The following is a 70,748-nucleotide window of genomic DNA, read 5'->3' as shown; positions in this document are numbered from 1 at the left end:
GTAAAAATACTTTAAGTGAAAACTCAATTGGAAGGAAATTCTAGTTAAATATGGCAGATGGAACATCAGAATTTATTTCTTCTTCCTACTTGAAACATCACTAATGTTAACAAAAGTATTAAAGCAGGCATAAATCCAAAAGACAAAGACATAGGAGAAAGAAGATGACAATAGCTTGGAGATGTCCACAAAGTAGAGGAAGCCAAAAAGTAAGGCACAGAGAACTAGCACTACACAGAGAAAGCTGCCGCTGGCCAGGCGCTGTGGCTCACGCCTGTAATCCCAGCACTTTGGGAGGCTGAGGCGGGTGGATCACAAGGTCAGGAGTTCGAGACCAGCCCAGCCAACATGGTGAAACCCCATCTCTACTAAAAATACAAAAATTAGCTGGGTGTTGTGGCGTGCACCTGTAATCCCAGCTACTTGGGAGGCTAAGGCAGGAGAATTGCTTGAAGCCGGGAGGTGGAGGATGTAGTGAGCCGAGATTGTACCACTGCACTCCAGCCTGGGCAATAGAGCAAGACTCTGTCTGTGGTGGGGGAGTGGCAGGGAAGAGAAAGCTGTTCCTTATGGCTGCTGCAGGGCCTGGAGGTCGAGGAGTCCAGTGGGAAGGAACAGGCACAGGGGAGGGCAGGATGGGGCTAACAGCAGGACTGCTTGTTAGTCTGTTTAGAAGCAGGCTGTGCCCCATAGAACAGGGCCTGACCCATCTAGATGCTTCATAAACATTTGTTAATGATGCTTAATAAACGTTTGTTAATGAATGGGTGAAAGGGTAAATAAAGGAATGGCCTTCCAGTTGGAACTGAGGCCTCTCTGGTTGCCCTGTTAAGAGGGCACATCAGAAGAACCTTTCCACATTGAGACATTGAATCTGTGCCCCCAGGGCCAAGACCACATTATGGTACTGGCACTCAAGGGCTAAATGCACACGCACCCCGCGTTCAGTGTCAAGCCTCCCTTGGTGTGGCTGCTGCTGCTGCCCCCTGCCCTCAGTCCATAGGAAGAGCCCAAGGAAATGGCTGGGACAGAGGGAAGAGGAACAGCTGGGGCTGGGAAGCAAGGATGAAACTTGGCTGACTGCACCTTCAGTGCAGACCTCTGCATGTGACCCTGTTCCTAAGCCCAAATGCACAGGGGCCTTGAGCATCTGTGGACGGGACACCACGGAAGCACGCACGCCCCTCTCCTTTCCTGCTGGAGGATGGACCTCCCTCTCCCAAGCCAGGCTTCCCTGCCTTCAATGATTCTGGACAAGCACTGCACCAGCCGCTTGCCCTAGGGAGGGGATTGTTTCACAGACCCTTGACACCTAACAAACAGTCCTGCTCCCACCTAGGGGGACCCACATTTATCAAATACTGTCTTTAATTTACACTGGTTGCATTCTCTCTGCCAGCCTGTGAGGAAAAACCATTTTCCCAGTCTGAGGAAATGGAGGCTCCGATAAGCTAAATAACAACCCCCCAGTTCAGTCTCTGCACCTGGGCCTGGCAAAGATTCCTCCGAGAGCTTTCCAGATTCCACACTTGCGGACTGTGGCTTCCTCTAGGCAGGGCACTGGCTAGCCCTGGGGACACTCAAAGGTAAATGGGCCTTGTTTTTTCCTTCCAGGAGTTTGCTTATCTTAGAAGAGATTGGAAAGTAGCCAAGTGGCTACAGAGCACGAGTCAGAATAGGGTCACTGTTGTAGGAGCACAAAGGAGAGAAATAAATTCAGGTAGGGCTGGCAGGAAGAGTTCAGGGCCCTTTCTAAGGAAGGAGAACTTGTGCTGACTCTTGGGAGAAAGAAGGGCTCTCCAAGCAGTTTGGCAAGGAAGTCCATCCAGTGCAGGGGGACACACATCAGTCATGGTCAGCTGGGACAAGCTGGAGGGCAGCCTCAGAGGCTAAGGGCTGGTAGGGCAGGGGCTGAACCTTAGGCAGCTTCCCTGGCAGCACTTGTAGGCCAGCTTCTAGGAGGCAGAGTCTGGGCGGGAACACCTGAGGATGAGGAGGTATTAGAGCAGAAACCAGAGCTGGGCAGTGGGAACAGAGAGGAAGACCAACAGGAAGGACACTGCTGAGGGAAAGACAGAAGACTGTGGACAGGGAGAGGGCAGGGGAGAGAGGCCCAAAGGAGGCCCTGCCTTCGGGCCACCGGGAGACAAGAGGCACCCTATCCTGTTCTGTAGTGGGTGGGTTTTAAAGCTCTGTGTGTTAATTTCCTATCCAAAAGTCCTTTTAAAAAATAGATCATAATCCCAGCACTTTGGGAGGCTGAGGCGGGTGGATCACCTGAGGTCGGGAGTTCGAGACCAGCCTGACCAACATGGAGAAACCCTGTCTCTACAAAAAATGCAAAATTAGCTGGGCGTAGTGGCGCATGCCTGTACTTCAGCTACTCGGGAGGCTGAGGCAAGAGAATTGCTTGAACCCGGCAGGCGGAGGTTGCAGTGAGCCAAGATCATGCCATTGCACTCCAGCCTGGGCAACAAGAGCAAAACTCCGTTTCGAAACAAAAAAATAGACCAACGAGGCTAGGCTCGGTGGCTCACGCCTGTAATCCCAGCACTTTGGGAGGCCGAGGTGGATGGATCACCTGAGGTCAGGAGTTCGAGACCAGCCTAGCCAACATGATGAAACCCTGTCTCTACTAAAAATACAAAAATTAGCCGGGCATGGTAGCACACACCTGTAATCTCAGCTACTCAGGAGGCTAAGGCAGGAGAATTCTTGAACCCGGGAGGCGGAGGTTGCAGTGAGCCGAGATTGTGCCACTGCACTCCAGCCTGGGAGACAGAGCAAGACTCCGTCTGAAAAAAAAAAAAAAAAAAATAGACCAATGAGTGGATAAACAAAATGTGGTATATACATACAATGGAATATTATTCAGCCTGAAAAAGCAAGGAGATTCTGACACGTGCTACTACACGGATGAACGTTATGAACATTGTGATAAGTGAGATAAACCAGACACAAAAGGACACATCCTGTATGATTCCACTTACATGAGGTCCCTAGAGTAGTCAAATTTGCAGTGATAGAAAGTAAGATGGTGGTTGCCAGGACCTGAGAGGAGAGGGGAACGGGAAGTGAGTGTTTAATGGGCGCAGAGTTTCAGTTGGAGAGTGTGAAAAAGTTCTGTGGATAGGTGGTGGTGATGGTTGCACAACAATGCGAATGTACTTAATGCCACTCAACTGCACACTTAAAAATGGTTAAGATGCTACATTTTAGGCTAGGTGTGGTGGCTCATGCCTATAATCCCTGCACTTTGGGAGGCTGAGGCAGGTGGGTAGCTTGAGCTTAGGAATTCAAAACCAGCCTGGGTCCAGGCACAGTGACTCATGCCTGTAATCCCAGCACTTTGGGAGGCCAAGGCAGGTGGATCACCTGAGGTCAGGAGTTCGAGACCACGCTGGCCAACATGGTGAAACCCCGTCTCTACTAAAAATACAAAAATTGGCCGGGCGTGGTGGTGGGCGCCTGTAATTCCAGCTACTCAGCAGGCTGAGGCAGGAGAATCGCTTGAATCCAGGAGGCGGAGATTGTAGTGAGCCAAGATCATGCCATTTCACTCTAGCCTGGGAGAAAGAGCGAGACTCTGTCTCAAAACAAACAAACAAACAAACCCCACCAACCTGGGTAACATGGTGAAACCTTGTCTCTACAAAAAAATACAAAAATTAGCTGGGCGTGGTGGTATGCACCTGTAGTCCCAGCTACTTCAGAGGCTGAGGTGGGAGGATGGTTTGAGTCCTGGAGGTGGAGGCTGCAGTGAGCAGAGATGGTTCCACTGTACTCCAGCCTTGGCAACAGAGTGAGACCCTGTCTCAAAAAAATATGCATTTTAGGTATATTTACCACACACACACATACAAATAGGCCAGTGCAAGATGAGCCAGAAGAGAGCTGCTTCGTTCAGTCTGAGTGACTAAGAGTGATGATGCCATCCACCCAGACAGGAAGCAGACCGGGTGAGCAGGTTTGTGGGGAGAGATGAGGTCAGCTCTCAGAGGTGACAACGCTCCTAATGATCAAACCCTCAGTAGAGGCCCACTGTGCCCTCATGGGAGGTGCTTTGCCCCCACCTCCCTCAGCCTTGCAAGGCGAAGGCTCTTGCTTTCATTTCACAGGGAAGCTAACGGTGTTTAGCCAGTATGACCCAGATTTGTCCAGCCCACTGTGCCCGTCTGGGTTCGGGTGCTGAGGGCCATTCCTTGTGATGCGGCCAGCAAGCAAGGGGCGACCTGGAGCTGAGAGAGCAAATGAGAGTCAGAGGAGCTGCAACATTTCCTGCACCGAGATCCTGGTAAAGCCACAGGCATGGCTTGGCCCCCGCAGGAAGGAAGCAAGAGGGAGAGAAGGGGGAAGCCGTACATGTAAGACACTCTCTCTACTGAGTCCTGCCGATCACAGCAGCTCCTCCTGGAGAAATGTCCACCCCAGTGTCGCCAAGTTAAGACCTCGGCCTTGCTCAGCACCTGCCCAGCAGCTGATGCTAGGACCTCTGCCACGCATGAGGAGAGGAACCAGCTCAGAGTGACTCATTGTACATCAGGCTGGCTCCATGGATCCGGATCAACGCCCTGGACCTCACCTGGCAGTGAGGAACCAGTGGGAAGAGAGGCACGTGCTGGACTCCACTGGACAGCACGTAGTCTCTCGGTGGAAGCAAAGACACCAGCCTTGCACCGAGCCAGCCCAGCCAGGGAAGAGTGGAGAGGAGGCAAGGCTGGGGGCTGGTGGGTGACTGTGTAATTCCCAAGCCAGGTGAAAATCTGTACAGGTTTTGAGGAGGAGGTCACTTCTCAGCTCCAAATAATAGAAGCATCCAGAAGGAAATAACCAGAGGCTTCTGCCAATTGATCTGGAGACTGGGAAAAGGTCCCACAGTTATTAATAACCTCCGTGTTCTGGGAACTGATTTCATGCACCAGACAAAGGGATTAAAAAGTTGCTGGTGAAGGCAAAGTGGTTTCAGCCAAAGCTCTCCTTTCTGTCTCCCAATAAATGAGCATTTTTCTCCACAGAAACCCTTAGAGCTGATTGGCCCTTTGACAAATCTTGTGAGCTGGGAGCTGTGTGGCTGATTGGCATATTTTGATAACCACTCTGTCGTCGTGAAGCACTTTCTTCCGGCAACTCCCATTTCACTCGCTCTGAGTATGGGGGTGAAAACAGTTGCTTCTGTAGCTTCTGAAAAAAAGCTGAGGATGGAGCCCACTTCTGGCCTGAGCCCTTAGCAGCATGTCCTATAGGAATCCTGGAAGAGAGACACTATATTAATTAATCCTTCAAAGTTAATGCAATGAACTTCAACTCGTACAACAGAGTTGTGGTGATGCTGTTACACAGCTGCCCTTCACAGGTATTGGGCCCACTCAGTAAGGGGATACAAATAAATAGGTTAAGATCTGAGAGACTGTTAGAGAGACGGCTTCCTGTAGAGACAGTGTTAGAAACCACAGTCAGGGCTGGGCACGGTGGCTCACGCCTGTAATCCAGCACTTTGGGAGGCCAAGGCTGGCGGATCATGAGGTCAGGAGTTCAAGACTAGCCTGGCCAACATGGCGAAACCCTGTCTCTACTAAAAAAAATACAAAAATTAGCCAGGCATGGTGGCAGGTGCCTGTAATCCCAGCTACTCCAGAGGCTGAGGCAGGAGAATCACTTGAACCTGGGAGGTGGAGGTTGCAGAGAGCCAAGATTGTGCCATTGCTCTCCAGCCTGGGCGACAAGAGACAAGAGCAAGACTGTCTCAAAAAAAAAAAAAAAAAAAAAAAAAGAAACCACAGTCAGCACAGTCAGTTTGCTCACTTACTAAACTATGAGCAACTTGAAGGAAGGGTAAGTGTCTCACCCATATCCATATATCCATACCCATATCTGACAGTGCCCATCAAGATTAGCTGCTCTATAAATTAATAACAATTGGATGCTGTTGTGACATGGTGTTATTTCAAAAGACAACCAGCCACTACTTACAACTCCATTCCTGTAAAAATTTATTTCCTGGTCTCAGCCAAGGAGATAAGAACTGAAACTGCCTTTGCAAAATTATACTGAGACAGTGAAAGAGATCTAATTTCACCGACTCCATCTTGTTTCTAACTTCTAAGCTATCCTTGTTCTTTCCTGGGCATAGGCTAAACTAACTTTGGGAGAAACTTAGTTTATAGTTTAAACAAAGATGGTAACAGCCGTTTCCCAAGCTGACCTCCTTCTTGCCTGAGGACTAGATTGCCTTTGTAGTACTAACACTAGCTACAAGATTAGAAATTGTGGTTTAGGAGTCATGCAGCTGGAGGCTACAAGATTCTGACCCTCCCTACCCTGCTCCTAAGATCAGTGCCTGAGATATTCTTCAGACCCTGCACTTGATGGATCAGCTGGCACCACCCAGATCAATAAACTGGCTCATCTGATCTTTTGGTCCCCATCCATGAACTGACTCAGCACAAGAAGACAGCTTCCACTCCCTATGATTTCATCTCTGACCTGCCCAATCAGCACTCTTGGCTCACTGGCTTCCCCTCACCCACCAAATTATCTTTAAAAGCTCTGCATGGCCAGTGCTGGGCACGGTGACTCACGCCTGTAATCCCAGCACTTTGGGAGGCCGAGGCGGGTGGATCACGAGGTCAGGAGATCGAGACCATCCTGGCTAACACGGTGAAACCCCGTCTCTACTAAAAATACAAAAAATTAGTCTGGCGTGGTGGCAGGCGCCTGTAGTCCCAGTTACTTGGGAGGCTGAGGCAGGAGAATGGCGTGAACCCGGGAGGCGGAGCTTGCAGTGAGCCGAGATTGCGCCTCTGCACTCCAGCCTGGGCAACAGAGCGAGACTCCGTCTCAAAAAAAAAAAAAAAAAAAAAAGCTCCACTCCCCGAATGCTTGGAGAGACTGACTTGAGTAATAATAAAGCTCCAGTCTCCCGCACAGCCAGCTCTGTGTAAATTACTCTTTCTCTATTGCAATTCCCCTGTCTTGATGAATCGGCTCTGTCTAGGCAGTGGGCAAGGTGAACCTCTTGGGTGGTTACCGAACTGTCTCTTGTCTTTGTTCCCACCTGTTCCCATTGGTGGGATCCCCGGTCCCCAAGCACAGTCAGGAGCAGATCTTTGCCAGGCTCTGTGACTCATTCACAGCCCGACACGGGTCAAGTTCACAGTTCGTCTGTGCACTCAGCATATGCAAAGGTAAATTATTCTTTCCTATCCCTATTCCTGCAGCCCCTTTGTCTACGATATAAATGTTGACCAGAGATTTTCTAACTCCCTCTCAAAGCCTCCAACCTAAATTACTGTAAAAGATGCTTAACTGGCCTTTGGTCCCTTTCAACCTATTTTCCTTTCTGCAGTGAGAGTGCTTTTTTTTTTTTTTTTTTTTTTTTTTAAGACTGAGTCTCGCTCTGTTGCCCAGGCTGGAGTGCAGTGGCACAATCTTGGCTCACTGCAACCTCCGCCTCCCAAGTTCAAGCGATTCTCCTGCCTCAGCCTCCAGAGTAGCTGGGACCACAGGCATGTGCCACCATGCTCGGCTGATTTTTGTATTTTTAGTAGAGACGGGGTTTCTCCATGTTGGCTAGGGTAGTATCGAACTCCTGACTTCAAGTGATCTGCCTACCTCGGCCTTCCAAAGTGTTGGGATTACAGGTGTGAGCCACCGCACCTGGCCTGACAGTGCTTTTATTCAAACACAATCGGGTTTTAATTCAGCCTCTTGAATAGCTAGGGCTATGGGCACATGCCACCAAGCCTGGCTTCTGGCAGATTCTTATAAACATACCAGCCGGGCACGGTGGCTCATGCCTATAATCCCAGCACTTTGGGAGGCTGAGGCAGGCGGATCACCTGAGGTCGGGAGTTCAAGACCAGCCTGACCAACGTGGAGAAACCCCGTCTCTACTAAAAATACAAAATTAGCCGGGCGTGGTGGCACATGCCTGTAATCCCAGCTACTCGGGAGGCTGAGGCAGGAGAATCACTTGAACCCAGGAGGTGGAGGCTACGGTGAGCCGAGATGGCACCATTGCACTCCAGCCTGGGCAACAAGAACGAAACTCCGTCTTTAAAAAAAAAAAAATGTAAACATACCTATGACCTAGCATTTCACTCCTGAGTTATCTACTTACAAGAAATGGAAGCGTTCACAAAAAAACTTGTACTTGTCTTTCACAAAAGTTTCATTTCTAATAGCCAACCACTGGAAACAATCCAAATGCCCACCAATTGGTGAACAAATTGTAGTAATCGATACAGTGGGACACTGCTTAGAAATTTTAAAAAATGAATTACTGATACAGGTGACATAGATGAATCTCTAAAGCATTACGCTAAATGACAGAAACTAGACACAGAACACCACATACTGTATTTACAAGAAAGAACAGAAAGGCAGAACCGTTGTTTCAGAAAGCCGATCAGTGGCTACCTGGAGCTGGGAATGGGGGAAGGAGCTTGACTGCAAAGGGGCAAGAGTGATGGTTGGAGTAATGGTGGTTTTACAACTGTATGGGTTTGTTGAAACCCATTGAATATTTTATTTAAAATTGGTAAACTTTACTGTTTGTAAATTATACTTAAATAAAGTTGATTTAAAAAATGAATAGGCTGAGGCTCAGTGGCTCACGCCTGTAATCCCAGCACTTTGGAGGCCGAGGTGGGCAGATCACAAGGTCAGGAGATCGAGACCATCCTGGCTAACATGGTGAAACCCTGTCTCTACTAAAAATACAAAAAAAAATTAGCCTGGCCTGGTGGTGGGCGCCTGTAGTCCCAGCTACTCGGGAGGCTGAGGCAGGAGAATGGCGTGAACCTGGGAGGCAGAGCTTGCAGTGAGCTGAGATGGCACCACTGCACTCCAGCCTGGGCAACAGTTCGAGACTCCATCTCAAAATAAATAAATAAATAAATAGGCTGGGCGTGGTGGCTCACTCCTGTAATCTCAGCACTTTGGGAGGCCAAGGCAGGCACTTGAGGTCAGGAGTTCAAGACCAGCCTGGCCAACATGACAAAACCCTGTCTCTACTAAAAGTACAGAAATTTTACGGGCATGGTGTCAGGCGCCTGTAATCCCAGCTACTCGGAAAGCTGTGGCCGGAATTGCTTGAACCCGGGAGGCGGAGGTTGCAGTGAGCAGAGATCACGCCATTGCACTCTAGCTTGAGTGACAGAGCAAGACTCCAACTCAAAAATAAATAAATAAATAAATAAAGTAAATAAAGCCATATAATAGTGAAAAACCCACCATCTGAAAAAAGACTAAAGAAGTGATAGAGAATTGCACAGCGTGGAGGCTTAAGACAGGGCCCTCTGGAGGAATCAACTTCCATCCAACAGGGGCTGTGTTTGGTGCAGGAGAGGTAGCCTGGAGGATTGTTCTGAGGCTGTGGTTCTTAAACTTTGGTTGCCATCAGGACAGCTTGGGAACTTGGGAAAAAACAAAGGCCCAGGCCCTATCCTGCTGCCATGAGCCTGGGCCTCTGTGTTCTTGTCAGGCGCTTTCTTAGGCCGTGACTATATTGGACTTCCCTGGTTTCCTCTAACTCACACTGCCAGTTCCTCCCCAGAGCTTTGTGTGCGTTCTTTCCCTTCCTGGAAGGCTTGGGCACTTCCCTGCCGCTGGGGTTGGGTTAAGTCCCCTTATCATGTGCCCCTGGCTTACTGCGCCTGCTTTCCATAGCACACAACTTATAATCACTTGTTTGGCATCTGCCTTCCTCATGGGATAGTAAGCTCTATAAGGACAGGGCCCAGGTCACCAATGTGTGGAACGGTGCCTGACACACTGTTCATTTATCTGTTCTTTGACCACGGTCCTGAAATGCCCAGGAGGATTGACGAGATTGAGGTCAAGATCGTGGCTCAGTGTGTGGCTCTCCAAGCCAGCTCTTCCCCTTTCAAAACCAGAAAAGCCGCATGTTTAGATTGCTCTAGGAGATTCATCTCCATTACAATACAGGTGGGTAATGAGTTTCCCTCATAAACTTTTTTTTCTTTTCTTTTTTATTTAATTTTCACGTCAGATATGTAATGTGCCAAGGTAGTAACAAGGTTTGAGGGAGGCACATCTCACACGAATGTGAAAACTCAAAAGATCTAAACTAAGTTTTGAAACAAATCCACAAGTGGGTTTTTCCTCCACAGGGTAAGATTTTCTCCACATGTTTTGACTTGGGTGCATGGGCGTTGCCTTCCCTGCCTGTGGCCTTCAAAAGACCATGGGTGCGAAGTCCAAGCTTTGACTCTTCTGCCTATGATTCTCTGTCAAATGAGAGGCCAAAATTAAAACTACAATGAGGTATCATTAAACACCCACTAGAATGGCTAAAATTGAAAATTCTGACTATACAAAATATTGGCAAGGATGTAGAGCAACTGGGACTCCCATACATTGCTGTTGGAAATAGTTTGGCAGGTTCCTATAAAGTTAGAATAAATTTATCATATAACCCAGAGATCCAACTTGTACGTATTTATCCAAGAGAAATAAAAACATATGTTCATTCAAAGCCTTGTATATGAATATTTATAAGTGCTTTATTAATGATAGCATAAAACTGGAAGCAATTAAAATGTCTATCAGCTGGTGAATGGACAAACTGTGCTTCATTCACCCAGCAATAAAAAGAACTACTGATACATGGATGATGGTCTGTGAAACAGAGAAAAATAAGTCTATGCTGTATGATTCCATTCATATGAAATTATAGAAAAGTTTAGCCAGGCGTGATGGCAGGCGCCTGTAGTCCCAGCTCCTTGGGAGGCTGAGGCAGGAGAATCACTTGAACCCTGGAAGGGGGAGGTTGCAGTGAGCTGAGATTGTGCCACTGCACTCCAGCCTGGGCGGCAGAGCGAGACTCCGTCTCAAAAAAAAAAAAAAAAAAAAAAGAAATTATAGAAAAGACAAACTATAGGGTCAGAAATGAGATCAGTGGTAGCCTGGAACCAGGGGTTGTGGGAGGAGATTGGCCGCAAAGGAGCATGAGGGAACTTTGGGGTGATGGAATTATTCTGCATTTTGATTGTGGGGCTGGTTGCACAAGTGTATGTATTTGTCAAAATTCATTCAACAGCTGGTCATGGTGGGCTCACACCTGTAATCCCAGTGCTTTGAGAGGCTGAGGTGCAATAAACTGATACTAAAGTCTGTTTTGGACCAGGTGCCGTGGCTCACGCCTGTAATCCCAGCACTTTGGAAGGCCAAGGCGGACAGATTACCTAGGTCAGGAGTTTGAGACCAGCCTGGCCAACGTGGTGAAACCCCGTCTCTACTAAAAGTACAAAAGTTAGCCAGGCATGGTGGCATATGCCTGTAGTCCCAGCTACTCAGGAGGCTAAGGCAGAATTGCTCGAACTGGGGAGGCAGAGGTTGCAGTGAGCTGAGATCACACCATTGCACTCCAGCCTGGTGACAGAGTGAGACTTCGTCTCAAAAACAAACAAACAAAAAGTTTGTTTTGTTTTTAAGGCCTACTTCAATGCAAGCAGAACAAATTTTTAATCTCTGAAAACATGGCTTTTGAAAGGAAAAAATAAAAACTCTGCCACTGGGCTTGTGTTACCTGCTTAAAGGATCTGGTGGCTGAATGAAGGTCATTATATCATCAGAGAAAGCCCTCACTTCCTGACACAGTAGCATCTGTGAGGAACAACTAATTGCAACCCTATACCCCCCCGCACAAGTGATTTTTATGGTCTCACAACCCCAGGTTGTTAAAATGAAAGGTCAACATCCCTGCTGGTTCGTGGGAAATTCTTCACGGACACATACCTGCCTGGTGATTTGTTGGTCATTTTTCCATTTAGCAGGCAGCTGTGGGTAACGTTTAACCAGGAAAAGAGACGCTAAATTATGCAAGACATTTACAACGTGAAGAGGGGAGAAACCTCCCTCTGGTCACATTGGGGGTGGCAAGAGTACGTATGGACTTCCTCGCGTTTTACCAGCAAAACAGGTGCCAAACATCCCCCACGGGCTTCCGAGAGCCTCTGCTCTCAGCTTGCTGAGACTTTTGGAAACTGTTTGAAGGCTTCCAAACACCTGCTAACAGGAAGACAAAAGAGTGAGGTTTCTATTTTCTGACTTCATCAGGATGATAGGAATGTTCTTGAGTCCATTGCAGCCCCTTGCTGTGACCACACCAGCAGGGCGGGAGCGGGGGTGGCGCTGGCAGCAGGCCTCTTCCCACCACTGCTCTTGAGCTCATCTCTGATGGTATCATTCCCAGCTATTTGTTATAAGTTTTTCCTCTTAAACCTACAATTGTTTCAAATCTGCCAGTTTATCTTCTTTTTTTCTGTTTTCTTTCCTTTTTTTTTTTTTTGATTCATTCAAATATTTATTAAGCAGCTAAGGAGATACAAAGGCGACTTAAAACATTGTCAGAGGTGAGGCAAATGCACAAGTAATAGAAAGGAAAGGGCAAGGTTCACTGAATCACAGCAGTCAGAAGAAAGTGCTTTAGGGAACCAAGCGTGAGATTATTTCCAGCCTGAAGAGGCATGGGTGGCAAATCAGAAAAGGGGATTGAAATTAAAATAGAAGACTTCAGTCTGGATTGTTGATGACACTCAGTATGGACTATATTTGTCTCTCCTTTTCCTTTCTCCCCATCTTTGGGCTTAATTTACCAGTAGTGCCCAGGACTGTTCAATGCGCTTTTTCTATACTTGCTTGCATTTTTGCTTTAATGTCTTCTATGGAACTAGGTCCTTTCGGTGTTTTAGGAGTTTTTTCCTGTTTTTTTGAAGGAGTCTTGTCCTTTTGATCTTGGTGTTGACGGTTTTGAGTCTTTTCCATTCTGATTTGACTTTTGTGCATTTTTGGCTGGAGTATCTCGTATAGATTTCTTCACCAGCACTTTTTCTTCAGCTTCCCCATCATCAAAATCCTCATCATCATCATCTTCATCTTCATCAGCAGCAACTTTTACTTTTTTCTGTGGAATCTTGCTACCACCTCCACGGGCCGACCGCTTTCCAGATACACTTAAGAGTTTCACATCCTCCTCCTCTTCATCTTCTGACTCTGCATCTTCCTCCACAGCTACTAAGTGCTGTCCACTAATATGCAGTGGCCCTGAACCACACTTCAACCGTAAGACCACTGGTGGTGTGATTTCAAAGCCCCCAAGGGAATCCTTTGGCTGTACAGACATTTTCAAAGTTGCCAGTGTTACTTTAATTGGACTGCCTTTGTAATTCATTGCCTCTACTTCAACAATGTGCAATTCATCCTTTGCACCAGCCCCTAAACAGGGAGAATAGCCGCGCAGGACGGAATCACACCAGGTTTTTTGTTTTTTGTTTTTTGTTTTGAGATAGTGTTTTGCTCTTGTTGCCCAGGCTGGAGTGTAATGGCACGACCTCGGCTCACTGCAACCTGTGCCTCCCGGATTCAAACAATTCTCCTGCCTCAGCCTCCTGAGTAGCTGGGATTACAGGCATGCACCACCACGCCGAGCTAATTTTGTATTTTTAGTAGAGACAGGGTTTCGCCATGTTGGTCAGGCTAGTCTTGAACTCCCGACCTCAGGTAATCCACCCACCTCAGCCTCCCAAAGTGCTGGGATTACAGGAGTGAGCCACCATGCCCAGCCTCCTTTCTTTTTTTTTTTTTTTTTTTTAAGACAGAGTCTCGCTATATTGCCGAGACTGGTCTCAAACTCCTGGACTCAAGCAGTACTCCCACATCCCAGATAGTTGGGACTACAGGTGTGTGCCACTATGCCCAGCAAATCAGCCAATTAATTAAAAAAAAAAATCTGTTGCCTGTATTGGGACGTTTTTGCTTGCCTGTGACAGAAATCTAACTCAAACTGGTTTTGGGGTGAAAAAGAAAATGATTAGCACACCTTACTGAAAAGTCTAGGGAATGTCATGCATGGCTAGATTGAGGGACTCAGACAAGGGCCTCAGGAAACCATCTCCTTCCATCTCTTGGTTTGGCTTTCTTTGGGGCTGGCTTTATTCTTGGGCTAGGGCTCTCTGTGGTGATGAAAGGGCCGCCAGCTGCTCCTCCAAGTTTGGAGACACTGTGGGAAGTGTGCCTATCCCAATAGTTCTAGCAAGAGTCCTAGGGAGGACTCTCATTTGCCCAAACTTTATAACATGTCTGTCCCTGCGGCCTGGGCCTTGTTGCCACTGGCAGGACCTCTTGCTGGGGTCACTCACATAGGTTGATTTGAAAGGGAGACTCGCATGGGTTGACTAGAGTGGGGAGAGGTGGTGAATTCAAAGAAAATTGGGAGGTGAACGCGCAAGGCCAACGAGGCTGGGAACCAGAAACAGCAGACGTCTGCCACAGTCCTCCTGTGTTTCTTAGGCATTTCCTAGCATGGTGTGCTGAATCTTAGGTCTTCCCTAACCCCCACAGTGGCATCAGATAATTTCCTCCTTTCCAATGAATGAACTCATTGGGCACTTCTCTCACGCCCACATCTGAACTATTCACTCCCTTGGCACTTCCTGGGTACCTGTTCTGTGCAGTTGATTGCCAAGTGTGGGGGAGCAGGTGGGGGTGGGCACAAGGTTGAACGGGACACAGTCTGAGGGAGACAGACAGTAAACAATTACAGTGGGATCTGTCCCTCTGGCTCTTCGAGTTTGTGCCCACCTTCCTGTGTTCCCAGTTTTTGTACCTCGGAAATGCTCTCTGATGTTAGACACTGATCTGTGACAGGTAGGACAGATCAGTCAAGGTGGTGGAGGAGCGTGGTTGTGGGAGGTGCGTTGACTGTGGCTATTTACTCTGCCAGAGAGGAGGCACTGATTGCTCTGGTCAGCACAGTCTTGGAGCTGTCCCTCACCAGGGCAGGCTGGGGGTTGCATCAGAACTTCTTTTCCAGTGAGGATTTGTGGGGCTCAAATGAACTCTAGAATTTAGGGCAGGAGGGACCTTGACTGGTGAATTCAGTGACTTCTTTCCCTGATACAAGTGCCTAGGCTCAGAGAGGGAAGGGGGCTACACCATGGCACCCCAGCAAGTTCCCACATGCCCGGAAGACAATCTCCATCCCTGACTTCTGCCTTGTGTCTCCTGCCTTCCCCACCACTGCGGCCGGGGCTTTATGGAATGTAGTTAATTTCATTTCCTGGGAGGCAAAAAAATTAATCCAGTAAGAGAAGAAATAAAAGGCAATGCCTCTGGTTTACAGAATGCCATTTCCAAAAAAGGAAAATGAGTTATGGAGAAAGATTTTCATGGAATGAATGGGGGAAGTAAGAAAATAAGTAGCTAATACTGAAAGAAAAACATGGCATACTGGGGACTAAAAGAGATACAGGTGAGCATAGCAACTGTGTGGCACCTACAGCAGCCTAGACAGGGCCATGGATAGCTTGCATGTGGCCAGCATCATAATTCATCAAATCCAAGATGCCTGTGGATGTAAGACACTCCACAATTTATGTACCATTAAGAAAGAAAGAAAACACTCTGCCAATTATACTCTGATATGCCACAGGTGAATTTCTGTGGCCAAATCCATGGCCTGTAGAGGTAGATGTAAAATCTGCACCCCAGCCGGGTTCAGTGGCTCACGCTTGTAATCTCAGCACTTTGGGAGGCCGAGGCAGGTGGATCACCTGAGGTCAGGAGTTTGAGACCAGCCTGGCCAACATGGTGAAACCCCGTCTCTACTAAAAATACAAAAGTTAGCTGGGCGTGGTGGTGCACGCCTGTAATCCCAGCTACTCAGGAGGCTGAGGCACGAGAGAGAATCACTTGAGCCAGGGAGGCAGAAGTTGCAGTGAGCCAAGATCATGCCACTGCACTCCAGCCTGGGCAACAGAGTTAAAAAAAAAAAAAAAAAATCTGCATTCCTTGCTCCCAATCCCACTAAGTGAGAGTAAAAAGGATAAGAACCATGGACAGGACTGATCTGGGATGCATGGTTAAGGACAGGACAAGGACTCAACTAGGAGGAATCATTTACCTTACACCAGTTTGGATGCTAAGCATCACAGGAGAAGTTTGAGGCAAACTGCCTAACAAAAGTATGATCTTCTATGAACTGGGGTCTTTGTTGCCTTGTTCCTTCCAAAGGGATCCTCTCATTCTTAACCTGTCCATGAATGTCTCAAATATATTATTATTGATTAGAAGAATATTTTTCAGACCAGTAAGCAGCACAAAAAAATGTTTGGAAAAAGAAAACTACCCTACAGTACAGTTTCACATTTTTCTTTCCTTCTTTTTGTTTTTTGAGACAGAAGAGTCTCACTATGTCACCCAGGCTGGCGTGCAGTGGCGTGATCTCGGCTCACTGCAACCTCTGCCTCACGGGTTCACGCCATTCTCCTGCCTCAGCCTCCCGAGTAGCTGGGACTACAGGCGCCCGCCACCATGCCCGGCTAATCTTTTTGTGTTTTTAGTAGACATGGGGTTTCACCACATTACCCAGGATGGTCTCCATCTCCCGACCTCGTGATCCGCCCGCCTTGGCCTCCCAAAGTGCTGGGATTACAGGCGTGAGCCACCACGCCCAGCCATTCAGTTTCACATTTTTCTAAAGCAGAGCAAAAGATGAAGAAAATGGATTTGTAACTTCCAGAAGCTGGTGAAAACATTTTGCTCTAAAAAGAAATAAAAATGTCATAAGGAGAAAGGGACATAGCCCTTGGAACCAGGCTGACTTGGGTTTCAATTTTGACTCCAATCAAGAGGCCTCAGGTAGAAGTAATGTCCCAAAAATGATGAGGGCAGTCACAGTTTCAAAAACAGCTGGGGGGCTCCATGCTTCCTACCCTTGCTCTTTGATGTGGGAGGTGCCATGTTACCTCTGATGAGGGGACTGCTTTAGCATTGTTTGACTCTTCCTTCATTGTTTAATTTGAAATATAATAGCTTGTATAAACTGAAAGGATAGGCCGGGCTCGGTGGCTCACGCCTGTAATCCCAACACTCTGGGGGGCTGAGGAGGGTGGATTGAGGTCAGGAGTTCGAGACCAGCCTGGTCAACATGGTGAAACCCCTGTCTCTACTAAAAATACAAAAATTAGCTGGGCGTGGTGAGTGCCTGTAATCCCCACTACTCAGGAGGCTGAGGCATGAGAATTGGTTGAACCTGAGAGGCAGCGGTTGCAGTGAGTCGAGATCACGCCACTTCATTCCAGCCTGGGCAATAGAGCAAGACTCAGCCTCAAAAAATAAAAATAAAACCCAAAAAACTAAAAGGATTATACAATTTCAAGGCTGGAAACTTGCTTAGCTCTCCTATTGCAAGGTCATTGCCAGATTGCTCAATCCAATTGTCCATTTTCAGACTGCATCTTAACATGTCTAGCAACATGGGGCCCAGCTGATCACTTTCTCCCCCTGACTTCCGGGACACAGCGCACTGGCTTTTTCCTCACCTTGCTATTTCTGCTTTTCGGTGTCGTCTGCTGGTTCCCGCCCATTTTCCTGGCCTCTAGACATGAGAGGGCTCCAGGGCCCTTGCTCCTTTATGATCTCACTGGGTCTCATGGCTGTCTCCTGAACTGATGTCTCCAGCTCAGAACTCTCCTGTGAACCACAGGCTTCTCTCCAGCTGCACACTCTGTCTCACCCCATAACTATCAAGAGCATCAAATTTACCATTTTTAAAGCATAACTTCTGATCTCCACTCTTCCTTCAAACATCTTCCCACAGCCTTCCTCATCTCAGCCAAGGCACCTCCCTTCTTCCAGTTGCTCAGGTCAAAGTCCTCGGTGTCAAACCCGACTCCTCTTTTTCCCTCTTACATTCATATCAAAATCATCAGCTACACCTGTCAGCCACCTTTTTTTTTTCTTTTTTTGAGACAGAGGAGTCTCTCTCTGTCACCCAGGCTGGAGTGCAGTGGCATGATCTCAGCTCACTGCAGCTTTGACTCAAGTTATCCTCCTGCCTTACCCTCCCAAGTAGCTGGGACTACAGGCACGTGCCACCATGCCCAGCTAATTTTTTATTTTTTGTAAAGATGGGGTCTCTCTGTGTAGCCCAGGCTGGTCTCAGACTCCTGGGCACAAGTGATCCATCCACCTCCACCTCCCAAAATGCTGGGATTACAGGGGTGAGCCACCAGGCCCAGCCTACTTTCAACATTTATCCAGAATGTGAGCACTTTTTACTTTCCTTGCTATCACCAGGTCCAACCCGCCACTGACGCCCATCTGGATTACTGCAATAGCATCAACCTCCTGTGTGTCCTTACAGTCTATTCTCAGTGCTGCTGTATTGAGCATTGATCCCTTAAACCGTAAACCCACTGATGCTCCTGACTCACTCAGAGTCAAAGCCAATGGTTTACAGTGGCCTCCATGGTCCTGACGCATCTGTTTACTGTCCTTCTCTACTTCTCCCTTGGCAACTCTGTTCCAGCTACACTGGTGCCCTTGCTGTTTCTAAAATAACCACGCCTGTAGTCTCAGCTACTCAAGAGGCCAAGGCGGGAGGAATGCTTGAGCCCAGGAATTCGAGGCTGCGGTGAGCTATAATCATGCCACTGCACTCCCACCTGGATGACAGAGTGAGCCCCACCTCTAAAAAAGTAAAAATAATAAAATAACCCAGCCTGGTTGGCCTCTGGGCCTTTGCACTTGCTGTTCCCTCTGCCTTAAAAGCTTTTCCTCCAAGATCTCTGCATGGCTCCCCGAATTCCTCAAAAAGATCACTCAAATGTCATGTTCAGTATGAGGCCTTCCTGATCACCCACTGAAAATGGCAGTCCCACTTCCACCTCTAGAAGTCCCTAAACCCATTTCTTGTTTTATTTTTCTCCACAGTACTTACCATTTGTGCCACATAATGTATTTCTTTACTTCTTTTTTTTTTTTTTTTTTAGATGGAGTCTCCCTCTGTCAACCACACTGGAGTGCAATGGCATGATCTCTGCTCACTACAACCTCCGCCTCCCGGGCTCAAGCAATTCTCCTGCCTCAGCCTCCCAAGTAGATGGGATTACAGGCTCCCACCACAATGCCTGGCTAATTTTTTTGTATTTTTAGTAGAGACGGGGTTTCACCATGTTGGCCAGGCTGGTCTCGAACTCCCGATATCCAGTGATCTGCCCGCCTCGACCTCCCAAAATGCTGGGATTACAAGTGTGAGCCACTGTGCCCGACCTTCTTTACTTCTTTATCTGGTAATTGCTTGTCTCGCAATGCTGAATATAAGCCTCGTGGGGTCAGGAATTTTTGTTTTATTCACTGCTGATCCCCAGTGCCTGACACATGGTGGGCACTCACGAATGTTTTGAATGCATTCATTCATTAAACAAATGTGATGTGCCAGCCTTGTCCCCATCACTGGGGATACTGCCTGGGAAGCTGGGGAGGATGGTGGCATGTCCACTTGAGTAGCAAGCTGGTCAGGGGACTGGGGCAGAGGAGCAATGCCTGGGACAGAGATACCTTCTCAAGCCATGTGAATTTTCATACCATTTGCATGTATTACCTATTCAGATAATAAGTTAAATGGAAAAAAAAAGTCACAGGAAAATAAGGAGCCGACTGAATAACATGCCTTTTTATGGCTGGTTCTACATTAACATCAAATCAGATAGCTGGCTAAGTACAAATTTGCAAGGTAGGGAAGTTATACAGTTTGCATTTACTAAACTACTGGGTGCAGTTTTTAAAATTATACCAGGCATGCCTTGGCAGCGGTTTTTGTTTTTTATAAAGTTGATTAGAAGTCCGGGCACGGTGGCTCATGCCTGTAATCCCAACACTTTGAGAGGCCAAGGCGGGCAAATCACCTGAGGTTGGGAGTTCGAGACTAGCGTGAACAACATGGAAAAACCCCGTCTCTACTAAAAATACAGAGTTAGCCACCTGTGGTGGCTCATGCCTGTAATCTCAGCTACTCCGGAGGCTGAGGCAGGAGAATTGCTTGAACAAGGGAGGCGGAAGTTGCAGTGAGCCGAGATCGCACCATTGCACTCCAGACCAGGCGACAGGAGCAAAACTTGGTCTAAAAAAAAAAAAAAAAAAAAAAAGTTAATTAGAGAAAAGCCACAATATTTATCATCTAGCCAAGTGTTAAAGGAGAAATAGAAGAAAAATTAACACAGTCCTTCAGAATAAAAAAACTGCCAATGAGTATCCTGCATCACTGCCAAAAAACATCTCAACATTTTCTCTTTGGGGACAGATAATTAGGATATTTCCCCAGGTTCCTCTTGCAAGAGTCCTACTTTCCCCCAAACCAGTGAACTCCTCTTTTGAATAGCCAAATCACAGAACCTGTGAATGAAGCTACTGAGAACAACAGCATTACTTATGGCACATTTGCTGTGGAAACTATGTTTGGCAAGTATCAAATGTCTGAATTTCTTTTCCTGGACCTTGTAGGGTTGACAGCATTTATTTATAACAGGGGAGATTCCAAAATTGGCTCCTATCAGCAAAGAAAAGTAATGTCTGAGATACTGCTACAAGTTCATTTTCTTTTTGTTAATAGAAATTGAAGCAGAGCAGGCCACTGCAATAATTGGTAAGCTACTTAATTATAAAACAGATTGGTTACTGCAACAGGATAAATTTGTAGACAGGTATGTGAAACATTCTCTAATTGGATCAATGGGACGGGACATTAACTCCTGACCTCAAGTAAACCCTAACTATCCAAATTGTTTTATTATTTTGTTTTTATTTGTTTTGGAGAGAAAAAGGACAGAAATAGATCATTTACATATAACTTGAAAAATATTTCCAAAATGTTGAGGTTTACTAGCTGAAGTAGAAAAATGCTCCAACTTCTAAGTCTAGTGTTTACTTCGTGTTTATAGTTCAGGCCTCATGAATAAGAAATAAAACCAAAATAGCCCAGTGACTGGAAAACAGGAAATATACTCTGAACACCAAGGGCTACAGATTGTGTTTACAGTGATTGTGGTATTAAAGCAAAGTTCTCTTGTGTAAAATTATTTATTTATTTATGTATTTATTTATTTTTGAGACGGAGTCTCGCTCCGTTGACAGGTTGGAGTGCAATGGTGCGATCTCAGCTCACTGCAATCTCCAGCTCCCAGGTTCAAGTGATTCTCCTGCCTCAGCCTCCCAGCTGGGATTACAGGCACCTGACAGGACACCCAGCTAATTTTGTGTTTTTAGTAGAGACGGGGTTTCACCATGTTGGCCAGGATGGTCTTAAACTCCTGACCTCAAGTGATCCACCCACCTTGGCCTCCCAAGTGCTGGGATTACAGGCGTGAGCCACTGCGCCCAGCCGAAACTTTCTTTTTACATAGAGCCATCATTTTAATACATACCTAAGAACATTATATGCACTGTATATAATTATATATAATTATTTGCTGGCCAGGGGCAGTGGCTCATGCCTGTAATCCTAGCAATTTGGGACACTGAGGCAGGAGGATCACTTGAGGCCAGGAATTCCAGACCAGCCTGGGCAACATACTGAGGACCCATTTCTAAAAAAAAAAAAAAAAGGTTGGGCTCGGTGGCTCACGCCCATAATCCCAGTACTTTGGAAGGTGGGCAGACCACCTGAGGTCAGTCAGGAGTTTGAGACCAGCCTGGTCAACATGGTGAAACCCCATTTCTACTAAAAATACAAAAAAATAGCCGGGCGTGGTGGCTACAGATGCCTGTAATCCCATCTACTTGGGAGGCTGAGGCAGGAGAATCACTTGAACCAGGGAGGACGAGGTTGCAGTGAGCTGAGACCATGCCATTGCACTCCACCCTGGGTGACAAGAGCAAAACTCCGTCTCAAGAAAAAAAAAAAAATTAGCCGGGCCTCATGCAAGTTCCCATAGTTTCAGCTACTCAGGAGGCCAAGGTGGGAGGATCACCTTAGGCCAGGAGTTCGAGGCTGCAGTGAGCCATTATCATGCTACTGCGCTCTAGCCAGGGCAACACAGTGAGATCCTGTCTCTAAAAACCAATACAAACCAAACCAAACCAAAACTGCTTTGGCCATGCACAGCGGCTCACGCCTATAATCCCAGCATTTTGGGAGGTCAAGGTGGGAGGACTGCTTGAGGCCAGGAATTGGAGACCAGCCTGGGCAATATAGTGAGACTCCATCTCTATATAAAATAAATAAATAAATAAATAATTTGCCCATAAATATTGTAAAATTAATCGAAGTTATATTTCTTCATCTTTATACACAAATTCATAAGGTAAACATTTTCATGGTTCATGTCATTGGAATGTTGTATTGCTGGTGATCCAAACCCATTTGGCAAATATATTTTCACCAATTGTCAATTATTGGAAAGATGTTTCCTAAGCACCAAATTGCTTAAGGGGCATTTGATAGTGGTAGTTTCTGTCCTGTAGTAGTGTAGAAATTGGTGGGCTGAGGCCAGGCGCAGTGGCTCACACCTGTAATCCCAGCACTCTGGGAGGCCGAGGCAGGTGGATCACCTGAGGTCACGAGTTCAAGACCAGCCTGGCCAACATGGTGAAACCCCGTCTGTACTAAAAATACAAAATTAGCCAGGTGTCGTGTCAGGTGCCTGTAATCTCAGCTACTCAGGAGGCTGAGGCAGGAGAATCGCTTGAACCTGGGAGGCGGAAGCTGCAGTGAACCAAGATCGCGCCAGTGCACTCCAGCCTGGGTAAAAGAGTGAGACTCCAGCCGCGCACAGTGGCTCATGCCTGTAATCACAGTACTTTGGGAGGCCGAGGCGGGTGGATCACCTGAGGTCAGGAGTTCAAGACCAGCCTGGCCAATGTGGTGAAGCCCCATCTCTACTAAAAAGGCAAAAATTGGCTGGGCGTGGTGGCAGGCACCTGTAATCCCAGCTACTCGGGAGGCTGAGGTAGGAGAGTTGCTTGAGCCCAGGAGATGGAGGTTGCAGTGAGCCGAGATTGCGCTACTGCACTCCGGCCTGGGCAACAGAGCAAGACTCCATCTCAAAAAAAAAAAAAAAAAAAGTTAACACTAGGGTATAAACCCCTTTAATAATTTTGGATTTTTGCCAATCTCTTTAAGTGCAATGAGTTAACTGTAGATTTTCTCTGCCTGCTTCAGCCTTCTCAGAAGCTGGGACCTCAGGTTCATGCCACCGTGCCAGGCTGACAGTAAATTTCAAGTGCCTGGGATCTATTGCCACCTAGCGTTATATTGCTCTGAGTTATTTCAAGGCTGAGCATTTAAGAATAGAAATCTTGTTAGCCTTCTTCATTCCATGTGTGCCCCAGTGCCCCATTTCTGCCCCCAATTCATAAAGTCACTAGGTCCCTCTACCAATAACTTGGAGAAGAAAAACAAAACAGCAAAAAAGGAAAGTCGGCCAGGCGCGGTGGCTAACGCCTGTAATCCCAGCACTTTGGGAGGCTGAGGTGGGTGGATCACTTGAGGTCAGGAATTCGAAACCATCCTGGCTAACATGGTGAAGCCCTGCCTCTATTAAAAATACAAAGGTTAGCCAAGTGTGGGGGCAGGCGCCTGTAATCCCAGCGACTCGGGAGGCTGAGGCAGGAGAATCGCTTGAACCAGGAAAGTGAGGGTTGCAGTGAGCTGAGATTGCACTACTGCACTCCAGCCTGGGCATCACAGTGAGACTGTCTCAAAAACAACAACAACAACAAAGGAAAGTCACTAGGTCTTGTCTTTTACTTCTCCCTGTTTTTTGTTTGTTTATTTTTAGAGAGGGGGGTCTTGCTCTCTTACCCAGATTGGAGTGCAGTGGTCCCCTCCAGTGCTCACTGGTGTCTCAAACTCCTGGGCTCACGCAATCCTTCCATCTCATCTCAGCCTCTCAAAGTGCTGGGATGACAGGCATGAAGCATTGCCCCCAGCCCTTTTCCTTTCCATGGCCACGAATAATCTAGCATTTATGCTAATCTCACTGAAAGTAAACTGTAAGAACTTGAGTCAGTTCAACTGGGTCACCATAGACAATCTGTGGGCAAGCTACCTAAGCTCCCTGGGCTTCAGTTTACTCATCTTTCAGATGGGAATAGTAATATCTATAGGGTTGTTCTGAGGAAACGAGTTCAAATATTTTAAATGTTTACAATAGTACCTTACATATGCAAACATGTAATAAACATTAATTATTATTGCATACTTCATGTTATGCCTGAGTCCTTTTTTTATTTTTATTTTTTAAGATGGAGTTTCGCCCTGTCACCCAGGCTGGAGTGCAGTGGCGCGATCTTGGCTCACTGCAACCTCTGCCTCCCAGGTTCAAGCAATTCTCCTGCCTCAGCCTCCCAAGTAGATGGGATTACAGGCACCCGCCACCACACGTGGATAATTTTTTTGTATTTTTAGCAGACAAGGGGTTTCCCCCATGCTGGCCAGGCTGGTCTTGAACTCCTGACCTCATGATCCGCCTGCCTCGGCCTCCCAAAGTGCTGGGATTACAGGTATGAGCCCCTGTGCCCGGCCGCCTGTCCTTAAATGGAGTACAAGCGTTGAAAAGTCATTATTACTTCCTATTTTATGGTCAAAAGGCAGAAATTAGGTTTCTCTATGACAATTCAGGCTGATTGTTTTAAGAGATTTTTCTTTTTTTTGGGTCAGTCTTGCTCTGTCACCCAGGCTGGAGTACAGTGGCATGATCTCAGCTTACTGCAACCTTGGCTTCCCAGGTTCAAGTGATTCTCCTGCCTCAGCCTCCTGAGTAGCTGGGATTACAGGCACGTGCCACCACGCCTGGCTGATTTTTTTTTTTTTTTTTTTTTTTTTTGAGACAGAATTTCACTCCAGTTGCCCAGGCTGGAGTGTGATGGCATGATCTTGGCTCACTGCAACCTCTGCCTCCCGGGTTCCAGCGATTCTCCTGCCTCAGCCTCCTGAGTAGCTGGGATTACAGGTGCCCACCACCACAGCCGGCTAATCTTTGTACTTTTAGTAGAGATGTGGTTTCTCCATGTTGGTCAGACTGGTCTCGAACTCCCGACCTCAGGTGATCTGCCCACCTCTGCCTCCCAAAGTGCTGGGATTACAGGTGTGAGCCACTGTGCTCACCTGAGAGGTCTATTTTGGATAAAAAGTCTTTTGCACATATTTTCACTCAATCTAGTTTATCTTTTCATTCTCTTAAGTGTCTTTCACCAAGAATTTTTTTTTTGCCCTGAGATAGAGTCTTGCTCTGTCACCCAGGCTGAAGTGCAGTGGCAAGATCTCAGCTCACAGCAACCTCTGCCTTCTGGGTTCAAGCAATTCTCCTGCCTCAGCCTCCTGAGTAGCTGGGATTACAGGCGTGCACAACCACATCCAGCTAATTTTTGTATTTTTAGTAGAGGTGGGGTTCCATCATGTTGGCCAGGCTGGTCTTGAACTCCTGACCTCAGGTGTTCCACCTGTGTTGTTGGCCTCCCAAAGTGCTGGGATTACAGGTGAGCTACCATGCCCGGCCACATTTTTGTTTTTGTTTGTTTGTTTGTTTTGAGACAGTGTTTTGCTCTTGTTGCCTAGGCCGGAGTGCAGTGGTGCGATGTTGGCTCACCACAACCTCCACCTCCTGGGTTCAAGCGATTCTCCTGCCCTAGCCTCCTGAGTAGCTGGGATTACAGGCATGCACCACCACGCCTGGCTAATTTTATATTTTTAGTAGAGACAGGGTTTCTCCATGTTGATCAGGCTGGTCTTGAACTCCCGACCTCAGGTGATCCGCCTACCTCGGCCTCCCAAAATGCTGGGATTACAGGTGTGAGCCACTGGGCGCCTGGCCTTTTTTTTGTTTTTAACTGGGCAGCCCTGAACCAGAATAGGTTCAGAAAGACTCCTCACCAAGCAAGTTTTAAATTTTGATTAAGTCCAATTTATCAACTTTTCCTTTTTATAGATCATGCTTTTGGTTTCATGTTTAACTCTTTGCCTAAACACAGGTCATGAAGATTTTTCTGTTTTCTTCTAAAAAGTTTTTTAGTTTTATGTTTTACATTTAGGTCTGTGATACATTTTGAGTTCAGTTTTGTAGAAGGTGTGAAGCTAGTGTTTCCAATCAACATTGCTTGCGATGTTCACCTGTTGATGTTGACCTAAAAAAAGATTATATATATATATATGGAGACGGAGTCTCGCTCTGTCACCCAGGCTGTAATGTAATGGCTCTATCTCGGCTCACTGCAACCTCCGCCTCCCAGGTTCAAGTGATTCTCCTGCCTCAGCCTCCCTAGTAGCTGGGATTACAGGCGCCTGCCACCATGCCCAGCTAATTTTTGTATTTTTAGTAGAGACAAGGTTCACCATGTTGGCCAGGCTGGTCTTGAATGCCTGATCTCAGGTGATCCACCCCTCGGCCTCCCAAAGTGCTGGGATTACAGGCGTGAGCCACCGCCCCTGGCCAAGTATGATTTCAATTGAGTATATTCCTCACTTGAAAATCATTTGTAGAATTCTATTACCTTTCTGTCGTGGTATGTGCTAGCATGTTATTACACTGCCGCTAGTCATCTTCTGTTGAAAGATGGGTGGAAGCTTTGTAGTCCCTCAGTTATGTAGATTTTGAAATATGGAAATTTCCTTTGCACTTTTACTGAAGTTTGAAAACACTATTGGAAGCACAGTTTGAGGTTGGTAAATATATCTGCTGTAAATATTGTGTGGGAATGCAGATCTCACGGCTTTTAACTCTCCACAGCACAGGAAGTACATAAAGTAGCTTGATATTACTCGTGATTCAAATGTTGTCATCAAAATGACTTTTCAGCCTTGTAAGTTTTGAATGTAAGTGGCTTTGCCTTTTAATTCTAAATTGAACTCATTGACTTAAATTCATGAAGAAACAGCAAGTTTGCAGCAAAATCTACTTTCTGAACCTGTTCAGTATTTGATGATAATAGTTAACAGAATGTTCTCACTCACAAATTTTAAATCTTGGCCCTGAACTCAGAAAGTCTAGGTAAATCTTTATCACTGCTAAGCCATCAAACTGCTGTGTGGTAGGCAGGGTGAGTCAGGATGTTCTGTTTCTATTTCTGTCAATCCATGGAACTGCTGATGATGGCCAAGTCCAGGGAACAAATGAAGTGCACTGGTGACTACTGCTTCAATGACACGATAGGTTCATGTATTTTCTGAAAAGCACCTGCTGGTAATTCATGCAATGACTAGCCTTCAAATACCCTGTATTTTCACAAATGGGAAATTTGTTCGACTAAGCCCTTTTCTACTATCTACGTATTTTTGCCGCTATCAGTTGTGGCCCAACTTGGCAAATCCCACTTCAGGTTATAATAAATCTTTCAACTTTGAAAACATTTTTGCTTACAGCTGCTCCACAGACTATTCAGAGGCTAATTGTTCAGTCACTTCCAGGGTGACTTCTAAGGTCCAATTTTCCTGGAACTGAGGAGGTTCCCAGAAAGTGAGACTTCCAGTGTTTAAGCCAGAAAGGTTCTGGGCAAACTGAAATAAACTGATCGCCCTAACACTTCCAACTCGGCAATGACTCTTTGAATGATCAACTAAGCAGTATTGGTAACACCTGTTAGCCCTCAGGAGCCAAGGAAAACGTTCAAAATCATTTGTCTTGTTTTTAAACTATTGATGTTGCTTCCTCAAGCAACTGTTGTTTTCACCAAAAGGCCAACAGTTTGAAGTTTATTTTGGTGGCTCATGCCTGTAATCCCAAAACTTTGGGATGAGGAGGGAAGACGGCTTAAGATCAGGAGTTCAAGACCAGCCCAGGCAATAAAGTGAGACGTCTCTACCAAAAATAGTTAATTGGGCATCATGGCGTGCACCTGTGGTCCCAGCTACTTGGGAAACTGAGCGGGGAGGTTCACTTGAGCCTGGCAGGCAGAGGCTATAGCGAGTCATGATCATGCCACTGCACTCCAGCCTGGGCCACAGAGTGAGATCCTGTCTCTAACAACAACAACTACAACATCAACAAGTTTATTTTCTCTGGCCACATTTCTTCTGCTGTTGGAATCAAACACAATTATCTCATCATTGCTACATGGCTTTCCTTGCTTGGCTAACAAGCCACTTGGAAACTTACTTTAGTTACAGCCTCATTTTCCTGTCAAGAAATTGGGTGCTGATACTCCATTTTATTTTAATTTTTTTGAGATGGAGTTTTGCTCGTTGCCCAGGCTGGAGTGCAATGGCACGGTCTCAGCTCACTGCAATCTCTGCCTCCCAGGTTCAAGTGATTCTTCTGCCTCAGCCTCCCAAGTAGCTGGGATTACAGGCGCCTGCCACCACGCCCAGCTAATTTTTTGTATTTTTCTTTTTTTGAGATGGAGTTTGTTCTTGGTGCCCAGGCTGCAGTGCAGTGGTGATCTTGGCTCACTGCAACCTCCACCTCCCGGGTTCAAGCGATTCTCCTGCCTCAGCCTCCTGAGTAGCTGCAATTACAGGTGCTGGCCACCAAGCCTGGCTAATTTTTTGTATTTTTGGTGTTTTTTTTTTTGAGATGGAGTCTCACTCTGTTTCCCAAGCTTGAGTGCAGTGGCACGATCTCGGATCACTGCAACGTCTGCCTCCGGGGTTCAAACAATTCTGCCTCAGCCTCCTGAGTAGCTGGGACTACAGGTGCCCGCCACCACACCCGGCTAATTTTTTGTATTTTTAGTAGAGACGGGGATTTCACCATGTTAGCCAGGATGGTCTTGATCTCTTGACCTCGTGATCTGCCTGCCTCAGCCTCCCAAAGTGCTAGGATTACAGGCGTGAGTCACTGTGCCCAGCCCAGTTTCTTGTATTTTTAGTAGAGATGAGGTTTCACCATGTTGGCTAGGCTAGTCTCGAACTCCTGACCTCAGGTGATATGCCTGCCTTGGCCTCCCAAAGTACTGGGATTAACAGGTGTGGGCCACCGCACCCAGCTGATACTCCATTTTAAACATCTAACTCTTCTGATGCTTTCCTATGAGTTGGGACTACTCCAACGATGAAATGCACAATCTGTAGTGCGTCCAGCAGCAGCACTAAGCAGAGGACCACATATGGTCTGTTACAACTGAGTTCCTATAGCAGAAAAGTAGCCGCAGACAGCATATACACATTAAGTGTGTCTGCACTCCAGTAAGTCTTTATTTACATACACTGAAATGTGAATTCTCTATCATTTTCATGTGCTGTACTTTCTCCCCAACCACTTCAAGAAATAGGCTTTGCTGCATTAAAGTGAGATTTTAGAATTCATATTAGCAGTCTCATACCACTATCAGCCAGGGCTACAATTTCCAGTCACAGTGACCAGTTGCCTTGGCTTTGGCCACACTGTATTCCAAACGACAGTAATGGAAAAACCCGTTCTGAACTTGTGTCAACTTCATTCATTCGCCATTCAAAGGCCATTTCTGTGGCATCTATTCACTCGACACTCCATCTTATGGCCAATACACAGCTTGTGAAATGTCGGACTCCAACCAAAACTTGTCTGTGGACTAATTCTTTTTTTCCTTTATAGCTTTTTGTCTGATTATATATAATAGCAACAAAAACCTCATTAATTTTTAAAAATTGAGAAAGTGAAAAATGGCTGGCCTGGTGGCTCATGCTAGTAATCCCAGCACTTTAGGAGGCTGAGGCAAGAGGATCGTTTGACCCCAGGAATTCAAGAACACTGTGGGCAACATAGCAAGACCCGTTTCAATGAAAAAAACAAAAAAGAAACAGGGAAAAACCTAATTAGATAACTGAATTAATTTTGATATATACTTTTCCATTAAAAAAAGTTTTTTTACAAAAAATGTCTATAGCTGGCTGGGCGTGGTGGCTCATGCCTGTAATCCCAGCACTTTGGGAGGCCGAGGCGGGTGGATCACTTGAGGTCAGGAGTTCGAGACCAGCCTGGCCAACATGGTGAAATCCTGTCTCTAATAATACAAAAATCAGTTGGGCGTGGTGGTGCATGCCTGTAATCCCAAGTACTCGGGAGACCGAGGCAGGAGAATCACTTGAACCAGGGAGGTAGAGCTTGCAGTGAGCAGAGATTGTGCAACTGCAGTCTAGCCTGGGTAACACTGAGTGAGACTCCGTCTCTAAACAAACAAATAAGGGGGGTGGCAGGTGGCTGTTCAGGAAGGGAGAAATACTCAGTTCATCTTGCCATGTACATGTATGTGTTTGAATGCACATGCCCCTTAAGATCAAACACAACAGACTTATGTCTTCACATGGAGAACCTTGTCTGACGCTTTCCCAGGGGAAACCAGACAGATGTCCAGATCCACTAAGCTCAGAGATGGTTCAAATAGGGCATTATTTAACAAATACATACTAAATCTTCTATGTGCCAGGAACCATTCTAGAGATCTAATCTGCTTTTCGCATGTACTTAAAACCAACTCTATTTTGCATCAGAACACCTAGCCCTGTATCGTATTAAAGACTTAAGAAATGCTAGATGAAAGAATGCTTAGTGGCAATGAATTAAAAAAAAAATCTTTTTTAAGAGAGTGATAATGAATTTTTTTTGGTTTGTTTTTTGAGACGGAGTTTCGCTCTTGTTGCCCAGCCTGGAGTGCAATGGTGCGATCTTGGCTCACTGCAACTTCCGCCTCCTGGGTTCAACTAATTCTCCTGCCTCCGCCTCCTGAGTAGCTGGGATTATAGGCATGCACCACCACAGCCGGCTAATTTTGTATTTTTAGTAGAGACGGGGTTTCTCCACGTTGGTCAGGCCGGGATTATAGGCGTGAGCCACCGCACCCAGCTTTGTTTTTGAGAGACAGGGTCTTGCTCTGCCGCTCTGGCTGGAGTGCAGTGGTGTGACCACAGGTCACTGGACCCTCGAACTCCCGGGTTCAGTGATCCCTTTGCCTCAGTATCCTAAGTAGGTGGGACTATAGGCATGTGTCACCACGCCCACCTCATTTTTTTTTGAGACAGAGTCTCCTCTGTCACCAGGCTGGAGTGCGGTGGCGCGATCTTGGCCCACTGCAACCTCCGCCTCCCGGGTTCACGCGATTCTCCTGCCTCAGCCTCCCAAGCAGCTGGGACTACAGGTACCTGCCACCACGCCCATTTAATTTTTGTATTTTTAGTAGAGATGGGGTTTCACCATGCTGGCCAGGATGGTCTTGATTTCTTGACCTCATGATCCACCCGCCTCGGCCTCCCAAAGTACTGGGATTACAGAAGCGAGCTACCATGCCTGGCTTCATTTTTAAAATTCTTTTGTAGAAAGAGGCTCTCATCATGTTGCCCAGGCTGGTCTCTAACTCCTAGCCTTAAGTGATCCTCCTGCCTCAGCCTCCCAAAGTGCTGGGATTACAGGCACAAGCTACTACATCTGATGGCAATGTTTTTAATGAGTCTGAATTCGTTAATGAAGGGGAAAATTTATTATTTTTTTTCCCAATGACTCCCAAGTCCTACTCGCAAACAAATAAATTGTAGAAAAAAAGTTTAATTGCTGGTTATTGTTTGAATCTTGAAATACAATTCTTCACTGATGATACTGGTATAAAATGGTGGTTATTAATTCATGCTAGCACAACCAAAACTAGTTTAACATTATTGGTAAAAATGAGTCATTTTTGAATTCTATTAAAATCTGAACACATAAACAAATCTGTGCTAACACTGGAACTGCCTTCTCACTCTACATATAATTAAACTTCCAGCTTCAACCATCTGATGTTGAAATCTAAAGCACCCCCATGAGTTAAATGTCCCCGACAAACCATGTAGGTGGACAAACAAGATTGGTGGTCTTTAATTGCTGGCGACAGAAAAGGCTGCAGTTTAGTACTTAAACCTGCAGTTAGTGGTCAACTTTCTATCCAGGCAGAGTAAACTAAGGAGAGCTATGAAATATCAAAAGAAAACTAGAGGCCAGGACAAAGAGGCAATGTCAGCCAAGCCACTGCAAGCTGGTATGCACCCCTGTATTTCAGCCAAGGGCAGGCAATCCAAAATTACACACTGCTTTCCTTAACTTGACCAAACAGTGTATTTTTCCTCTGAAAATCTTGTCAAAGGTTGTATTTCATTGTACCTAGTGAAATACAAAGTCCACTCTCATAAAAATATTATATTTTTCAAAAGAAATATAATACATTGAAAATCACTGATTGCTTCTTCTTCGTCTTTTTTTCCGTGAATGTGTAGGTGTTTGAGTCTCTTGTATTTCTTCTTTTACACAGGCTATGGGCTGTTTGAAAACTATTTCATCATCTTTATCATCATCATTCAGTTCAGCCACTTGAGATTTTCGCCTCTCCAAAAATGTTGGTGTACAAACTGGTGTGGGGCCCTGGATTCAACAAGTAAAGATTATAATACATAAATGTAAAACATGATTATGACTTTACCCAAAAATATCATCTCTCCTCTATTTTTACAAGTTGTGCCCCATTATTTTAGCTCTGTTACCATCTTTTGGTGATACTACTGCAAAGAATAAAGAACTTAGATGCTTATCAAACTTGGTACAGAAATTCACAATTAACAAATATAGCATGTTCCATTATAAGGTTTTAGGCAGAAAATTGCTAAATCAACAATAAAGATCTACCAAATGTCACAATATTTAATTTGAAATCTTAAAATGAGAGTAGCAGAAACTGCTTTTCCTCCTTCAGATTATTTCTATAATATCTGGTGTCTGGAGTATTGAAAACCATTTTACCTGGCTATCCACAGTCTTCTCAGGAGTGTCAAGAGTACCTGAAACTTTTTTCTTCTTCTTACGTAAAACCTTAAATTTTAAAACACATCAATTTGAATATTGATCAGCTATAGCAGTCTTGAATATGTTTTCCTACTTATCCTTCTCTAATATCTTGCATGTAAAATGATAAAAAATATTTTACCTGGCCTTTTGTTGACGTCTGACGATTAGTTTTTGAAATACTTTCCGTTTTCTGTAAAATCTTTAATAAAGAAGTTAGAAATTGACAGTCTCATATCTTTTCTTTCTAAACTTAGCATTAGATCCTCATATATATTATCAGTAAATCCTCCCTAAATGACAAGAGCATTTCAATTTAAAAAATCAAAACTCATAAATACAGTGAATTATCTCAAGGAAAGGGCAAAACTAGGAAAAACCCAGTAGAGGAGTTGACAGAGCTGCAGAGGTTGAAGGGAAGGCCAAAACCTGGAGCTCACTGATTCACAGAATCCTGAATTCAGGAGGGTGGAAGCAGGAAGAATGTGCAAAGGCAGGCCACCCCCATCTCCTAAGTCACAAACAGGGTACAGGAAAAGCAGTGCTTGCATGCCTCTTTTCAAGTTTCACTGTCTCAGTTCCCAAATGGTTCACAAGAGTACCAGGGCCTAAGGCCTTGGCGAAATATTCTAATACTATTAAAGACAGTATTTGGGATTTGGGCAAAAAATTAACCATTGAGAATTGAGGCAAAGGAGGGTAACACGGTCATCTAGTTTCTGGATAAAGTTAAAAACCTAGTAAATTGGCTGGGCGCAGTGGCTCACGCCTACAATCCCAGCACTTTGGGAGGCTGAGGTGGGTGGATCATGAGGTCAGGAGTTCGAGACCAGCCTGGCTAACATGGTGAAACCCTATCTCTACTAAAAAAAAAAATACAAAAAATTAGCTGGGTGTGGTGGTGTGTGCCTGTAGTCCCAGCTACTCGTGGGGGCTGAGGCAGGAGAACTGCTTGAACCTGGGTGGCGGAGGTTGCAGTGAGCCGAGATAGTGCCACTGCACTCCAGCCTGGGCAACAGAGGGAGACTCCGTCTCAAAAAAAAAAAAAAAAAAAAAGAAAAGAAAAGAATGAGACCTTTACCTATACTAGCCATACCATAATAAGCTTCATTCTTGATCTATAATAAAAGACATAGCTCTCCTCACTGTGACAGATGGAGGAAAGGGTCAGTGTTTTGGTATCTACCTATAGCATACAGTAAACCAAAGACTTAATTCTGGCAGTGTCACCTCTGAATGACAATCTTTTTCTTTTTTAGCGATACGGTCTTGCTCTGTTGCTGAGGCTGGAGTGCAATGGTACAATCACCAGTTCACTGCAAACTTTAAATCCTAGGCTCAGGAGATCCTGTTGCCTCAGCCTCCTGAGTAGCAAGGACTACAGGCACACACTACCTCAACTGGCTAATAAATGGCAATCTAAGAGTATTATAGTCTTTAGTTAAATAGTGGGTTTACTTCAGTAACTTAAAACAGAACATGTAAGTTAAACAAATCAGATTATCTCCTTAAAAGAAGTTTCCTCTTCTGTGTAATGGAAATAACAGAATCTGGTCTCATAATGTTTTAGGAAGAACCTACAATGGAATGTTTCAAAAGTTTAGTCAGGCCAGTCATGGTGGCTCACACCTGTAATCCCAGCACTTTTGGAGGCTGAGGTGGATGGATCACCTGAGGTCAAGAGTTCGAGACCAGACTGACCAACATGGCGAAACCCCATTTCTACTAAAAATACAAAAAATTAGCCAGGTATGGTGGTGCGCACCTGTAATCTCAGCTACTCATGAGGGTGAGGCAGGAGAATTGCTTGAACCTGGGAGGTGGAGGTTGCAATGAACTGAGATTGGGCCACTGCACTCCAGCCTGCCTGGGCAACACAGCAAGACTCTGTCTCAAAAAACAAAACAGAACAAAACAAAACAAAACAAAACAAAACAAAAAAGGCCGGGTGCACTGGCTCACGCCTGTAATCCCAGCACTTTGGGAGGCCGAGGTGGGTGGATCACCTGAGGTCAGGAGTTCAAGACCAGCCTGACCAACATGGAGAAACCCCGTCTCTACTAAAAATACAAAATTAGCCGGGGTGGTGGTGCATGCCTGTAATGCCAGCTACTCGGGAGGCTGAGGCAGAAGAATCGCTTGAACCCCGGAGGCGGAGGTTGCGGTGAGCCAAGATCACACCGTCGCACTCCAGCCTGGGCAACAAGGGCGAAACTCCATCTCAAAAAAGAAAAAAAGTTTAGTCAAAAAACTGGCTGGGCACGTGGCTCATGCCTATTATCCCAACACTTTGGGACACTGAGGTGGGTGGATCACCTGAGGTCAGGAGTTCGAGACCAGCCTGGCCAACGTGGAGAAACCCCGTCTCTACCAAAAATACAAAAATTAGCCAGACGTGGTGGTGTGCGCCTGTAATCCCAACTACTTGGGAGGCTAGAGGCAGGAGAATCGCTTGAACCCAGGATGTGGAAGTTGCAGTGAGCCAAGATTGTGATAAGCGCTAGGCTAGGTACTTTACAAGGTACAAAGCTGCCCCCTCCCCTCCCCACAACAAACCACAAAAAAGATTTCACGAATATTTACCAAAGAAGGAAAATCATAATCAATTCCTTTTTTAGCTAATTTCTTCCTGAGTAATCTTTCTTTCTTTTTAAATCGCTCCTCCATCCGTAGCTTTTGTGTTAGTGTCCGATTCCGATTATACCGTTTCACTGATGGATATGATGGCTGCTTAAATGGAATATTCCAGTCTTTAAAGAGTTCTTTATGTACTTTTTCAGGTGGCATAAAATGACCTATTTTCAAAAAGAAAAAAACATAAAGGTATTTTAATGTTAACTTTAGAATCTCCGCAGTGCCATTCCTCACACAACAAAATGATATGGCTGGGTACAGTGGCTCACACCTGTAATCCCAGCTTCTCTCACAGCAATGCGAAGTGAATAGAGAGACACGACCTGGGCAGCCTTGTCAGCTGTGAACTTGGGTACCTAAGATGGCCACATGCCACCATGGGCACAGGGAAGCCAGAAACTTCGCTTTGCCTCCCAAGGGCAGCAGGATCTGGACAGGGATGCTGTCTGCACCCTATGGACTGCAGGGTAGGGGGCTGCACTGGCTCCTTTCTGCAGGATAAACTACTCATCTGGTGCTGTCACTCCTCCACTCCCTCTGGCTTCTCTTGTGTGGAAGAGCTACAGCCATTGCCATTTAGACAGATTTTGCAACGCGATTCCTGACCTTTGATGCTATCCCCACTGCCCTCAGGATAAATTCGGAACTCGCTGACTTAGAAGGCCTTCAGTAACCTGACCTGAAGCCTCTTCTTGCTCCTTCATCTCTTGCTACTTTTCCTCACATTCTCTCACAGCTGAATGGTTAGGCATCATTGGTTTGGCATTCACTGTCCCTCAGCCAGGAATGGTCTGTCTTCACTCCCGTCCCCTTCACCTGGCTCACTCCTGTTTAGTCTTCAGGTTTCAATGTCAATTATACTTCCTTAGAGAAGCCTTTCACAGCCCATAAGGATGGGTTAGCTGCTCCTCCCATGTGTCCCCAAGGTAACTTGTCCAGTTCCATTTAGGGTAAAAACAGCTCTCAGGCTAGGAGATTTTAAAATTCCAATTAGAATCTGCCTGCAACATACACTGAAATCCTTGCACCATTCTGTAAGACTCATCCCAGAGATGAAGTGGCATGTCCAAGCAGCTAGGCAAGCCGCCCTTCCCACCACAGTCACCCACCAGCAGCAGGCACCCAGGCAACCCTGCGGTAAGACAGGAGCACTTACACTCCAAGAGTCTTTCACCAAACAGGTAGTTGTTCATTGTTTCAGCAACTATTTTGGCAACATCCTTAGACTCAAACTCCACAAATGCATAGCCTTTGCTATTTCCAGTCTGCAACAGAGAAACCGCCACAAAAAGTAGAACAATTAAATTTGAATGCATCATCAAATTCCTAAAATGCCATTATTTTAAACAATGTATATTAGCCCCTTATCAAATATTACATAAGACACGCTTAATTCTAACTTCGATTCACATATTCTGGGGACTGTTATGGGAAAAAGAAAAGATGCACGAGTCTGAACACACAGCTGATTTTCTGGTATTCTTGGGATTTTGGTTACATATGATAAATACACAATTCCTATGGCTGGAATTTATTCAGTAACAACACTCCGTGATATTAAAAAAGTCTTCAACTTAAAAGTCACATGGCTTAACAGTGGGAATCAGGAGGCTCATTTCCAGCACCAGTTGTGTCAATAACAAGCAACTTGGACACTTCCACAACTGAGTCTCCAGCTTAATTATCTTCAACAGGTGGATTCTGGGAAAAATTTAAATCCCTCAAAATCCATTTATAATCCCAACACTCAAAAGAGAGGGGAAGGCCAGGCGCGGTGGCTCACCCCTGCAATCCCAGCACTTTGGGAGGCCGAGGGTGGATCATCTGAGGTCAGGAGTTCAAGACCAGCCTGGTCAACATGGTGAAACCCCATCTCTACTAAAAATACAAAATATTCACTTTGGGAGGCCAAGGAGGGTGGATCTCAAGGTCAGGGGTTTGAGACCAGCCTGGCCAACATGGTGAAACCCCATCTCTACTAAAAATACAAAAAATTAGCTGGGCATGGTGACATGCACCTGTAATCCCGGCTACTCGGGAGGCTGAGCCAGAAGAATCACTTGAACCTGAGAGGCAGAGGTTGTAGTGAGCTGAGATCGCGCCACTGCACTCCAGCCTGGGCAACAGAATAAGACTCCATCTCAAAAAAGAAAAACTAGGCCAAGAGAGGTAGCTCATGCCTGTAATCCCAGCACTCCGGGAGGCCGAGGTGGGTGGATCACCTGAGGTCAGGAGTTCGAGACCAGCCTGGCCAAAATGGTGAAATCGTGTCTCTACTAAAAATACAAAAATTAGGCCGGGCATAGTGGCTCACACCTGTAATCCCCGCACTTTGGGAGGCCGAGGCAGGCGGATCACCTGAGATCGGGAGTTCGAAATCATCCTGACCAATATGGTGAAACCCCATCTCTATTAAAAATACAAAAATTAGCTCGGTGTGGTGGTGCACGCCTATAATCCCAGCTATTCAGGACGCTGAGGCAGGAGAATCACTTGAATCCGAGAGGCTGAGGGTGCAGTGAGCCAAGACTGTGCCACTGCACTCCAGCCTGGGCAACAGAGTGAGACTCCATTTAAAAAAAAAAAAAAAATAGCCAGGCATGGTGGCAGGCACCTATAATCCCAGCTACTCAGGAGGCTGGGGCAGGAGAATCACTTGAATCCGGGAGGCGGACATCGCAGTCAGCTGAGGAACTGTGCCACTGCACTCCAGCCTGGGCGACAGAGTGAGACTCCGTCGCAAACAAAACAAAACAAAAACCAAAAAAAAAAAAAAAAAAAAAAAAAAAAGAATAGAATGAAATAGAAAATCAGCACATCACACAAAACAAGTTTAAATATTGTCTCATTTGGCTTTTATTTCAGTTATGCTTACATGCATGTGTATGTGTGCTGGTTTGTGCTGTAAAACTTCTTTTTTTAAAACCCTCATCTTCTTTGTGATGGTAAAAACTTACTTCTTATTGTGAGCCAAAGTCTGCAAAATACTCTTCTAGAAAATTCTGCCTATACCTGTACAAAGATTGTTCCTAGCAGCTTAATCTAAAGAGTTAAAAATATTAAAAAACCTAATGTTCGGGCTGGGCACAGTGGCTCGCTCATGCTTGTAATCCCAGTACCTTGGGAGGCCGAGGTGGGCGGATCATCTGAGGTCAGGAGTTCGAGACCAGCCTGGCCAAAACATGGTGAAACACTGTTTCTACTAAAAATACAAAAATTAGCCAGGTGCAGTGGCCGGTACCTGTAATCCCAGCCACTCAGGAGGGTGAGGAAAGAGAATCACTTGAATCTGGGAGGCGGAGGTTGCAGTGAGCCGAGATCACCCCCCAAAACAAAACCTAATGTTCAATAGGAGGGTGGATAAACTTTAGTAACCTAAGTAATGAGCAATGATGATAACAAAGGCAATAGAGTTACACGGATAAAGCTCAGATTATTGAACAAAAAAATTCAGCTGAAGAATGATAGAATAATATAATTTTAAAATAATACTATATGTACATTTATATATGTACACATATGTATTCTAGTACATATATATATATATATAGTAAAAACTTATAAACATATATAGCAATGAAAACTGAATTTGTGGCCGGGCGCAGTGGCTCACGCCTGTAATCTCAGCACTTTGGGAGGCCGAGGCGGGAGGATCACAAGGTCAGGAGTTCGAGACCAGCCTGGCCAACATAGTGAAACCCCGTCTCTAGTAAAACACACAAAAAATTAGCCAGGCATGGTGGCAGGCGCCTGTAATCCCAGCTACTTGGGAAGGTGACGCAAGGAGAATTGCTTGAACCCGGGAAGCGGAGGTTGCAGTGAGCTGAGATTGTACCACTGCACTCCAGCCCGGGCGACAGTGCAAGCCTCAGTCTCAAAAAAAAGAAAACTGAATTTGTGAATTTAATTCCCTAATTAAAGAAGTTGAAGAGCACTGGGAAGGGTACAAAAGGGACCTCAATTCTACCTACAATCTATCTTTAGGACAACTAACAGATGATGGATGCGCACCCTATCCCCACATGCTAAATCAAATAGGTGTCTATGGCTACAACCAATTCAAGTTTATGTGCAGGGAAAGAAAAGAAAGTGGGTCACTCCTCCACTATTGAAACAAGCTATGTAAAGCGTTTTCTCATCAGAAGGCAGGTATGACACAAATAGTAATTATACTTACATAGTGTTTATTGTGTACCAAGCAATCCTCTAAAGACTTTATATTTAACCTTTGACTAAATACTCCCAGGAAGTTTTACTTATATTTAACAGATCACAACACTGAAGCATGGTAAGGTCATATCACTCTAACTAGTAAGGTGTAGAGCCTGACCCCAAACCTCAGCAGTCCAACTCCACAGTCCTCATCTTTAACTATTCACTATATAAACCTTTGCTATTATAAGGATGCTTGTACCAAAGGCTAACACAAGAAGATGTATAAACCTGGGCCTCATACTGAAGTTCATTTACCAGGACTGTCAATTTAATGTAAGGATTTGGAGAAATGTAAAAAACAAACTTTTACAATAATACTGATTTTGCTCCTGTAGCTGTTTCAGATTCTAAACCTCCTCCACTCTCCTTTTTGGAATGAAATCTGATAAGCAATAATGTATGCGTGAACGTGCTCTTTAATGTCAAGGATAATACGCATTTGAAAAACAAAACATTAAATCCAACTGCAAAAATCTTACCCTTTTACTTCTGGACAGCCTGAACCGTGTCACAGTGCCAAACTGGGAGAAATATGAAAAGATCTGGGTTTCGTCAAGTAGGTTAGGTAGGTGGCGCACATAGACTACTCCAGGAGTGAGTTGTTCTTGTTTTTTTCGCTGAAGACGTAAAGACCAGGTAAATCAAATATATAAATAAGAAAATCACATTGTAACAAAACCCCTAGCCCTCGGCCCAAGAACCTATTCTGCATTTCCACTTACCACAGTAGTAATTAAAGAACTGGCTGTTTAGTGTTTCTCTCCCCACAAAGGCCATGGTCAAGCAGTAGTCAACTATCTTTCCAGCCTGGCATCCCAGCACCCGGTATAATATTAGTGCTCAATAACTATGTCAATCAACGGATAAGCAAGGACATCTTTGAACAAGCCATTTTAGATCTTCTGCCCAGAGAACTCTACATAAACGTAGGCTTCAATTTGGTATGCATATTACTGTTTACTCGCACTTCATCGAAAAATTTTCGATACGCTTGTTAACTCTCACGGTACAGATTAGCCTTTCAACGTCTCAGTCATCATAGCCTTACCTCTGTAACAAGAACTTCTAAGTTTTCCTGTGTATTTTATGTAAAAACCACAAAGTATAAGCGATGTCCGGGGCCCTAGTCAGCAAGTGGAACCTGGCAAATACTCTATTTTAATAACTCCCAGATCACCAACCCGGCATACAAACTTCCCGAATGTGTTAAGTCTGGGGCTCCCATTTTTGGGGGAAACGCGGAAGCGTGACAGCTCTAATCCGGAGATAACCTGTGGTATAGGAGCCTATTCCCTCCAGCTGGTTCTTTCTACTGCTTCTGTCACCCCAATATTTCCCCCTTACCCTCCACATGAAGGCTCCAAGGCCTCAGCGGCCAAACCCCTCCATCATTTACCGACCAGCGTAAACCCTTTCGTCTCGGAAACCGTGGCCTGCAAGCTTAAGAGGTCGGTCCCTGATTTGGTCGAATCCACCTGGGAGACCCTGGAGGTAATGAAGGCGGGCGCGAAGGCAAGGGGCGCCCGGGCCGGAAACCGTGCAACCCCAGATACCCCCTTAGACCCGGTCCATCGCCCCCGCTCGCAGCCTGGGCCAGGGTGCCTGCTCACCTGGGTTATGCGCTTGCGAACCTGCGCCACCTCCTTTTGAAACTCGACATCTTCCTGCGGATTAAGCGACAGGATTGGCCCAGCCGGGCCAGAAAAAGTCGCCATGCCAAAAGCCGCCGACGCTAAGCACGCGGCGCTCCCGGAAACGTCGGGCTCCCAGCTCCCCCGAGGCGGAAGTAGAGGCAAGACAGGGGCGCGGCGAAGCGCTAAGGCGAGGCGAGGCGTGGCGAGGGGCGGGGAGGGCCATGAGTCGGGCGCGGGGTTGGAGCAGGAGTTGCCCGGAGAAGCGGGGGCGGGGCACGGGGTGTGGCGAGGCGCGGGGCGGGGCATAAATTGCGCCGAGGGGGCGAGGGCGGGGCACGAGGTCCTGCCGAGAGACTGGGAGAGGCGTGAGTCGCGCGGAGGCGCGACATGGGGCGTGACGAGGAGCGGAGGGCGGGGCGTGAGTAGCGCCGAGGCGCGGGGGCGGGGCGGGGCGGGGCGGGGGGCGTGCCGAGGCGCGGCAGCGGGGTCTGGGGCTGGAGCTGGGCGGTGGGGAGCTCCCGCACCCTCGGCTGTCGGGGCGCCGGTTGGCTTCGCTTAAGAGTGCCTGAAACAATTACGTTCACGCCTACTTTCAAAAAAGGCCTAAAATAAATTCCAAAACAGTACCTGTGTTCTTGAGATGCTGCTCTCATTCCTCAATTTGCTTATTATTATTATTATTATTATTTTTTTTTTTTGAGACAGAGTTTCGCTTTGGTTGCCCAGGCTGGAGTGCAATGGCGCAATCTAGGCTCACTGCAACTTCCAACTTCCGCCTCCCGGGTTCAAGCGATTCTGCTGCCTCAGTCTTCCGAGTAGCTGATTACAGGCGCCCGCCACCACTCCCAGCTTAATTTGTATGTTTAGTAGAAACGGGGTTTCACCGTGTTGGCCAGGCTGGTCTCGAACTCCTGACCTCAGGTGATCCACCCGCCTCAGCCTCCCAAAGTACTGGGATAACAGGCGTGAGCCACCGCGCCCGGCCCTAATTTGGTTATTCTTTCACTCACTTGTGTGTGAGCTCTCCTGTGTGGCCCCGTCCGTCCGCGGCCCTTAGAGAACTTACAGCCTGAGGGCAGCATGGCTGCTTTAAGAGACCGAAGAGGCTTGTGGGGGAGAGGCACACTGGGTGGCGCAGGAGGGTCCCCCTTAGGAGGTGGCGTTAGCACCGAGACCTGAAGGCTAAAGAGCGGGGTGTGGAGAACTGAGCGCCTGCCGTCCGCTGGACCGGACAGGCCTGCACAGTGTTCCTAGGTCTAGAAAGAAGGACGCGGCAGTGGGGTTGGAGCCCAGCACAGGAGGGAAGAGCTGCGAGGCGGCAGGCTGGAGCCCCATGACTGTGTGTCAAAGTATGAAACTGGGGTTTTGTTGTAAATGCGAGGGGATGGGCGGGTTTAAAGCGAGGTTGTGGCTGTTTGCATCTTTCTTTTCTTTTCTTTTTTTTTTTGAGACGGAGTCTTGTTCTGTCGTCCAGGCTGGAGTGCAGTGGCGCGATTTTGGCTCACTCACTGCAACCTCCGCCTTCTGGGTTCAAGCAATTCTCCTTCCTCAGCCTCCCGACTAGCTGGGACTACAGGTGCACACCACTACTCCCGGCTAATTTTTGTATTTTTAGTAGAAACGAGGTTTCGCCATTTTGGCCAGGCTGGTCGAGAACCCCTGACCTTAAGTGATCTACCCGCCTCGGCCTCCCAAAGTGCTGGGATTACAGGCGTGAGCCACCGCACCCGGCCAGTTTGTACCTTTCAGATACTATTATACTAGTGAGTAACTGAGTGGAGAGGAAGGGTGGGGAGTGGATTGCCCAGGAAGCAGGGAGGTGAGGCGAGAGCGACAGATCAAGCACAGCTGGTGTCAGGGGATAGCTGCGGCCGTGTTCTGGAAGCCGTGAAGGCGGCCCAGGGTGTGTGTGCCCGAAGAGTGGCCTGCGGGCCTGAGGTGGAGGCCCTGGGAGGGAGTGCCAAGCGAGGCCAGCCCACTTCCTCTGACAGACGTGCCTCCCACGCTCACAGTCTTCGCCTCCTTCACCCCTGCACCCTCCGGCTCAGCGCCACCGTCACCCCCAAGGGGGCATCCCTGATCCTGTAGCAAAGTCAGTTCTTCCAGTTAAGCGCTGTCTTCCCATTGTGTTTTCATGGGTAGGCTGGATTTTCGGGAGTGAGCGAGCAAGAGCACTTTGATTCTTTTTCAGGGCTGCCCCTTTCCATGGGCTTGTTCTTGCTCCCCCCAGAATGAAATCTTGGGGAGAGCTCCGCACTTGTGATTGCTCCTCAGATGTCCGTCAATAGAAGCATGTTCCACGCGTTCAAAATCTAATATCAAATGTCTCCTCTCCCCAGCTCAGTGTCTCTGGCAGAGAAATCCCCAAAGGGGAGCACAGTCCACATCGTCTTTATTCTTGGCTCCACTTTCTCTGTACACCCCAGTTTCTGTTTTTGGGCTTCCCAGGATTAGGACAGGGAAGAGAGGGAGGAGAAAGCAGAAAGGGGCTCCTTGCTGGCAGGTGCCACGTGGCCAGGGAGTTTCAGAGGCGGCAAATGCCAGGTTGCTGGCACCTTGTCTCCAAGCACACTTTTGAGGTGTCCCTCACCTGGCTGCTCATGACTCTACCTGCCTGCCAGCTGAGGTCAGCTCTGTGCCCAGAGGCTCCTCCTGGAAGGGCCTTTCCAAGTGGACTTTATCATCCTGATCCTTTAAGAAGGGCCACATCTTTTGTCTGTCACTGCCATGGGATTGCTGCCAGGCAGGCCTCCTGGCTGGCATCACAGATGTTGGTGTATAAACCAGGTACAAGTCCCTGTATCCCCCAAATTCCAGAGGATGTAGATAAGTTCACTGGTTCCCTGAAGGTACCATCCGTGTCCTCGTGTGTGTGTGCGTGTGTGTGTGTGTGTGTGTGTGTGAACACTCCCCTCCTTCCTGAAGGTGGAATCTTGACATGTCTCATAGCTACTTAGGGGAGATGAGGATACAGGAAGGAATGACGGCAAGCACTTCTCTATGGAAATCCTTTTTCAGGTTTTCCCAGTCACCTCCACCTCTATGAGTTCCTGGTCTTGCCTTACATCCCCCCAGGGGGGTAGTGATCCAAGGCTTCTCAAACTTGAATGAGCATGTGGATTGCCTGCACCAGGCAGGTGCTGATTCAGTAGGTCTGAGGTGGCCCAGGTTCTGTGTTCCTAACAAGCTTCCAGAAGAGGCCGATACTCCATAGACCACACTCCGAAGCAGGAATAGAGATTTGTGGCATTGATTACTGGGTCAGAATTCTGGGACAGAATGTATTCTGTCACCCTCAAAAGATTTGTTCAAGTCCTAATCGCTGGTACATGGGTACATGTGAATGAGACTGTACTTGGAGAGTCTTTGAGGATGGAATCACATTAAGATGAGGTCATGACCGGGCACGGTGGCTCACGCCTGTAATCCCAGCACTTTTGGAGGCTGAGGCGGGCAGATCACTCGAGGTCAGGAGTTCGAGACTAGCCTGGCCAACATGGTGAAACTCTGTCTCTACTAAAAATACAAAAATTAGCCAAGCGTGGTGGCATGTGCCTGTAATCCCAGCTACTCGGGAGGCTGCGATGGGAGAACCGCCTGAACCTGGGAGGCAGAGGTTGCAGTGAGCCGAGATGGTGCCATTGTACTCCAGCCTGGCGACAGAGCAAGATTCTGTCTCAAAACAAAACAAAACAAAGGTGAGGTCCTGTTGGGTTTGGGTTGGCCGTGAACCGTGACTAGTGTCCTGTGAGAAGAGAGCATTTTGGGCGTGCACATATGCAGAACGCCATGCGATGGGCAAAGCAGAAGTTGGAGTGATGCTGCCACCAGCATCCACAATTGTGAGAGAATCTGTTTCTGTTGTTTTAAGCCTTTCCGTTTGTGGTAAGTTATCCTGGCAGCCACAGGGAAAAATACAGTTGCTGCACAGGCTGCGTGGTCTGAGGACAGCACCGGTCCTGGGCCTGTCTTGGTATGTCGGGTTCTCGTTGCGTGTTAGGGCAGGTCCTGGAGGACCTCCGGGATACTCACAGATGGATGGCAGGCCCCCTCTCCTCCTTCCCTCCCTCTCTCCCTTCCTTCCTCCTTCCCTTTCTTCCTTTTGATGTTTTTGTTTGTTTGTTTGTTTTTAATTCTTCCTTCTGATTTTGCATGTAGATGGGGAGCTACTGACACCTTGGGTGGGACAGTTCTTCACTGAGCTGGACCGTCCTGTGCACACTACTTTTGTACCCTCATCCCCTGCTCATTGTAACAATCAAGATGCCTCTGGGCACTTCCATACAGCCCCGAGCAGACTATTGAGTCCTCAGTGTGTGTCACCTGCTTCTCTTCCCACACGAATCACCCAGGCCTCCTCCACCCCCCATGCCACCCCACCCTTATCACCTGTGGCCTGGAGCACCTATTGGGGGCCAAGCACGGAAATTGAGGAGGGCCGGTGGCAGGGCTGGGCAGGCAGCAGGGTGGGGCAGGGCACATGAGAGACCAGGAGGGAGAGGGCTCTCTGGGGTGGGGCTGAGGTTCCCCCCACTGCTCAGCCCTGTCTCCCTTCCCCCTCCTGTGTTCCTCTCCCTCCCCACCACTCTGCCTGGTCCCTGTGGGGTTGCCTGATGAGCCACTCCGATATCCAGCCCAGCCGTCCCTTACTTGGTCACAGGATTTCTTAGTATGTTCGGGTTACTATAACAAAAATATCATAGACCAGGTGGCTTATAAAAACAGACATTTACTTCTCACAGTTCTGGAGGCTGGAAGTCCATGATCAGAGTGTTGGGAGGTTGGTGTCTGTTGAGGACCCACTTCCTGGTTTGTACGAAGTGTCTTCAGTAGTGTCCTCACCCACTTCCTGGTTTGTACAAAGTGTCTTCAGTAGTGTCCTCACATGGCTGAGAGAGAAGCAAGCTCCCCGGTATCTATTCTTATAAGGTCCCTAATCGCATCATGGGGCTCCATCTCATGACCTCATCACCTCCCACAGGCCCCATCTCTTCCCACCATCAGAATGGGGATCAGGGCTTCAACATAGAAATTTTGGGGGGACACATTCAGTCCAGCAAAGGGATTCTAGGGATGGGCCTGAAAGGGGCAGCTCTGTAGGAAGAAGTGGGAAGAAACCCTTGTCTGTGTCACCTCAACAGTGTGGCCTCCATAAATGCCAGTCTGCAGAGAATTTCAGGGCCATGTGATCTGAAGCGGTGAGGGAAATTTCCTTCCTCTTCTGCTGGAATTGGCCATCATTTCTGCCATGCTCTGCCCTGTGTGAAGTTTAACATGTACGGCCCCAAGACTAGACACCAAGTCTGGCAGTGTCCCATGGGAGGCTGGTGGACTGCGAGAAAGGGTGGGGGAGAGTGGAGAGTGGGGTGCCCAGAGGGCCTGGATTCCCTCTGATGGCCCCTGTGCTGACTCACCCCATCCCTTCCCCATCACGGGATCCTTTCCTGCCTTTCAGTAAGGGATGTGAGTGTCCTGGGTCCTGTGGGGCTTGCAGTCCTCATTGTGGCACCCTCTTCCCAGCCTGAAGCCTGTCTCCTGCTGGGCTCATCACCCTCCCTCATCACCCTGGTCCCCAACCCTTTTCTCTGTTCTCCTACTGCAGGCCTCAACTTCCAACCAGTCTTGTTTCCACCCCCTCCTGCCATTCAAGGAACCTTGCAGAAGTGCAGCTCCAATTATCTGGCCTTCTGGGCTATTAAATGAGGCATCATTTCACCCTTAAATTAGCCCAAATGTCTACTGTGTTCATATTCATGTTGGGAAAGGGGCAGACACAGCGGCTCACCCAGGCTCTGGTGGGCAGGGGGTAGAAATTAGTTCAACTTCTTTGGGTAGTGGTGTGACAAAATGTGTCAAGAACTTTAAAAATAGGACCTATCAAAAGAAATGATCTTAAATCCTGATAAGGGCTTACAAAGCATCACTATGCCATTTATAATAGGAAGAACTGGAAACAATCTAAACAGTCTATGATAAGGAACTGGGTTAAAACACATGGTATGTGCATTTGCTGCATGAAACATTAAAAATGTTTGCATTTCAAAATTATTTTAAAATTTATAAACCACTGCAGTCATAAAGGAGAATGAAATCATGTCCTTTGTAGCAACATGGATGGAACTGGAGGCCATCATCCTAGGTGAGCTAACCCAGAAGCAGAAAACGGAATACGTCATATTCTCATAAGTGGGAGCTAAACAGTGGGTACACATGGACATAAAAATAGAAATGACAGATACTGGGGACTCCAAAAGAGAGGAGGTGGGAGAGGGAAGAGGCTTGAAAAATTACGTGCTGGGACGATGTTCACTGTGTGGGTGATGAGTACACTGGAAACCCAGTCTCCACCAGTATGCAGTGTACCCATGTAATAAACAAGCACAGAGCTGCCCCTTTCAGGCCCATCCCTAGAATCCCTTTGCCTGATTCTAAAAATAAAATATTATAAGACACAATGAGATGATCATTTTTATGTGACAAGGGTTATTTTTTATGCGTTTATTTATTTTAAGAGACAGAGTCTCACTCTTTTACCCAGGCTAGAGTGTTGCTAGGCGATCACTGCTCACTGCAGCCTCCACCTCCTGGGCTCAAGCAGTCTTCCCACCTTGGCCTCCCAGTGTTGGGATTACAGCCATGAGCCATGGCGCCTGGCCACAACTGTTCTTTTTTTTTTTTTTTAATGTATTTTAGTTCTATAAACTTTTTTAAACAGACAAGACCTACAGACTTATTTCTTCCTGGACAGACCACAGTATTGCCCCAGCTGCCAGTGGTCTTGGCGTGGTGGCTCTGGACACAAAGGCCCCAGAAGTGGCACAGCCCTCTGTGGGCCTGAATCTCCTTTAGTTGCTCCAGGTCCTCATGGAACTTGTTGTCCAGACCATTGTCTAGGACCTGGCTATATTTCCCATCCTTTGCATGCTCCTTTCCTTTTCCCTTTCCTTTCCTTTCTTTTTTCTTTTTCTTTTTCCTTTTTTTTGAGACGGACTTTCACTCTTGTTGCCCAGGCTGGAGTGCAGCGGTGCGATCTTGGCTCACTGCAACCTCCACCTCCTGGCTTCAAGTGATTCTCCTGCCTCAGCCTCCCAAGTAGCTGGGATTACAGGCATGTGCCACCATGCCTGGCTAATTTTTGTTGTTGTTGTTATGTGTAATCTACATACTGCTTTATGGCAACAAATGTGAACATTTAAGCCAAATTTTTAAAGATAATAAAAGTGGAAAAAATAAAGTCAAGATAGGATTGACTACTTAAATATACTAACAACCATGGAATAAAATGAAGGGGACGCACATATCCCTAAAAATGTTAACAGGCCCAGATGGCTTTATGGGTAAGTTCTACCAAATTTTTATCGAATAAAAATGATACTATATACCCTATGAACTGTTTCAGACCCGAAAAATAAAAAAGGGAAGCTCCTCAATTAATTCTAGAATCCTAGTTTAACTTCACACCTAAACCAAATAAATAGCTTTCTTTTTTTAACTTTAAATCATAACATTTAATTCAGTTGTGAATGTCTTCCACATCACATGTTATTTCTTCTTTTTTCTTTTTTTAAAAATTATAGTTTAAGTTCTGGGTTACATGTGCAGAATGTGCAGTTTTGTTACATAGCTATACATGTGCCATGGTGGTTTGCTGCAGCCATCAACCTGTCACCTACCTTAGGTATTTCTCCTAATACTATCCCTCCCCTAGTCACCCACCCCCTGACAGGCCCTGGTGTGTGATGTTCCCCTCCCTGTGTCCATGTGTTCCCATTGTTCAACTCCCACTTATGAGTGAGAACACGTGGTGTTTGGTTTTCTGATCTTGTGACAGTTTGCTGAGAATGATGGTTTCCAGCTTCATCCATGTCCCTACAAAGGACATGAACTCATCCTTTTTTATGGTTGCACAGTATTCCATGATGTATATGTGCCACATTTTCTTAATCCAGTCTATCATTAATGGACATTTGGGTTGGTTCCAAGTCTTTGCTATTGTTAATAGTGCCACAGTAAACATATGTGTGCATGTGTCTTTATCGTAGAATGATTTATAATCCTTTGGGTATATGCCCAGTAATGGGATTGCTGGGTCAAATGGTATTTCTAGTTCTAGATCCTTGAGGAATTGCCACACTGTCTTCCACAATGGTTGAACTAATTTACACTCCCACCCACAGTGTAAAAGCATTCCTATTTTTCTACAACCTCTCCAGCATCTGTTGTTTATTGACTTTAATGATCACCATTCTAACTGGCATGAGATGGTATCTCATTGTGGTTTTGATTGGCATTTCTCTAATGACCAGTGATGATGAGCATTTTTTCATATGTCTGTTGGCTGCATAAATGTCTTCTTTTGAGAAGTGTCTGTTCATATTCTTTGCCCATTTTTTGATGGGTTTTTTCTTGTAAATTTGTTTAAGTTCTTTGTAGATTCTGGATATTAGCCCTTTGTCAGATGGATAGATTGCAAAAATTTTCTCCCATTCTGTAGGTTGCCTGTTCACTCTGATGATAGTTTCTTTTGCTGTGTAGAAGCTCTTTAGTTTAATTAGATCCCATTTGTCAATTTTGGCTTTTGTTGCCATTGCTTTTGGTGTTTTAGACATGAAGTCTTTGCCCATGCCTATGTCCTGAATGGTATCATGGTCCTCGGTCTTATGTTTAAGTGTTTGATCCATCTTGTGTTGATTTTTGTATAAGGAAGGGGTCCAGTTTCAGTTTTCTGTATATGGCTAGCCAGTTTTCCCAACACCATTTATTAAATAGGGAATCTTTTCCCCATTGCTTGTGTGTGTCAGGTTTGTCAAAGATCAGATGGTTTTAGATGTGTGGTGTTATTTCTGAGGCCTCCGTTCTGTTCCATTGGTCTATATATCTGTTTTGGTACCAATACCATGCTGTTTTGGTTACTGTAGCCTTGTAGTATAGTTTGAAGTCAGGTAGTGTGATGCCTCCAGCTTTGTTCTTCTTGCCTAGGATTGTCTTGGCTATGCGACGCCTGGCTAATTTTTGTATTTTTAGTAGAGACAGCGTTTCAGCATGTTGGTCAGGCTGGTCTTGAACTCCTGAGCTCAGGTGATCCACCTGCCTCAGCTTCCCAGAGTGCTGGGATTACAGGCCTGAGCCACTGCAGCTGGCCTTTGCATGCCTCTCTATGTTAAAGAACCAGTCTGGGAGTAAAGGAAAGGTCAAAACTTTAATGGAAAGACGTTCAGAAAATATGGGGAATCTCCCCACCCCCCACCAAATTTCAATATATATGTAAGAAACATCATTCAAACACATTGGAAAGTTAAGTGAGGCTCCTTTACCCACTGATGAGATTGTTAATGTTTAAGACATCTACACATTAACACTCTGTATGAATCATTACAACTACACTGGAGGGCAATTTGGCCAAGTTGATTCATTTATCACAGATCTGTTGTCTGCCAGGTATTGAAAAGGGTTCACAATGCCATGAGGTGGGGGGTGACTCAGCCCCCTTAGGAGCGTGTGGAAAGGTTGGAGGCATTTGGGGTTTTCACACAGACTTGGTGGTGCCACTGATAGGTCTGTTAGAGATATGGAACATCCTGCACTGAGTGGGACAGTCCCCTGTGTTTCTTCTGTTATCCATTGTTTCTTTTCCCCCACCCCCTGCCTTTGCTGTGCCTTCCTGCAGACAGTGCTGAGCTCCCCACACCGCTGATTTATTTTGACTGCAGGAATGAGTGCGGATGTGAGATTGTGTGAGTTCTGGGTGAGGTGTTAACTGTTCTGTGCTTGCTCACTCTCTTATGCTGGTGCCATCCACCATGAGATATTTGCAGGCAGCCACTGCTCCCTCAGAGATGTGACGGTGCAGCAGCCCATATTCGGAAGCCCCAGACCTGTGAGCCGGATATCACTGTTTGTCATGAGCACTGAGATTTGGGGGTTGTTACACATCGTTATCATACATAACCTAACATAAGGAATAATTGTCTCCCTAAATACCACAAGCATGCCCAGCCCTCTGCATGAAAAACACAGAAGAGGAACAAAATGGAGTGGTGGGCTGAACATGCACCGTCAACACATGATCACAGCACAAACAACATGATTACACGTTGAAGTAAGGGCCTTCAACGACAAGTTGAAAGGTGGGATGTAAAAGGAATGGGAGGAATGAGTGGGATGTCTGTGAAAGTTTTCCCAGGTTATAACATTTAAGACCTGAGATGAGTGGCTGGCATGGTGGCTCATGCCTGTAATCACAGCACTTTGGGAGGCCAAGGTGGGCGGATCACCTGAGGTCAGGAGTTCGAGACCAGCCTGGCCAATATGGTGAAACCCTGTATCTACTAAAAATACAAAAATAAGGCCAGGCACAGTGGTGGGCGCCTGTAATCCCAGCACTTTGGTAGGCCGAAGCAGGCGGATCACTTGAGGTCAGGAGTTCAAGACCAGCCTGGCCAACAGGGTGAAACTCCGTATCTACTAAAACTACAAAAATTAGCCAGGTATGGTGGCAGGCACCTGTAATCCCAGATACTTGGGAGGCTGAGGCAGGAGCATTGCTTGAATCTGGGAGGCTGAGGTTGCAGTGAGCTGAGATCGTGCCATTGCACCCTAGCCTGGGTGACAAGAGTGAAACTCCGTCTCAAAAAAAAAAAAAAATTAGCAGGATGTGGTGGTGCATGCTGGTAGTCCCAGCTACTTGGGAGGCTGAGGTGAGAGGATGACTTGAGCCTAGGAGGTCGAGGCTGCAGTGAGTGGTGATCACACTACTGCACTCCAGGAGTGATAGATTGAGACCCTGTCTCTAAAAAAAAAATGTCCTAACAAAAGCCTGTTCTCCTTAGCCAAAAGACCAAGAAAGGAGCAGGTTAGCAAGACAGAGAACTGTTCATTTTTTTTCTTCTGTCACCTCTGGCCGTACAGAAAACTTTTAGACAATAATGGCTCTACTCCAGCCAAACACACAGAGAAAACACTGCTGCCCCATACCTCACATATGCCAGCAAAGTCCCAGTGGGGAGCCTAGACTTCTGTCCTCATGAGGCTCGCTGATGCACCCAAACACCCCTGCCATGATGCTGTCAGACAAAGCCAGGAGAGAAGCTGGGGCTTTCAACCTGCCAGCTGATAATGCCAGAGGTAATGGTGGTGTTGGTGGAGACCATGTGTGGAGCCTGGATTTCCAATCCCATTTAGCAGTAAAGAGAAGCCCCTACGCTTGGGTGTCAACAGAGGCCAAATGGGAAACCTGGCCGTATATTTCCACCAGAAAGTCACAAGGCAGTGTCCTCCTCTTGCTGGAGAAGTATTAGAAGAAGCCAGTTAAAACAGAAGGTTTAAATAAGATCCAGAGTTTCACAGCATAATACAAAAATGTTCAGGTTTCAATAGAAAATCACTTGTCATACCAAGAACCAGGAAGATCTCAAACTGAATGAAACAAGATAATCAATAGATGCTGGTATAGTCTGACTGTTTATACTGCTTTTTCCCCCCACCAAATCCATATGTTGAAATCCTAACCTCCCCAAAGTGATGGTATTAGGAGGTAGGGCCTTTGGAAGGTGATTTGGTCATGAGGGGATAGCTCTCATGGATTAGTGACCTTATAAAAGAGGCCCTGGAGAGCCCCCTAGCCCCTTCTGCCATATGAAGACACAGTGAAAAGATGGTCATTTATGAACCAGGAAGTGTGTCCTTAGCAGACACTGAATTTGCTAGCCCCTAGATCTTGGACTTCCCAGCCTCCAGAACTGTGAGAAATCAGTTTCCGTTATTATAAGCCACCCAGTTTTTGGCATTTTGTTATAGCAGTCTGAGTGGGCCAAGAAAGATGCCAATACCAAGATGACAGAGATGTTAGAATTATCTTATAAAGATTTTAAAGCAACCATGATTAAAATTCCTCCACGAGCAATTCTGAACATACTTGAATGAAAGAAATAGTAAGTCTCAACAAAGAAACAGAAAGTCTTAGCAATAAAATAGAGGCTATAAAAAACCAAATGGGAATTTTAGAATTGAAAAATAGAGTGAACAAAAATAAAAGCTCCGTATTTGGGCAGAATGTAGAATACAGAAGAAAGAATCAATGAACTGGAAGGCAGAAAAATAAAAATTATAAATCTGAACAACAGAGAGAAAATAGGCTAAAAAATGAACACAGCACCAAGGACCTCTGAGATTATAACAAAAGATGTAATATTATTGTCATCAGAGTTTCTGAAGAAGAAGAGAGAGAAGGGAAGGTTGAAAAAGCACTCAAAGAAAAAATGTTTAGGTTGGGCACCGTGGCTAACGCCTATAATCCCAGCACTTTGGGAGGCCAAGGCAGGTGGATCACTTGAGCCCAGGGGTTCAAGACCAGCCTGAGCAACATGTGAAACCCCGCCTCTAGAATAAATACAAAAATTGGCCAAGCCTGGTGGTGCATGCCTGTGGTCTCTGCTACTTGGGAGGCTGAGGTGGGAGGATCACTTGAGCCTGTGAGGCCGAGGTTGAAGTGAGCTGTGATCGTGCCACTACATTTAGCCTGGGTGATAGAGTGAGACTCCATCTCAAAAACAATAAAAAGAAAAAATGTTCAAAGACTCCCAAAATTTAGGAAGACACTAAGATTTAAGAAGGTGAGCAAGCAAACCCCAAACAGAATAAACTCACAAGAAGTCCATGTGAAGACACAATATAATTACATTTCTGAAAACTAAAGACAAAAAAAAAAAAAAATCTCAAAAGCAGCCAGAGGAAAAAAAAACACTTTACCTGTAAGGGAAAAATAATTGACAGAAGATTTCTCATTAAAAACCCTGAAGTTTAGAGAAAAGTGGCAAATTTTTCAAAGGGTGAATGTGAAGAACTGTCAGCCCAGAATCCTATACACAGGGAAAATATACTTTAGCAATGCAGGGGAAATCAAGACATTTGCAGATAAAGGAAAGCTATTAGAATTTGTTGCAGCAGACCTACCCTAAAAGAATGGCAAAAAATTCTCTAAGTGGGAAAGAAACAATAAGAGAAGGAAACCTTGGAACATTCGGAAGGAAGAAAGAACACAGTAAGCAAAAATATGGGTAAATTCAATAGACTTTCCTTCTCTTGAGTTTTCTAAACGATGTTGGATTGTTGAAGCGAAAATTATAATATTGTCTGATGTGGTTATAACTGTATGTAGAGGAAACATTCAACTATTATTAATGGGGGAGAGTAAAGGGACATAGGGAAATTAAGTTTCTATATTTCACTTAAGCTAATAAAATGATAATACCAGTAGACAGTGATAAATGTCTATACACACACACACACACACACACACACACACACACACACACACCATTTAGAGTAACCACAAAGCTATGCAAAGAGATCTTTTCAAAAACAGTGCAAAGTGGAATTCTTAAAAATGTTCACAGGAAGGCAGAAAAAGAAAACAGAAATAAAAAACAGAGAACAAACAGAAAGCAAAAAACCAAAATGGCAGACTTAAGTGCTAACACGTCAATAATAACATCAAATATAAATGGTTTAAATATACCAATTAAAGGACAGAGATTGGTGAGTTAATTTTCCAAAAAAGACCCAACTATATCCTATCTGGAAGAAATTCACTTCAAATATAAAGATATAGGCAATGATAGAGGCAGGTTGAAATTAAAAAATGATAAAACATATATAATGCAAATAATAAAAGGAAAGCAAGAGTGGCTATAAAAATATCAGATAAAATAGACTTCAGTAGAAAAAAATGATGAGTGACAGAGAGGAACATATAATCATAAAAAGTCTATCCACTAAGAAGACATAATAATCCTAAATGTGTATGTAGCAAGCAACAGAGCTGCAAATTTGTGAAAAAAAAACTGACAGAACTGAGAGGGGAAATAAATCTATGGCCTGGTGCTGTGGCTCATGCCTGTAATCCCAACACTTTGGGAGAGTGAGGCGGGTGGATCACGAGGTCAAGAGATCGAGACCAGTCTGGCCAATATGGTAAAACCCCGTCTCTACTAAAAATACAAAAATTAGCTGGGCGTGGTGATGTGCACCTGTAGTCCCAGCTACTTGGGAGGCTGAGGCAGGAGAATTGCTTGAACCCAGGAGGCGGAGGTTGCAGTGAGTAGATATTGTGCCACTACACTCCAGCCTGGTGACAGAGTGAGACTCTGTCTCAAAAAAAAAAAAAAAATCTATAATTATAGTTAGAGACCCCTCTATTGACAATTGATAGAATAAGGCCAGGTGCAGTGGCTCATGCCTGTAATCCCACCATGTTTGGAGGCCAAAGCAGGAGAACTGCTTGAGCCCAGGAGTTGAGGACCAGCCTGAGCAACACAGTGAGACTCTATCTCTACCAAAAATAAAAAAAATTTAGCTAGGCTGGATGACACACACCTATAGTCCCAGCTACTAGGGAGGCTGAGGTGGGAAGATTGCTTGAGCCCAGTAGGTTAAGGCTGCAGTGAGCTGTGGTCATGTCATTGCACTCCAGCCTGGGTGACAGAGCAAGACCATGTCTCTTAAAAAACCAAAACCAAAACAAGGCCAGGCACAGTGGCTCACGCCTATAATTCCAGCACTTTGGGAGGCGTAGGCAGGAGGATCCCTTGAGGCCAGGAGTTCAAGACTAGCCTGAGCAACACGACCAGACCCCATGTCTACGAAAAAATTTAAAAAAAATTATCAAAGCATGGTGGTGCATACCTGTAGTCCCCACTACTCTGGAAGCTGAGGCAGGAGGATCAATTGAGCTCAGGAGTTCAAGGCTGCAGTGAGCTATGATCACACCACTGTACTTCAGCCTGGGTGATAAAGTAAGACCCTACCTCTAAAAACTAACAAACAAACAAACAATAACAACAACAACAACAACAACACCCTACAGGTAACATCATAGTTAAGGGTGAGAAACTGGACACTTTGGCTCTAAGGTTGGGAAGAAGGCAAGGATGTCCCCTTTTTCCATTCCTATCCAATATCTTACTGGAAGTCCTATATAATGCAGTAGGACAGGAAAAGGAAATAGGAAGTATAAAGATTGGGATGAAGAAATAAAACTATTTGTTCACAGATGAAATGACTGATTCTGTAGAAAATCCCTTAAGAAATTAATAGAACAACTAGACAAATCAGCAGGGCATAGAAGAACTCAACAGCACCATCAGCTAAAAGGGCCGAATTGCCACTCCACCCAACAACAGATCCTTTCAATTGCCTGTGGAATATATACTAAGAGAGACCATATTCTGGACTATTTAAACAAAATCTTAACACATTTACAAGAATTGAATCATAGCTCGTTCTCTGACTATATAGATTCAAACTAGAAATCAATAACACAATTAACAGAAAAATCTCTAAACACTTGAAAATTAAACCATATACTTCTAGATAATCAATTAGAGAGGAAGTCACAAGAGAAATTTAAAAAATACATTGAACTAAATAAAAATGAAACTACAACATACCAAAAATTTGTGGTACACAGCTAAGAGCAGTGCCCAGAGGTAAAGTTAACAGCACTAAAATGCATCCATTAGAAAAGTGGGAAAATCTTAATAATCTAAGCTCCATCTCAAGAACCTAGAAGAGTAAAATAAAACGAAAACGAGCAGAAAGAAGAAAATAATAAAGAGCAGACGGCCGGGTGCGGTGGCTCACACCTGTAATCCCAGCACGTTGGGAGGCTGAGGCGGGCAGATCACGAGGTCAGGAGATCGAGACCATCCTGGCTAACAAGGTGAAACCCCGCCTCTACTAAAAATACAAAAAATTAGTCGGGTGCAGTGGCGAGCGCCTGTAGTCCCAGCTACTCAGGAGGCTGAGGCAGGAGAATGGCGTGAACCCGGGAGGCAGAGCTTGCAGTGAGCTGAGATAGCGCCACTGCACTCCAGCCTGGGCGACAGAGCGAGACTCTGTCTCAAAAAAAAAGAGAAAATAATAAAGAGCAGAAATTGATGAAATTGAAACAGAATCGGGCATGGTGGCTTATGCCTGTAATCTCAGCACTTTGGGAGGCTGAGGTGGGTGGGTCACCTGAGGTCAGGAGTTCAAGGCCGGCCCGGGCAACACGGTGAAACCCCATCTCTACTAAAAATACAAAAATCAGCTGGGTGCAGCGGAGCGCGCCTGTAATCCCAGTTACTCGGGAGGCTGAGGCAGGAGAATCATTTGAACCCAGGAGGCGGAGGTTGCAGTGAGCCGAGATCACGTCACTGCTCTTCACCCCGAGTGACAGAGACTCCATCTCAAAAAAAAAAAATAAATAAACAGAGAACTAGTTATTTTAAGAGATCAATAAAGTGGATAAACCTCCAGCAAGATTAACAAAGAGAAACAGAGAAAATGAATAAATTCTTCCTATCAGGAATGAAATACAGGGTGGCACTAGAGAGGCTGAAGATGACAAAAGAATATAAGGAAATACTGTAAACAACTCTATTCAAATAAATTTGACTTAGACTAAATGAACCAATTCCTTTAAAAAAACACAGCTACCATAGCTCACCCAATATTAAATAGATACTTTGTAGCCTGGGCAACATAGCCAGACCCCATCTCTACCAAAAAAGACAAAAATTAGCCAGGTGTGGTGGCATGTGCCTATAGTCCCAGCTACTGGGTAGGCTGAGGCAGAAGAATCACCTGCTGACAGAGCGAGACCCCATCTCTTAAAGAAAAAGATACTTTGAGTAGCACTATGACTATTAGGAAATTGAATTTGCAATAAAAATTCCCCAAAAGAGATCTCCAAAGAAGGTTTCGTTGGAGAAGGTTTCAGCAGAGAATTCTACCAACTACTTAAAGAACAAACAGCAATCTGCATAAGCTCTTCCAGATAATAGACCAGAAGGGAACACTTTCCAGTTCTTTATGAAGCTAGTATTGGGGAGGAAAAGCTTTCTCTTTATTATATTTTGTTCAGTTTATGGGGGCCTCCAAAAAATTATTTATTTGAGGCAGGGTCTCACTCTGTCACCCAGGCTTGAGTGCAGTGGCACAATCATGGCTCACTGCAGCCGTGGCATCCTGAGCTCAAGTGATCCTCCCACCTCAGCCTCTAAAGTAGCTGGGACCACAGGCATGCGCTACCATGTTCAGCCAATTTTCAAAACATTTTTTGTAGAGATGGCGGTCTCACTATGTTGCCCAGGCTGGTCTCGAACTCTTGGGCTCAAGTGATCCTCCTCGTTAGCCTCTTAAAGTGGTGGGATTACAGGTGTGAGCCACCATGCCCAGCCAGGGCCTGCAAATTAAACTGACAAAAGACAGATTAACGGAATAGAAAATCAGCATGGGCATATAAGAACTCAACAACACCATCAACTAATAGGGTCTAATTAAACTTTTTATAGGACACTCCCAAAAAAGGCTTATTTGCATGGATGCTGGAGCTAGCAAAATAAGTAGCTAGCCTACTAAATGGTTAGAGGTTTATGTCTGGGCGCAGTGGTTGATACCTGTAATCCCAGCATTTTGAAAGTCTGAGGCAGGAGGATTTCTTGAGCCCAGGAGTTCAAGACCCGACTGGGCAACGTAATGAGACCAAAAAATGAAACAGAACAAAACAACAACAACAAAAACCACACAAAAAAACAAAGAAACAAAAAACCAGTTAGTGGCTTGTGTGCCTAACTCAGTAGGTAAAACGGAGAGGTGACGAAAGTTTGTATGAGAACAAATAGGATTCTTTAGGACAGACGAATGGGTTTTGGGAGAACAAACACGAGATAAGAAAGGGTTTTTTATTTTTTTTGAGACGGAGTCTGTTGCCCAGGCTATAGTGCAGTGGTGTGATCTCGGCTAACTGCAACCTCTGCCTCCCGGGTTCAAACGATTCTTCTGCCTCAGTCTCCCGAGTTGCCGGGATTACAGGCGCGCGCCACCACGCCCGGCTAATTTTTGTATCTTTAGTAGAGACGGAGTTTCACCATGTTGGTCAGGCTGGTCTCGAACTCCTGACTTCGTGATCTGCCCGCCTTGGCCTCCCAAAGTGCTGGGATTACAGGTGTGAGCCACTGCGCCCGGCCGATAGTTTTTTTAAAATGTAGGTGCTAGTGGTCTTACTGTCTTCTTCGTGGACATGAAATTATTCTCATATAATGAGAATTAAATATGATCCTTCATGTAAAGAGTTTAGAATAACGTCAGAAACAAAGCAAGCAATTATCATTTAGTTGATAATCATTCCAATTCATCTGGCGAGTGCAACACACACACACTGTATTTGTGTATGGAATAACTGTTCGAGAACACACACACACACAGTATTTGTGTATGAAATAACTCTTCAAGAACAAAGGGGAAACCGTTATAGGGCATGAAAGGGGAAACCGTTATAGGGCATGGAAGGGGAATTAGGGCAAGGTGTGAGTGGAAAGAGAAACATCCCACCGCACACGCTTAAAAAAGCCGTTTAATTTAAAAATAGGTAATACAGCCATACAGAGAAGACATTAAAATAAAAGATCTACACAGAAAATTTTCGCTCCCAATCCATTCCCTACTTACAGTCCTACATACGTTACTTTTATTTTCCTTTTTTTGGAAATGCACTGGCCCCCTACTCTCTCATGAAGGCTGAACTCTCTCTACATTCTTCTGCACCTGTTTTTCGTGCATACTCTTTCGTTGTGAAATATTTCCCTCCAACTGTTGTGTATGAAATAAATACACACATATAAGCTAAACAGCCCCGCTTGCCCGCACCACCTACACGCCCGTCCCCGCCCTCCCTCAGGCCCACGTGCTCCGAGGGCCACCTTCGCAGGTTGTTTCTGGCGATGCCTGTCTGAAGGCCTCAGACTGAGGCCCCGCCCACTCTCCCTCTCCTCTGCCCTTTGGACGCGCGCCTCGGTTCCGAACGCAGCGGACGGCGCCTCAGGCAGCGCGGCGGACAGCCCGTCCTCTGGCGCGCCGCGAGCCTCGGAGGACCCTAGCGACGGTCGTGGCGTAAGACCGGGGGAACGCGGCGGTAGCGGCGGCCGTTGCGATTGATTGCGCTGGTTGCCTGCGGAGTCCACTTCCTTGGCCGCCCTTGCTACACTGGCTGATTGTTGTGCAGCCGGCGCCATGTCTGTGAGCGAGATCTTCGTGGAGCTGCAGGGCTTTTTGGCTGCCGAGCAGGACATCCGAGAGGCGAGCCCCCTCCCTTCCCCATTCCCTTTGCCTTTCCATGCCTAGTTGGGCCACTTCGCCCGGCCCTCCTCTGTCGCTCAGTCTCGGGCGGTGGGGACGCCTCCGAGGGTGGGTTGCTTCCCCTCTGGCTTTAGGTTAGGCACTCCCCGCCCCCGCCCCAAATTTTGCTGCTCTGTCCTGATTTCCCGTGTTCGAGTCTCAGCTTCTCAGCATCACTTGCCTCGTTTGTGTCAGTTTTCCTTCTTTTCAGCACTTGTTTATATCGAAGGCTCGATTAGCACCTGGTCTTCAGCGAATGAGCGTTTCGTGTATTTTTGTTGGTGTCTTAAAAGCACATGTGATCTCCTGCTTAAAACTCTCCTGTGGTTTCCTATGCCACACAGGATAAAAAATCAGACTCTACTGTGGCTCACATGGTTTCTCTTCAATCTCGTTTATGCTCTCTGTCTTTTGTGTATGATGTTCACTTTACCTCTTCTAGTGCCCCAAATAGCTTCCTGCCTGTTTGCTTTTCCTGGAATTTGTTTCTTTCCCGTTCTTTTCCTGATTGTCTCGTATTTATCTCATTGGCGTCACAGTCTAAGCGATCTATTTCCTGTTATGTTTTCTAGTAGCACATTAACTTTTTTAAATGTGTGTAATATTGATTATTTAAAAAAAAATCTTCTCCCGCATTGTATGTTAAACCGCCAGAGGGAAGGGATTGTGTGCTTGGTTCCCCAGTATTTACACAGTGCCTCGCACATAAGTATGCTCAGTGAATATTTTAAAAATGAATTAGAGGCGGGGAGCGGCGCCTCATGCCTGTAATTCCAGCATTTTGGGAGGCCGAGGCGGCCAGATCACCTGAGGTAAGGAGTTTGAGACCAGCCTGGCCAACATGGGGAAACCCTGTCTCTACTAAAAATATAAAAGAACATTAACTGGGTATGGTTGCGCACACCTGTAATCCCAGATACTCGGGAGGCTGAAGCAGGAGAATGGCGTGAACCTGGGAGGCGGAGGTTGCGGTGAGCCGAGATCGCGCCATTGCACTCCAGCCTGGGTGACAGAGCGAGACTCCGTCTCAAAAAAAAAGAAAAAAGAAAAAAAAAGAATTAGAAATACCCGACTCTTGTATTGCATTTAACTTTTCATTTTGCAAGTTGCGTTTACACACGTCATCCATTATAATGTCTCAATTGAATACTTGGGGTTAGTGGGTGGCTATTATTCTTTAAAGGGTATCTGAGGAATCTAAGGCTTTTTAGTGACTTTTTGAAGTCTTACAGAGGAAATAAGTGGAAAAGTCAGGATTCAAACTTGGTTATGATAGATCACATAAGCTATCTAATGTGTTTTGTGTGAGTGTGTATGACAATCTGTTGAGTATCTGATTTTTATTTTTAATTCTCTCTAGGAAATCAGAAAAGTTGTACAGAGTTTAGAACAAACAGCTCGAGAGATTTTAACTCTACTGCAAGGGGTCCATCAGGGTGCTGGGTTTCAGGACAGTAAGTTCTTTGTTTTGTATCCAATTATCAGCCTCTTATTTAGAGGGAGAGTTTCTATCCAGAAGACATTTTATAATGAAAAATGGCTATCATGCTTTATGGTGAGTAAAAAATTGAAGAAGTAGGTGATTTGATAATTTTGGTTGATTTTTCTTCCACTTCCACACAGTATGGTTTAAACAGAGATGTTTTCTATTGTGAGGGCATTCTACTGATGATAATTACAATTGCTTAACCCATTTCCTGTTTAGAAAAAAAAAGTGCAGCTCTCTGCCAGCACAGTATTCTCAGGGTAAGCGGGAAAAGGGTTTATTATTTTTTTTTTAATTTTTTTTTTTTCTGAGACGGAGTTTCACTCTTGTTGCCCAGGCTGGAGTGCAGTGGCGCCATCTCAGCTCACTGCAACCTCCGCCTCCTGGGTTCAAGCAATTCTCCTGCCTCAGCCTCCTGAATAGCTGGTGTTACAGGTGCCCGCCATCACGCCCAGCTACTTTTTTTTTTTTTTGTATTTTTATTAGAGATGGGGTTTCACTTTGTTGGCCAGGCTGGTCTTGCACTCCTGACCTCAGATGATCCGCCTGGCTGGGCTTCTCAAAGTGCTGGGATTACAGGCGTGAGCCACCGCACCTGGCCCAAGGGTTTGTAACTCTTTTGTGTTATCTAGCGACTTTTATTTGGCCCTTTGTGTGTGTGTGTGTATGTGTGTATGTGTGTATGTGTGTATATGCACCTGTGTGTATTTGAATCCAGCCTTTCAGTGATTGAATACCTTTTAATATGAGATTAACAGTATAAAATGTTCTCAAATTAATGTGTTTGTAATCAGCCTCTTGAATGAAAATAAAATATGTCAAGTTTAGACATGGAACCTTCGTTGTAAGGTATTGCCAGCACAGCTAAAGGAGCTGAAGTATATTTTCAGATACAAGAATGATATAATAATGCATTTACACGTGCCAGAGGCAAGTGATTTTTCTTAATGATACGGAGTTGGTCATCCTGATTGTGAATACTTGGTAAAGGCTTTTTTCTGCCAAATATGGGAGGAAGAAGCAATCCAATTTTAGGCATCCTCTGAGGAGTGAACAGGAATAGCAGCTGGTGTGCATCTCCTTAAGGATGACGTTATTTATGACAACCAAACCAATTACCAGTGTGTCTCCTAATATATTCCCTTTTAGCAAGTTGTTTATTTTTCAGTATAGCTAATTAGTAGGGAAACTGGGGACGATATTTTGAAAGCCAGGTTGAAAAGCACAGATGTGTACATTAGTTGTGAGGTTTTTTTGTTGATTAATTTCCAGATAGATTACTTAGATTATTAAGCAAGAACTGTATTTGAAATTTGGTTAAGTTTTTCATTTGGTTATCTTTTGTGACTAGTTCCAAAGAGGTGTTTGAAAGCTCGAGAACATTTTGGTACAGTAAAAACACATCTAACATCTTTGAAGACCAAATTTCCTGCTGAACAGTATTACAGGTTTGTAAGAAAAATAGCATTATTTTATAATGTTAAGTAAAAAAAAGGAGAAAAATTATGTGTACCAAATGATTGCTTACAACTAGGCAAACATCCTGTGTAGAAGTAACAAAAAGAGAAAAAACCGAACTAATAATGGTCATGACAAAAATTGGTGATTTTATTTTTTTCTTCTTTTTGCTTTCTAAATCTTAAGGAACATGTATTACTTTTGCAGTGAAAAAGCAATTAAAAAGAAAATGTGGTATGAGGGTCAAAAGTGAGAATATCTTTTTGCTATATTCAAGTTTCTTGTGAAATTGGATGAACTATAGTTAGTGAAATAATGAGATTAGGTGGCAGTATATATATGGAGTCGAGTTTTACTTTGAAGCTTGAATTTCACTGCCAAGTGATGTAATTAGCTAATATTTTATGCCATGTTTTCTTATTAAAATCAACACTATTGATTTTAAGATACACCATTATTTTATGTACCAGTAGAGAAGGAAAATTTTGCCAGTCATAAATGTGAAACATGGGCCAGGCGTGGTGGCTCACACCTGTAATCCTAGCACTTTGGGAGGCCAAGGCGGGCAGATCACCTGAGGTCAGGAGTTTGAGACAGCCTGGCTAGCATGGCGAAACCCCGTCTCTACTAAAAATACGAAAATTAGCCAGGTGTGGTGGCTTATCCCTGTAACCCCAGCCACTTCAGAGGCTGAGGCAGGAGAATTGCTTGAACCAGGCAGGCGGAGGTTGCAGTGAGCCAAGATCGTGCCATTGCACTCCAGCCTGGGCAACAGAGTGAGACTCCGTCTAAAAAAAAAAAAAAAACTTGTGAAACATGGATTGTGAAATGTCTTCTGGTTTCATAGGTGTTAAACTGGGAAAAACTGCACCAGAATCAAGAGTTTCTACTTATTTTAATTTTCTTACTGAAAAAGATGTTCTTTTAAGACGTATATATCAGCAGTAAATAGGATGAGTATTTTCAGGGGTGGGTAGTATAACCTTATGAGAATATTCTTTTAAGGGAGAGGTTGACAAACCACTAGTGGCTGCTGCCTCTGGGAGCTAAGAATTGCTTTTGTTTTTTCAAGAGTTGTTAAGAAAAAGAAAATCCCAGATAAGAATATGTAACAGTGAAAGCGTCCCACAAAGCCTAAAATATTTGCTACTTGGCCCTTTACAGAAAAGATTTGCTGATCCTTGCTGTAAGGCAGGGATTCCCAACCCCCAGGCCATGGACTGGTACTGGTCTGTGGCCTGTTAGGAACTGGGACGCACAGAAGGAGGTGAGCGGTAGGTGAGCGAGTGAAGCTTCATCTGTATTTACAGCTGCTTCCCATCACTTGCAGTACTGCCTGAGCTCCACCTCCTGTCAGATTGGTGGTAGCATTCGATTCTCATAGTAGTGCGAACCCTATTGTGGACTGTGCATGCGAGAGATCTAGGTTGCATGCTCCTTATGAGAATCTAATACCTGATGATCTGAAGTGGAACAATTTCATCCTGAAACCATCCGCCCCCCTTCTGTGGAAAAATTGTCTTCCACGAAACCAGTCCCTGGTGTTGAAAACGTCAGGGACTGCTGTTGTAATAGCTGAAGCACAGAGAGAGGTAGGACAGTAGAACAGGTGGGGTCTTTAGAGACCATCTTCTCTGGAGGTCACACACAGGCTGCCCTCTGGCTGGATTTGGCCTTCAGAAGGGTTTGTGTGACCTGCATTATGTTGAGACCTTTTTTTTGAATGTATTGCCACATTTGAGAATCAGGAGGCATTGCATAAATATCCAGAGGTTGTAAAATTTCCTTTTTTCAGGCTTCTAGCTCAGTATTCTATTTTAAGTGCATTTGTTTAGTGATTGCAAATGGTAATTTTGTGAATCAGAATTTTCTTGGTATTCTGCACTCAAATCAAAATGGAGGAATACGTTGAGGATGATACATAACTGCAGTTGTCTTCAATCATCAGTTGCAAATTTTTATTTTTTTCAGAGCAGTATCACTGTTCTTACTGATTAAATTTAGAAGGCACAATTGCTCTTGTCATCTGTAATCTTCAGTTTTCTTTTTTCTGTCTTTTTTTTTTTTTTTTTGAGACGGAGTGTCACTCTGTCGCTCAGGGTGGAGTGCAGTGGTGTGATCTTGCGCACTGCAACCTCTGCCTCCCAGGTTCAAGCAGTTCTCCTGCCTCAGCCTCCCGAGTAGCTGGGACTATGGGCGCCCGCCACCACGCCTGGCTAATTTTTGTATTTTTAGTAGAGAGGGGGTTTTGCCATGTTGGCCAGGCTGGTCTTGAACTCCTTACCTCAAGATTGATCAACCTGCCTCTGCTTCTCAAAGTGCTGGGATTACAGGCGTGAACCATTGCACCCGGCGTAAATTTTCATACTCATCAAAATTAGACCATATTTGTCACTGATTAAACTTAATTGTTATAAATTTGAACTTGTAAAATTAATGCTAAATGTCATATTTCTCTTTATATATTGGTTTGTGTAAGATTTTATTTGAAAAATGATCACATTTCTAAACCGTTTGAACATGGCTGTATTAAACCCATCTTTCTGAAGGTCCCTAACCTTGGAGGCTAAATGTGCTTATTTTCATGCAGATTTCATGAGCACTGGAGGTTTGTGTTGCAGCGCTTGGTCTTCTTGGCAGCATTTGTTGTGTATTTGGAAACAGAAACACTAGTGACTCGAGAAGCAGTTACAGAAATTCTTGGCAGTAAGTGTCTTTATTAGTGGGATCTGCAGAATCAGGCATGGTTGCTTACTTTTTGGTTGAAAGGGTGGTTGTACTTTGTTTATTAAAACAAACAAGAATTAACTAAAAACCACTTATAGTTGTAGCTTGGTATCTGAGGATGATGCTTCCAGAGCTCTCCCAATACCCAAATCTGAGGATGTTCAAGTCCCTTATATAACTGGTGTAGTATTTGCATGAATCAGGCATGGTTGCTTACTTTTTGGTGGAAAGGGTGGTTGTACTTTGTTTATTAAAACAAACAAGAATTAACTAAAAACCGCTTATAGTTGTAGCTTGGTATCTGAGGATGATGCTTCCAGAGCTCTCCCAATACCCAAATCTGAGGATGTTCAAGTCCCTTATATAACTGGTGTAGTATTTGCATATAACCTATACACATCCTCCCACATACTTTAAATCATCTCTAGATTTCTTAAAATATCTAATACAGTATAAGTGCTATGTAAATATTTTTTTTTTTGAGACAGAGTCTCTGTCGCCCAGGCTGGAGTGCAGTGGTGCAATCTCCGCTCACTGCAACCTCCACCTCCCAGGTTCAAGTGATTCTCCTGCCTCAGCCTCCCGAGTAGCTGGGATTACAGGTGCCTGCCACTACGCCCAGCTAATTTTTTGTATTTTTTTTTTTTTTCCGAAATGGAGTTTTGCTCTTGTTGCCCAGGCTGTAGTGCAATGACGCAATCTCAGCTCACCACAACCGCCACCTCCTGGGTTCAAGCATTTCTCCTACCTCAGCCTCCTGAGTAGCTGGAATTACAGGCATGCACCACCACACCCGGCTAATTTTGTATTTTTAGTAGAGATGAGGTTTCTCCATGTTGGTCGGGCTAGTCTTGAACTCCTGACCTCAGGTGATCTGCCTGCCTCAGCCTCCCAAAGTGCTGGGATTACAGGCGTGAGTGACCGCACTCAGCCAATTTTTTGTATTTTTTTAGTAGAAACAGGGTTTCACCATGTTGGCCAGGCTGGTCTTGAACTCCTTCCTGACCTCGTGATTTGCCCGCCTTGGCCTCCCAAAGTGCTGGGATTACAGGCATGAGCCACCACGCCTGGCCTTTTCCCAAATATTTTCTATCCATAGTTGGTTAGCGCAGAGGGCCGACTCTACCTGGAAATGTAAAAGCTAAAAATAACAATGGCAAACACATTTGCACTTGCTTTAGTTTTTAAAATTGAACTTTTAAAAATTTCAAGCCTACAGAAAAATTGAAAGAATAGTACAATGAATACCTGTTTACATGCCACTTAGATTTACCACTTGTTAACATTTTGCTACATCTGCTTAATCTTCTCATTTTGTGTATGTCTTTGTCAGCCATTTGAAAGTTGCAAATATCATAACTCCTTTCTGAAATGCTTTATCATGTGCTTTCTAACAAGAAGTATATTCTGTGACACAACTAGATACTGTTTTTGATAGTATTTTTGAGGGAAGACTGAATTGAATTTTGCTTAAGAACTCAAAAAATCCATAGTGAGGTCTAGTTGCCAAGGTTGTGAATGTATTAAAAAGCCAGTTTTTAAAAGATTCATCCTTTCTTCACTTACTTTGGGAGAAATTATGTGTATATTTTTATATTCTGAGGCTTAACTTGCATTCACAGCATGACTTTATTTTCATGTGTTTTTTAGTTGAGCCAGATCGGGAGAAAGGATTTCATCTGGATGTAGAAGATTATCTCTCAGGAGTTCTAATTCTTGCCAGTGAACTGGTAAGCTCAGTAACTTGCTGCTTGCTTTTTGATCTTTCTGCTTCACTGTCAGTTTTTTTTGTTTTTTTTTTTTGAGACAGAGTCTCGCTCTGTCGCCCAGGCTGGAGTGCAGTGGCGCAATCTCGGCTCACTGCAAGCTCCGCCTCCCGGGTTCCCGCCATTCTCCTGCCTCAGCCTCCCGAGTAGCTGGGACTACAGGCGCCCGCCACCGCGCCCGGCTAATTTTTTTTTGTATTTTTAGTAGAGACGGGGTTTCACCGTGTTAGCCAGGATGGTCTCGATCTCCTGACCTCGTGATCCGCCCGCCTCGGCCTCCCAAAGTGCTGGGATTATAGGCGTGAGCCACTGTGCCTGGCCCACTGTCTGTTTTTAAAATGGGTACCAAAATTCAGAACGTCTTAATTCTTTTCTAAGCCATCTCTCGGTCCCAGGTAGTCACTGACTGGCACTGTATGTGTTACAATTTACTAGGCATCAGAGAAAAGCCAGATCAAATGATGAGTGCATACTTACTGAGGTAAGAATTTTTAACAGATGATAAGACCTCTTCCTTTTAGGGTAGTGGCAAAACATTTATTCCTGGTAACTGTTAATCCATGTAATTGTTTTGGACACTCATTTGTCTATATAACTAAGTTATTCTTATCCTTTATTCCTTTAATCACTATCTAGGGAAATTGCCCTGTAAAAGTCTAAAGAAAAAAAAAGCTGTCAGTAGCAAAATTGAGTAGTGGTGATAGAGACTGTGCCAGTCTGCAGAGGTGAAAATATTTACTATCTGGCTCGTTAAGAAAAAGTTTGCTGTCCTTGCTCCAGAGGAAAGCAGTCCAGGGCTGGTCTGATGATTCCTTGATCTTTGGCCCTAGGTTCTTCTAGCTTCAGCTTCTTTCTTATGTTCCAGAACTGTTGCTCTAGTCACATCTTCACTCTAGCCAGCAGTAGGAGGAAATAGGGAAAACGGTATGCCCTCCCGCTTTAAGGACATTTCTTTGAAGTTGTACACACAACTTCTGTTAACATTCTGGTGCCTTGCCTGCAGGGAGGCAGAAATGGAGTCTATTGGAGTGGGTATGTGTGCATTGAAAACCTGAGGAAGATGGTGAGAATGGATGATGGGGTCCACTTGTAGGCTGTACCACTTGTCTGGCTTGTTGGAGACACCTGACCAGTAAACAGGAAGCATCTTGTTAGTATTAGTTAAGTGTAAGGTGTCTTTAGGACCATACATGTTGGGGCCGGGCACAGTCGCTTACGCTTGTGATGCTGGCAGTTTTGGAGACCAAGGTGGGAGGATCCCTTGAGGCCAGGAGTTCCACACCAGCCTAAGCAACAAAGCAAGACCCCTTCTCTATATTAAAAACAAACAAACAACCCGTATGTTGAGAATGCACTAAAGGGGTGGTAAGCCTGGAAAAGTGGAGAGGATTTTACAGAAAGGGGAATCTTTTTTATTATTTTAATATATTTTTTTAAGCCAGTCAAATGGAGCAGTAGGGGGTTGTATACTGACACCGAGAAGGGGAGTCTTGGGTTGGGTCTTGAAATCAATCTTAGTTCTTCAAGACAGGGTTACACTAACATAATTTTAGATTCTTATCCCAAGTCTGCCTTACTTGATTCTAGGTGACTGGAGTTGCAGCTTAGTAGGTGGGCTCTAGAAATGTGATCATTTGGCCGAGGTTGGAAGAGGTAGTGGAGCTGCTGTGATTACTTTGTCGTTTCTTTCTTCGATATGATAGCAGATGAGCTGTAAAGATGCTTGTGTAATGTAACACTTTATTATGCAATAGCCAGTTTAAGAAATTAGAGAAATTTTAGATGTTAGTAATATTAAATTTTACTTGGCAGAACTGGTCTCATTTTCAGTGGGATTCTTTTCAGAGAAGCTCCTGTCTTGTCTGTACTTGCGTGTACCCTGAGATAGAAGATCAGCGTGGCTGTCTAGGCTTGCGGTTCTTCTGGTTGTGATTCAGAGGAAGATGCGCTGAGAAGGAGCCATGTTGTAACAAGCCCCTGTTTTCTCTCTCCTGGTACAGTCGAGGCTGTCTGTCAACAGCGTGACTGCTGGAGACTACTCCCGACCCCTCCACATCTCCACCTTCATCAATGAGCTGGATTCTGGTTTTCGCCTTCTCAACCTGAAAAATGACTCCCTGAGGAAGCGCTACGACGGATTGAAATATGACGTGAAGAAAGTAGAGGAAGTGGTCTATGATCTCTCCATCCGGGGCTTTAATAAGGAGACGGCAGCAGCTTGTGTTGAAAAATAGGAGGCTCTCCTTGCTCCTGGCCTTGCTGACCTCAGCGGTTGCCAGGAAGGGGTGAGCACAGAGTGCCTCTTACGGTAGTTAGGATGCTCAGTTGCTAAACACTGCGCTTTATTTTCTTAACCAGTTGTGGTGTGAGTATCAGAATTGAAACACTTTTTTGGGGGTAAAAAATATAGCCTTTACATGGACAGAATTTTTTTTGTTGTTTCAGTGAATATGCCTGTAATTCAGTGTATTTCAGTTCCGTCAGAAAGTGTAAATGTTAGTTTCTTGGTAAAGTCCTTTTCTTGCTTACCTTGACTGTTGATGTACTGATTGAGAAGTTCATTGTCTCGTTTGTGATTCTTCCAGATGTGATGCTTGATATTTTCTATATGCGAGTTAGCCATCCACACCCAGGCATAGCCTGGATACAGTATAAAAACAGATAATTAAAAAGATGGTTGCCAAGCAAGGAAAACTTATTTTATATTTTCCCTTCCTTATTTTAAGCATTGTGAGTAAATCAGATGTTGAATTCTTTTGCCAAGGGAATTATAGCCGCAGGTTCTCTCTCACTGCCATCAAACTATAAAAGATTAAACTGCAAAGTCAAGCTCAACAGATTATTTTGGAAAGTTTTTGTATTAAGGGATTTAGTAACATCATTTGGTTTTCCACCAGGCAGGGAGTAGGGCTTAGTGTTTTAAAACACCTCTGCTTTCTGATGTTGCCTTAATATTCTGCTATTGCAGCAATTAAAAATTGTCTTCATGTACATTTGGAACTAACACGTGATGTGATATATTCCTAAACTATGAAACCTTTTTCCTAGTAGTCAGCTAGATCATTTGTTCTGGGAGTATAAAGCCACCCACGTAAGTTAATAAGCAAAATCCTGACTATTATGTTGTTAGAGAAAAATGCTTTGCTTTGTCTGG

General features: G+C 45.3%; 3 protein-coding genes and 1 pseudogene across 6 annotated transcripts in view; 1 reads left to right on the top strand and 3 right to left on the bottom strand.

Annotated features, from left to right (window-relative positions):
• Positions 1 to 10,006: 10,006 nt before the first annotated feature.
• Positions 10,007 to 10,120, bottom strand: LOC112439217 (small nucleolar RNA U13; annotated as a pseudogene).
• A 1,743-nt stretch (positions 10,121 to 11,863) lies between these two features.
• LOC100973300 (nucleophosmin-like) lies at positions 11,864 to 14,106 on the bottom strand. The gene has a single exon (XM_034954271.3). It carries the CDS (start codon positions 13,193 to 13,195, stop codon positions 12,713 to 12,715), a length of 483 nt encoding a protein of 160 aa, XP_034810162.1. The 5' UTR covers positions 13,196 to 14,106; the 3' UTR covers positions 11,864 to 12,712.
• Positions 14,107 to 31,237: 17,131 nt separating this feature from the next.
• Positions 31,238 to 41,409, bottom strand: NIFK (nucleolar protein interacting with the FHA domain of MKI67). 2 transcript variants are annotated; one of them, XM_003818304.4, is made up of 7 exons: positions 40,979 to 41,409; positions 39,848 to 39,985; positions 36,310 to 36,418; positions 35,103 to 35,314; positions 32,662 to 32,721; positions 32,478 to 32,546; positions 31,238 to 32,102 (listed from the first exon to the last, which is right to left on the bottom strand). In XM_003818304.4, exons 1-7 carry the CDS (start codon positions 41,306 to 41,308, stop codon positions 31,914 to 31,916), a joined length of 1,107 nt encoding a protein of 368 aa, XP_003818352.3. In that variant the 5' UTR covers positions 41,309 to 41,409; the 3' UTR covers positions 31,238 to 31,913. The 2 variants fall into 2 exon arrangements, with proteins under 2 accessions (XP_003818352.3, XP_034810157.1); XM_034954266.3 differs by having other exon boundaries at positions 40,713 to 40,989.
• An 18,411-nt stretch (positions 41,410 to 59,820) lies between these two features.
• Positions 59,821 to 70,748, top strand: part of TSN (translin) — an 11,934-nt gene continuing 1,006 nt past the window's right edge. Inside the window, exons 1-6 of one of the 3 annotated variants that reach the window (XM_003818302.5) lie at positions 59,821 to 60,118; positions 61,518 to 61,611; positions 62,995 to 63,091; positions 65,692 to 65,807; positions 67,479 to 67,558; positions 69,595 to 70,748. The exon at positions 69,595 to 70,748 is cut by the window's right edge and continues 1,006 nt beyond it. In XM_003818302.5, coding sequence (XP_003818350.1) covers positions 60,053 to 60,118; positions 61,518 to 61,611; positions 62,995 to 63,091; positions 65,692 to 65,807; positions 67,479 to 67,558; positions 69,595 to 69,828 — 687 coding nt within the window. In that variant the 5' untranslated portion in view covers positions 59,821 to 60,052 and the 3' untranslated portion in view covers positions 69,829 to 70,748. Of the gene's footprint in view, positions 60,970 to 61,517; positions 61,612 to 62,994; positions 63,092 to 65,691; positions 65,808 to 67,478; positions 67,559 to 69,594 lie in introns of all 3 variants that reach the window. The other 2 variants (XM_055108579.2, XM_034954270.3) reach the window with 2 other exon arrangements.

This window comes from Pan paniscus, chromosome 13 (genome assembly GCF_029289425.2).
Source record: "Pan paniscus chromosome 13, NHGRI_mPanPan1-v2.0_pri, whole genome shotgun sequence".
Classification (NCBI taxonomy): Eukaryota; Metazoa; Chordata; class Mammalia; order Primates; family Hominidae; genus Pan; species Pan paniscus.
Note: the sequence above shows the minus strand (reverse complement) of the source record. Positions and strands in the feature narration are given on the sequence as shown.

Coding starts and splice junctions, on each gene's coding strand:
- LOC100973300 (XM_034954271.3), bottom strand. CDS start 13,195: ATGAATTACAAAGGCAGTCCAATTAAAGTAACACTGGCAACTTTGAAA.
- NIFK (XM_003818304.4), bottom strand. CDS start 41,308: ATGCCCCGCCCCGCGCCTCGCCACACCCCGTGCCCCGCCCCCGCTTCT. Junction 36,419..39,847: donor GGCTGTCCAGAAGTAAAAGG/GTAAGATTTTTG, acceptor TCTCTGTTGCAG/ACTGGAAATAGCAAAGGCTA. Junction 32,722..35,102: donor ATTATGATTTTCCTTCTTTG/GTAAATATTCGT, acceptor TCTTTATTAAAG/ATTTTACAGAAAACGGAAAG.